We start from the raw sequence: 60,948 nt of genomic DNA on the forward strand, positions 1-60,948 counted from the left end.
CGGTTTGGAAGTGCAACTTTCAGATGCTACTGGATCTACCCTGGAGCTGTTGGAGCAGGGTCGGGGTTTCCAAGGAAGGATGAGGTCTGGAGTCTTCAGGGGCATATGGCATTGAAAGCCCTGGGTTGGGAATGAGCTAGGCTGGGGAATGGGTGGGTGTCTCAGAGCCCAGAGTGGTTGGGAAGAGGAAGGGCAGCCAGCAAAAGAGGTGCTCACCCTGGAGCTCTGTGAGTTCTCCAAGCCTCAGTTTCCATTTCTGTAAAATGGGAATAGGCATTGCCTAAAGGTCTCTTGAGTCCATCCTTTTTGTTCCATCTCTACCGACTGCAACCTAGTCCAGGTCTCCTCCCTCTCTTGTTGTCCACGGAACGTCAACAGCTTCCCCCCAGCCTGTCTTCCCATCCTCTGCCCACACAGCCTGCTCACACTCCCCTCCTGCTTTAAACTCTCTCGAGGAGTCCCACCACTCGTGCCTCCCCTACCACATCCCCCTGCTCACTCCCCTCCAGCACACTGGCCTTGTTCCTCCAAAGCTCTGTGTCTCTTTCACCATGGACATTTATTCATGTTATTCCTAACTTCTCTCCATTCCCTCCCCTAAATCCACACACTACCAGTTAACGGCTGCTTTTCCTGGAGAACTCAGTTTATTTATTTATTATTATTTTTTTGAGATGGAGTTTCTCTCTGTCACCCAGGCTGGGGTGCAGTGGTGCAATCTCAGCTCAGTGCAACCTCCGCCTCCTGGTTTCAAGCGACTCTCCTGCCTCAGCCACCCGAGTAGCTGGGATTACAGGTGCCCACCACAATGCTTGGCTAATTTTTGTATTTTTAGTAGATACGGGGTTTCGCCATGTTAGCCAGGCTGGTCCCAGACTGCTGACCTCAGGTGATCCACCTGCCTCAGCCTCCCAAAGTGCTGAGATTACAGGTGTGTGCCACTGCGCCTGGCTGAGAACTCAGTTTAAAATGTCACTGCCTCTGGGAGGTATTTCCAGGACCGTGGGCCTAAGCCAGGTCTCCTGGTATCCCCTCCTCTTGCTGGTGTCCATGAAGCTGTGTGATTGGCATGAATCTGTGTGACAGAGAGAGCCACGTGTACATCCCCCAAGTGAGCCTTCAGCTCCATGAGGGGAAGACGGGAGGCCACATCTGTCTGTTCAGTGCTGTGTCTCCGGCACCTAGAGTGGAGCTTGGCACACAGTAAGTGCTCAATGAATGCGGCTACTATAATTACCAACTGGTCTAGCACACAAGGTGCTGAATACATGCAGCTACCATAATTATCACCAGGCCTGACACATAGTAGGCAGGCTGCGCTCTGGCTGGATGGGGAGGTGGCGGCCCCAACACTGGCCACTCCACTCCTTGCCCCACCTTGTTCTTCTCGAAGAGCGCGGCCTGGCTGGCCCTCAGGTCGCAGTCCAGTGCACTGGCTGTCTGCCGCCGCCGCCGGGCCAGTGCCTCCTCCAGGTCCCCGACCTGTGCCCGCAGCTTCTTGTTCTCCCGCTCAAGGCCCAGTTTCTCTGTCTCCAGCCGCTCCCGGCGGCCCCACTCCACGGCGTTTTCGGCCTGCAGCCGCTCCATCTGCAGCAGGGCAGGGCAGAGTGAGGACTCCCAGGGGAGAGAGCATGCAGGGCCTGAGCTGGACGCCCCCGCCACCTCCTGGAGCCATTTTTGGCTCCAGGAAGCAGATCCAGCTGCATTGGCTATAATTAAGCTGGGCTCATTTCATGGTGTACAGGATGTGAGGGCGCTTCTGGCCTCTGTGTGGGAGAGAGGCCTGCCTCTTGCAGATCAGGACACCATTGGATGTGGCTGGGACCCCTCAGAGCACAGTCCTGGCCCCTGCCCTGTTCCCAGTGACCTGCTGATGGAGGCAGGGCCCCAGGACCCCTAAACCCAGGTCCTCCTGGGTCCCATCCATGGCCTCACCTCGCCCCTCAGCTCGGCCATTTTCCGGTCCATGCTGGAGCGTGCACCGAGCTCATCTTCCAGGTCCTCAGACATGCGGCCCAGCTCGTCCTGGTGCGCCTCCTTCAGGATGCTGAGCTGCAGGGATAAGGCCCCACCTGGTCATGAGAACCACCAGGATATAGCCTGGAACCAGCTCCCGGGGTGGGCGCCAGTGCAGGAGTGCTCAGTGTGGAGCCCGAGGCAGCGCCCAAATGGGGCAGGCACCAGGTATTCCAAACAGACCTCGAATCTGACCACTTCTGCTCCTCGCAATGTCTCTCCTCCTCATTACTGTCTAGCCTCCCAGTGTCTACTGCTGGCCCTTCTCTGTCAACCCATTTTCCACAACAGCAGCCCAGAGGGAGCTTTTAACAAAGATGAACACAATCATACCACCCTCCTCCCACAAAGCCTCTGATGGCTCCCAGGTGCCTTAGGGTAAAGTTCAACTCCTCTCTACGCTCTCACAAAGCCCTGCACGATTGGACACCTACCCGCCGCTCTCCCCTTAGTTCACTGTACTCCAGGCACCAGAGACTCCTTTCTGTTCCTCAGACACACCAAGTTCCTGCCCACCACAGGGCCTTTGCACATGCGTGGATCTTTCTGAGACACTTTGTAGGACTGATTTTTCTTATTCTCAGGCCTTGACCTAAAGGCCCCCTCCTTAGAAATGCCTCTTCTGTCCACCTGGCCTGGAGGAGGGGCCTCCTCATCCCACTCCCCACTGGAAAGCTAGCCTGGGAGGACGGGGAGCTTGTGTGTCTGTCCACCTTTATGTCGTTGTATGGCCTGGGCACAGGGCCGCCCTCAATGTACAGTGACTGATTCCAACACTGCTCTGCACACAGGTGCATCAGAATTGCCTGGCGTGCATTTAAGACAATAACATTTCTTGCAGTATACAGCAAACCCCAACAAACTGCTGCTCCCCGTAACACACGGATGAGTTTTCAACACATAATGTTGAGGGAGAGACACCAGATACAAAAGAGAACCTTTATAATTTTCTACTAAATTGTACATTTGTGTTTCATTCGCTTTTCTTCAAATGATTATACTTCATAATTTGAAAAGACTAAAAAAACAGGGTCCTGGACCCAGCCCCGAAAGGTGCTGATTCAGGAGGGTGGAGGCGAGGTCTGGGAATCTGTATTTTAGGAGATTTCCTAAGAGATTCTCATGTAAGACCAGTCTTGGTCCCCTCCAGGACAGTTTCAGGCTCTAAAGTTCTGTGATCCTCCCAGCTGTGATGCTCCCAGATTCTCATGTAAGACCAGTCTTGGTCCCCTCCAGGACAGTTTCAGGCTCTAAAGTTCTGGATCCTCCCACCGATCCAGTGTGGCGTTCCCTGGGTGGCTGCGCCCTCTGGTGGCCATTGAGGCCTGCACAGGAGGCCGTAGTGGCAGCTCAGCCTGCTCTGAGCCCCCACACTGCAGTGATGGATTCCCTTCTCTGGAGCCTCAGTTTCCCTATCTGTAAGATGGGGACATGAGGACCCTGCTCCCTGGACTGCCATGAGGCTTCGGTGACACCTAGTACAGATAGGAACCCAATGAATGCCACATCCAGACTCCTCCTCTTCATCCTGGTCTACAAGGCCCCCTCCTGCGGCCTCGCCTCTCACTTCTTGCTCTCCAGCCACTTGGCCCTCCCTGTTTCCCACACACGCTGGGCTTGTTCCTGCCTCAGGACCTTTGCACCGCTGTGCCTTCTGCCAGGAGCACTCTCCCCTGTATCTTCTCAAAGACAGCTTCCTCTAGCTCCTTTAGTCTTGCCTCAAATGCCACCTTCTTAGGCCTTCCCTGACCTACCACCCCATCTCTCTCATTCTGTTTTGACTCCTTCATAACTTATGAATCTGCCTGCTGACTGTCGGTCTCTCATGCCCACAGCCCCCACAAAGTGAGCTCCTGAAGGCAGGGACCTTGCCTGCCCAGCACTCAGAACAACTCAGAAAAAGTAAATAACATAAAATAAAATAAATAAAATAAAATAAAATAAAATAAAAAAATTAAAAAAAATAAAATAATAAAATAAATAAAATAAAATAAAATAAAATAAATAAAAATAAAATAAAATAAATAAAAATAAAATAAAATAAAATAAAATAAATAAAGCCAGGCACGGTGGCTCACACCTGTAATCCCAGCACTTTGGAGGCCGAGGCAGAAGGATTACTTGGGTCCAGGAGTTCGAGACCGGTCTGGCCAACATGGTGAAACCCTGTCTCTACTAAAAATACAAAAATTAGCCGGGCGTGGTGGTGGGTGCCTGTAATCCCAGCTATTCGGGAAGCTGAGGCACGAGAATCACTTGAATCCAGGAGGTGGAGTTTGCAGTGAGGCGAGATCACACCACTGCACTCTAGCCTAGGCGACAGAGCAAGACTCTGTCTCAAAAAAAAAAAAAAGAACGACTGTCGGATGAATTAATGAATGAATTCTCTCTTCCATCTCCACTACTGAAATTCAACAGCACGATCCTGATGCCTCCAGGAAGCCCCTCTGGTCTCCAAGACTCACCTGTTTGAGCATCTCCTGCTTGGTCTTGCTCAGCTCCTCATACTTGATCTTCCACTGGCTGAGCTCCCCCTCTAGCTTCTCAATGTTCCTGCTCAATGCCAGTTTATCCCTGGGGAAGGGACAGATATGGGGGTGAGCTCACCAAGGCCCTCTGCTTGGAGTCCTCACCAAGAGTGGCCCTGCTGTGTGCCCTCTGCACTTGTTGAGCCCAAGTCCAAAATCCTTGCCTTGGTATTCAGGCCCAGGCACCCTATCTGGCTAGAAACACCCTGGCTTTGCAGTTCTTCTGGAACTGCATTCCCTATTCAAGTGCAAGTGCCCAGCTCACATTGTGGGGAGGTGGTCGGGGTTCCAGAGCACTGAGCATCCCCAGGCAAGTACCTCTCTCCTGCTGCACCCCAGGCTCATCTGAACATGGCTCCAGGAGGTGGTGGCCCCAGCACTGGCCACTCTACTCCTTGCCCCACCTTGTTCTTCTCGAAGAGCTGTCAAAGACCACCCTGCTCCTGTCTGTTTTGTAGACTATGTTCCCTGCAAGGCTTGGTCTGAACACATGGTTCTGCAGATAGAAACACTGGAAAACACTGTCCAGTGACCCGAAGAGAGGGTCCTCTCTTGCCATCGTCACTGTGTGAGATCCCTACATCCTCCCATAACCCCCACCCTGCCTTGATCTTGAATAAGGCACTGTAGGTAACAAGCATGATGCCTGGCCCTGGCACAGTAGGTGCTCACCAATGGCTGAGCTCAGCATCACCTTCCAGCACGCTGCCCTTCATGACCCCACACCACACTGGCCTCTCTCTCTGAGAGTGGAACACTCCACGCCTCCAACATGGGGTTCCCAGAGGGGACAACGTCACCCTGTAGGAGGCATGTTGAAAACCCATGGTGACATTTTTGGCTATCACAATGATTAGGGGTCACTTAGTGGATGGGGGCAGGGTGCCTGACTCCCTGCAATGCCCTGGGCATCCTGCCCATCAGGAGGCATCCTGCATCCTACTGAATGCATGCACAGCCCACTGGACATAGCTCAGGGTGGAGATGTTCTGAGCCTAGAGCCTCATTCTGATTTACATCAAAACAGAAAGTAATTTTTATACTAACATACGCTGAATTTTCTAGGAATGGAATCACTGTATAAACTGAAGGAAGACTGCACTTTTCTTTGTTTTTAGAGACAGGATCTGGCTCTGTTGCTCAGGCTGGAGTGCAGATCACAGCTCACTCCCCGGAACTGCACTCCCTACCCAAGTGCAAGTGCCCAGCTCATATTGTGGGGAGGTGGTCAGGGCTCCAGAGCACTGGGCATCTCTGGGCAAGTACCTCCCTCCTGCTGTACCCCAGGCTCATCTGTTAAAGACCACCATGTTCCTGTCTGTTCACAGCTCACTGCAACCTTGAACTCCTGGGCTCAAGCGATCCTGCCACCTCGAGCTCCCAAATTACTGGGATTACAGGCATGAGCCACTGTGCCTGGCTGCACTTTGCTTTGTTCAGAACTTTACCAAAGGCTGTTCATCTCTCAAGAAAGCTCATCACAGTGACACCACTTGTGTCTTTGAATTGCTAACTCTGCACACCTGCATGAGCCGCCTTTGCAGCTGTCCTGCAAGGTGACTTAAATGCGCAGATACATGTAAGCCTTCAACACAGCACCTGACTTGGAGCATGTGCTATGTCTTTGCTGTTATAACTATCGTCACTATCATCCCATTTAAAGACACCCACTCTGACCACTTCACCATTTCTTCTAGAGGAGCTATGCCCAAGCGCTTCCATATCACAACACGTGTATTTTAAGTTACTTTCAGGCTGGGCGCGGTGGCTCACACCTGTAATCCTAGCGCTTTGGGAGGCCAAGGCAGGTGGGCTGCCTGAGCTCAGGAGTTCGAGAGCAGCGTGGGCAACATGGTGAAAACCTGTCTCTACTAAAATACAAAGAATTAGCTGGGCGTGGTGGTGTGTGCCTGTAGTCCTAGCTACTCGGGAGGCTGACACGTGAGAATTGCTTGAACCAGGGAGACAGAGATTGTAGTGAGCTGAGATAGCACCACTGTACTCCAGCCTGGGCAACAGAGCGAGACTCTGTCTCCAAAAAAAAAAAAAGTTACTTTCACTTCTACTTTATATTTCAGTTAGTGCACTAGGTTGATTTTTTTGCTTGTTTGGCTTAAACAGTCTAAATTTATTCTCTCATATTTCTAGAAGCTAGAAGTCCAAGATTAAGTTGTTGGCAGGGCTGGTTCTCTGAGGGCTGCGAGAAAGAATCTGTTCCATGCCTCTCCCCCAGCTTCTGGCAGTTTGCTGGCCATCTTTGGTATTCCTTGGCCAAAGATGCAACAATGTCCACAAAAGCATCACCCTGACCTCTGCCTACATCTTCACAGAGGCATTATACTGATTTTTTTTTTTTTTTTTGAGACAGCGTCTCTCTCTGTCACCTAGGCTGGAGGGCACTGGTGCATTCATACAATCACAGCTCCCTCAGCCTCGACCTCCTGGGCTCAAGCGATCCTCCCGCCTCATCCTTCCAAGTAGCTGGGACTACAGTGGCACAGCCCCATTCCCAGCTAATTTTTATTTTTTTTTTGTAGGCCAGGCACAATGGCTCATGCCTGTAATCCCAGCACTATGGGAAGCTGAGGTCGGTGGATTACCTGAGGTCAGGAGTTTGAGACCAGCCTGGCCAACATGGTAAAACTCCGTCTCTATGAAAAATACAAAAATTAGCCGGGTCTAGTGGCACATGCCTGTAATCCCAGCTACTCAGGAGGCAGAGGCAGGAGAATCACTTGAACATGGGAGGCAGAGGTTACAGTGAGTCGAGACTGTGCTACTGTACTCCAGCCTGGGCGACAGAGTGAGGCTCTGTCTAAAAAAAAAAAAAAATATATATATATATATATATATATAAAATTATTATTATTTTTTTTTGTAGAGACAGGGTCTTGCTGTATGGCCCAGGTTGGCCACAAGCAATCCTCTTGCCTCGGAATCCCAAAGGGCTATGATTACAGACATGAGTCACTGCACCTGGCCATTATATTGATTTTTTAAAAAAGGAGTGTGTAGATAGGTTATGCTATTGACATATTTAATTTCTGGACAGAAAAATTGCTGAATATTCATTATCATCAAGCTCATGCCCTCTAAACTGCCCTGATCAAGGTTACTGGTGACCTCCACATTCTAAATCCAATGGTCAGGGCTCAGCCCTGTTCTTACTGATCACTCTGTCCTCCGGAAAACGGTTTCTTGCGGTTCCCCTTCCCCAGCCCGGCTCCCTTCTCTTGTCTCCTCTGCTGTTTCCCTTTCCTCCAACTGACCTCTACACTTGGCACTTCAGGGCTGGATCCTCTGACCTCTTCCCTATCCACACTCACTCCTTGGCCCTTGGCCACGCTCATCGTTTTATTTACTTATTTATTTATTTATTTATTTACTTATTTATTGAGACACAGTCTTGCTCTGTCACCCAGGATGGAGTGCAGTGGCACAATTCCGGCTCACTGCAACTTCCACCTCCCGGCTTCAAGCAATTTTCCTGCCTCAGCCTCCTGAGTAGCTGGGATTGCAGGTGTCTGCCACCATGCCTAGCTAATTTTTGCATTTTTGGTAGAGATGGGGTTTCACCATGTTGGTCAGGCAGGTCTCCAACTCCTGACCTCAAGTGATCTGCCCACCTCGGCCTCCCAAAGTGCTGGGATTACAGGTGTGAGCCACCGCGCCCAGCCCAGCTCATGGCTTTCAATATCATCTCTTCACTGGTGACTCTTGCATTTTTATCTCCAGCCCAGGCCTGTCTCATGAAAACCAGACTCATTCACATCCCCAGCTGCCTCCCTGCCATCTCAAACTCACACGTCCAAAACCAAGGTCCCAGCTGCAACCTTCCAACTTCCCTGTCTCCATTCCCTGCTTTTACCCTGTCCACAGCCCTCTCCCCCAACTAGAAAGTAAGTTTCAGGAAGGCAGGGGCTTCTGTCTTATTTATGGCTGTATCCTCAGGGCAGAGCACAGTGCCTGGCCCAGAACAGGTGCCTGGTAACGTATTATTTGAATGAATAAATAAAAATTTGCACTGAGTTCTTGGGTGGAACACCACTCACTGCTCTATAGTTCCAAGACACAGTCTAAACACCACCTGTCATCTTCGTGAGTCTAACGTTCTGTGATTCTGAGGGCACTGTAGCACGGCCTGGCCCTGTCCCTGCCCCCTCCCGCCTCCCGTGACTCACTCTCGCTCCTTGAGCAGCACCTTCTGGGACTCATCCAGCCGTAGCCGCAGGGCAGTCAACTTGGAGGCCTCCTCCTCCGTGGCAGCTGTGTCCTCCCAGGGTAGCCGGCTGCGCTCCTGGCGGCCCGAGCTGCCCCGAGGGCCCCCGGCCCCCAGGCTGCGTGCCTCCCAGCAGTCCTCAGACTCCTCTGGCATGCTCTTCAGCAGGCTATCCACTAGCTCCAGTTCCTGCGGGGACCAAGGTGGAGGCTGGACCAGTGGCCGCCAAGCCAGGCCCTGGGTCTGAGATCAGCTTGATGGGTAACCTTGGGCAAGTCACACAGTGTCTCTGGGCCTCAGTTTCCTCTTCTGCTGCCTGCCTCTCCATCTCTGGAGAAGGAAGACACGCCCTGCTCTGGGCCTCCCCCTTCACCTCCTGGAGCTGCAGTGTGTCATCCGCCATGGTTCCCTGTATCCTAGAAGATTCCCCAGGAGAGGTGGTGAGCTCCCTGTCACTGGAAGTATGCAAACCTATGGTGGGGCACCGATGGGAACAAATGTTGAAGCAGGAATTCCTATAATGGCTTAAGCCTAGATTCCTTCCAAAGGAATTCTAGCTCTAAGATCTTGTTTTTTCAGGGGCAAACAGTAAGGCACAGGGAGACTGGTGACACGGGCAAGCAGTGCCTGTGAGGAGAGCCAGCTCCCAGACAGGAAGCAGTGAGAAATTAGGAACCCAGGGCCGAGCCCCCTTCCTCCCTGCCATCCTGCCCTTCTTCTCCGCCACTGCCCATCTCCAAGGCCTGTCTCTAACACAAACCCACAAGGACCACAGCCCCTGTTCCAGCTTCTCCCACAGCCTTTCCAGATGAGTCTGGGCCAGCCTCTTCCTGGCCCGGCCCTCGGTTTCCCTAGCTGGACTGGAGCCGTGGCCCTGAGGACTACCTGAGGAGTGAGAGCTACTCTTCTGTATCTCAGATTATTCAGGTAGAGGTGGCACCTGGTCCAAAGCCCCATTTTACGAATGGGGAACAGGGAGAGAGAGGACTTGTTCTGGGCCACAGCATGAAAAGGCTGAGCTGCAGAACAAACTCAGACTGCAAGCCTAGGGCTCCTGCCACTGCCCACAGCTCTCTGGCCTGTGACCGACAACTGGAATAAGGATAGGACAGGAACAGCATTGTGAGCAGTGAACACCACCTCCAAACACCAGGTCATCCCAGGGAAGAGGGGACTTCAGCCACAGGAGGCAGCAGTGCCCATGCTAGCCTACGGGATGGAGGGGGCTGGGCAGGAGAGAGGATGGGGCAGTCTTATCTGGAGGAGTTGGCCTGTCCAGGGACTGAGCTGGGGACAGAGCTGGGGAGCTGAGCTTGGACCTGCCCCTAGGTGGCTTTCTGGTAACAGGCCTGCTGGCTCAGGAGAGGGTGCCCTCTGCACCCACTGTTAATGCAGCAGCCATCCTGATTATTACCCTGGACTCTGGAGCCAGATTGTCCAGGTTCAAACCCCAGCAAGCTGTCGCCGGCTGGCAGGCATTGCTGCTGCTTTTTTTTTTTTTTTTTTTTTTTGAGATGGAGATTCACTCTCATTGCCCAGGCTGGAGTGCAATGGTGTGATCTCGGCTCACTGCAATCTCCACCTCCCGGGTTAAAGCAATTCTCCTGCCTCAACCTTCTGAGTAGCTGGGATTACAGGCGCCTGCCAGCATGCCCAACTAATTTTTGTGCTTTTAGTAGAGACGGGGTTTCACCATGTTGGCCAGGCTGGTCTTGAACTCTTAACCTCAGGTGATCCACCAGCTTTGGCCTCCCAAAGTGCTGGGATTACAGGCATGAGCCACCACGCCCAGCCCAGACCTTGCTTCTGAATCTCTCTGTGCCTCAGGATCCTCCCCATGGAGCAAATATCTTAGAGGGTTGCTGTGGGGGTTACCTAGATAACGCACATGCTCGGCTAAGTGCTGCGTGGGCGCCCAGTGAATGACGGCCGTTGCTATTACTGCCTTTTTCCAAACTCACCAGGCCCTCTCAGCCTCTAGACTTTTTGCACAGGCAGTTTCCATCAGCCGGAATGCCTTCGGGCACTTTTTTTCTTAATTTTTATTTTTTAGAGATGGAGTTGTTGCCCAGGCTGGAGTGCAGCAGTATAATCATATTTCACTGCAACCTCGACTTCCTGGGCTCAAGGGATCCTCCTGCCGCAGCCACAGCCTCCCAAGTAGCTGGTACTCCAGGTACGAGCCACGTCGTCCTGCCCTCCTGGCACTTTTCACAGCTAATTCCTACTCATTATTCTAGTCTCAGCTTGAATGTGACCTCTTCCAGGAAAGCTTCTGTGAAGCCTGCGTCAGGGACCTCCTCTGTGATCCCAGTGCCCTGATTTCTCCCACCGCTCAGCTCTGATTGAATCAATGGATTCAGCTCTGCTACGAATCAGCTAACTTCCAGGCAAGCTGCTGGATCCCTCTCCTGCTCAAAGGGGATGATTCCTTGGTTCTGTTGACTTCTCAGGTGTGGGAATGCAGGGATCACAGAACTTGGGATTCCCCACCCTGAGGTCTCCGGAAGGAAGATGATGTGAGGCCCCGCAAGGGTAGAACCCGACCTGGAGAAGTGAAACCTCCAGGAGGCCAGGCCTTTACTAGCTCGTTTCTGAGCCCACCAGCTCAGGCCAATCGGCCCCGCCCACTTCGAGACTAGAGCGCGAACGCCCTGCCTGCGCCGCGCACCTGGCTGCCTGGCGGCCTCTCGGACCCGACGTCACGCACTGGCTCGCGCTCCGCCTCCGGCTCCGGCTCCGGCTCCGGCTCCGGGCCGTCGCGCGTCTGGTCGGCGACCCCCCGGGCGCCCCTCAGCCGCGCCAGCTCCCGGCCCCGTGCCTCGCACTCGCCCTGCGCCTCCTGGCGCTCGCGCCGCGCGCCAGCCAGCTCCTTGGTGAGCGCGTCCAGGCGCTGGCGCAGCTGGCGCACCTCTTCGCGCGCGCGGTTGCGCTCAGCGCGCACCTTGCTCCATTTCTCGCGCCAATTGGCAGTGCAGTCCGACCACCAGCGCATGGTCTTCTCCATCTGCGCCGCCCGCGCCCGCGCCTCCTCCAGCTCCCGCAGCCGCAGCTCCTCGCGGCTCTCCCAGTCGCCGTCGGCCAGCAGCGCGGGCGCGGGGGGCAGGGGCAGTGCGGGCGGCGGCCCGGGCGAGGGCGTGCCGCTGGGCGGCAGGGAGTCGGCAGGCCCCATGCGCTCCGGCGACGGGCTGCCCAGGATGGTCAGGAGGCTGCCCTTGGACAGCTGCGGGGACTCGGCCAGCCGGGGGCTGGGCCCGTGGCTCATGGTGCGGCCGGGCGGGCCCTGGGCTCGAACTCGAGGCCGGGCTCAGGGGCGGCTCCGGGGACGCGCGGCGGACGCGATACAACTGTGCATGATGACGCCGTGCCCCGCTTCCCTCTGGGCCACCGGGCGGAGGACGCCTCCCCGGACCTACGGGAGAACACAACCGTTATTGGACTCTGACCACCGTCAGTCTGGAAGATCAGCCGCGCTAAGGCCCTGGCGGAGGGAACAGAACGGCCAAGGTGGGAGGAGCGAGTTCTGTTCCAGGAGCGTCCCAATGAGGCAGGATTGGTGGAGCAAGGGCCCGCAAAGGCCTCCTCAGTGGCCTCCAGACTCCCTGCTCCAATCCCTTCACGCAGCGGCGCTGATCTGAAACCTTGATCTGTTCTTTATTCTCCCGGTCCCGTCTCACACACTGATGGCTTATACTATACTACTATCCAACTTCCGCACGGGACCCAGGCGGGGGCACTGGGCTGGTGCCAGGAGTCCCCTCCCTGCCTTTTCCTGCACTGGGCTAACTCTTCTCATATTTAAGACTCTTCTGAAGACTTCCTCCTGGAAGCCCTCCTGGAGCATCTCAGGCCAGGTCCATCAGCCCCTTATGTGTCTCCATCACTGCACTAACTTACCCTGTCATTTGTGTGTCTGCTCTGTACCTTTAACCAAGGCTGTGAGAGTTTGCTGTGGTCCAGGACTGGGTCCTGGCCACTGTTTTAGTCCCAACACATGATGACAATGATATTTGTGGAGGGCAGACCACAAGCCAGGCACTGTGCCCAGGGCTTTAGGTGAACGATCTCATTTATTCCTTAAAGAGTGGAGGTGAAGAAAATGATTACCTCCATTTATGGTATCTATGAGTCCAAATTCAAACTCTAGTAAGGATTTGCTGAATGAATGCACGTGCTGGGGATGATGATGGAAACCAGTCCTCAGTTGGAAAGGGCTTCTGAGAGTGCAGAAGGATGTTCTCTCGCCTTCTCTGCCGGAACCACCCCTCCCTGTTACCCTGACTCACCGCAAACAGCTCTCTTGTTCTCTGTGTCTCACTTCAGCGTCCCCATCGCGCAGCACTGGGCTCTGCCATTTATGGGCCATGCCCCCCCCCTTAAATGAGAGGCATGTCCCTCTCTGTCCCCAGTCTCCCTCCACTGCGGCCTCTGTTGACTGCCACCCACCAACAGCCCCTTGGGACATCACACCTTTCCTTCCCCATTAGGCAGAGAGCCCTGGTCCACAGATCTTCACACCTGCCCCTAAGACCCACCCTTTCTGAGTGATCAGTGCACTGTCGGTGGGACTCTCGGCACTGGCTGTCCCCAAGGCTGCCTGGCAGCCCTCTATGTCCCCTCTCCACCCTCTTTCCAATCTCTTACCCACCTCATTCTCGGCAGATGATCTATCGTCATGTTTTGCAGTGAAAAAGGAAGCTGTCAAGCCCCACAGCCCCCTCCGCTCTGCCCCTGAGAGGACAGAGGGGTTCTCCTTCCTTGAGCCGAAGGCCTCCCTCCTGTCAGTCCCACCCTAGCCAGTGACGTCCTCTCCAGGGGTCTTACCTGTGCTGAAGTGTCTCCTGACACCTTCTCCCCTCCCCTGGCACCTCCCTTTTAAGGCCCTTCCAAAGTGGTCCACACTCGCTGTCTCCACTCCGTCTATCTCCTTGGTGCTCTGTCACCCGGCCACCTGTGCCAGGCTGGTTTCCAGTCCCCTGTGACAGTGTGCCCTCTGGACCCACCATGGCACCTGCTTCCCTGCCTCACTTGCTTCCAGGTCTTCCTCTCCAGGTTTCCCCTCCTCTCCAGCTGCTCGTCAGCCTCCCAGGTGAACCCCCAGGGCTTATCCCTCGAGTGCGGCTGTCATCGGGCCCTGGGCCCCCTTCTCCTCTCACGCTATCCCTGCCCGAGCCATCTCGCTATGTCCCCAACTCCAAGTCTCTCTCCAGCCCAGGTTGCCCTCAGAGCCTCCCATACCTCCAGCCGGATGCCTGATAGAGGACTTAGGTTCATCTTGGTCAAAATAGAACTTGCTGCCTCCATTCCCCCCGTGACCAGCTCCGCCTGGGTGCTCCTCCGGGAGAAGGCACTTCCTCACTCCTTCCAGAGAAGGCACTTCCTCATTCCTTCCAGCTTTGGGGGCACCCTGAAATCTGCCTTCTCTCCTCCCCCACCCACCGCCAAACCTTGTCAGTCTATCTGCTGTGCATCTACCTTCCATCCACCTTCTTTGTCCACAGTCACTAACCTGTCAGGGTCCACACCACCTTCACTCACCTGGGCAACAGTACCCACACCCACCTCCCTGCCCATCATGCACTTTCACCTCCTTCAAATCCATTCTCAACAGCAACAGCCAGAGTGAGTTCTTATAAGAACCTGACCACTCTGGTGACCCCTCCCTGTGTCATTACCAATACTGATTCCTCCCTAGCCTCAATTCTAAGGTTACTCCCTCTAGGACTCAACTCCAAATACTCTCCAATCCCAGCAGGAGCCGCAAGCCACTGATCCCACCACTGCACTGCCCACTCTCATGTCCCTCTCCTTCCCAGCTCACCTTCTGTGCTCCTAATCTCTCCCTTGCCAGCACCCTCCGTGCCCGAGGCCCCTCCTGTTCTAGCCTCTCTTGGCAAACGCCAACCCTGTTCCCTCCACTGCTTTGCCCACTCTTACCTTCAACTATGGGCATTGGAGGTTTACACCACCACATGGAGCAGTATTTTTTAAAACTCTGACATTTTGTCAAGGTTCCTCCGTGCTGCTCAGCGATCCCACTGCATTTCTTTAGGCCATTTGCTGTTTGTTTATTGTCTGTCTGCCTTCACCATGCATGAGGTCTAGGCCCAGCTCTGACACCAACCTCATGTAAGCCACTGTCCCTTTCTGGGCCTCAGTTTCCCCATGTGTAGAAGGGGGGACGTGTGAGAGAGACCAGTGCTTCTTCATCAGGGTGTCCTTCAGATTCACCCGGACACTTGGCCCTATACCTGAGAGTCATGTTTGGTAGGTGTGGAGCTTGGAATTTGCATGTTAATAGTCTGGGATATTTGAGTATTTGGCGATGCTTTCTTACTACCCACAGTTCCATAAACACAACATGTACATCCCAACCCTGATAACATCTGTGTCACGCACCCAGACACAGCCATACAGATCCAGGCTCTGGTTCCATGTACACCACTGACACCCCGGGAGATCCCTAGCAGGCTGTGCCTCTGTGACCCAGTCTCTCCGCCTGTTCAGTGAGCTGGCTGGCCTTGATGCCCGTGTGCATTCACAAACATCTGTGCACACACAGACATGCAATCCCATGCACAGATGCAAAGACCCAGGGGCAGACATACATATGCTCAGATGGACCGATAGGCACACACGACGACACGGGTGCATGGAGAGACATTCGCCTGTAGACACAGACACGCCTGAAGACACACACATGCCAGCACACTGACACACAGGTACACGGACATGCAAGAAGACATGCTCATCTCCAAGTGAAGCAGATACACACACACACACACACACACACACACAGGCAGACACACGCACTCCTCATTTTCCTGGCCTAGCTCCACATAGAGAAGCTCTTGGAAAAGAAAAACAATGTGAGAGCCTGTGGGGGAGGGGAGGAGGAGGAGGAGGCAGGAAACCCAAATGCCAGCCGGCAGCTGTGCTGGGTATGGGGGCCCGGGCCCTGTCTGCTGGGCCCTTCCCGCAGCCACTGAACTAGGAGCCTGGCAGGGAGGGGGCCACTGCCACATCCTCCCTGCCTCTGGGAGCTGCCAGGCCTGGCACAGGGCTTGGCCCGTAGAGGGCCACTGGCTCCTTCCAGGAATCCAAGCCTGTTGGGCAGGGCCAGGGCAGGCACCACCCAGGTCTCTAATGGCTTCCAGGCACCCATGCTAAAGGCAGAGATGGGGGCTCCAGACTCAGCTCATTCTCCTTCCCAGTGGCCTGGCCAGGCCCCTCCTAGGGGCTGAGGGAGAAGGAAGGGGCACAGCAGGAGCAGGGAGGTTTTGGAACAGCACTCCCACCTTTGCACTTCAGGCCCAGGGTCCCCTGGAGCGGGTGTGTGGGAAGGGGTGGGGGTCGGGGTCCTCAGGGGAATTTTCTGGAGAAGCCCACCCTGCCCCCAGCAACACCAGGAATCCTGCCCTCCCACATAGACCCAAGGGCAGCCAGACCCTGCCTAGCAACGCCTCCCCCCACCCTGCCCCACTCATACAGTACAGCCCTGGGGACACACACTCACATACAGCCCCAGTAATGCACACACACACAGCCCCAGGGACCCGCACTCACACACAGCCCCAGTAACGCTCACACTCACACATGGCCCCAGGGACCTGCACTCACACACAGTCCCAGTAACGCGCACACTCACACACACACAGCTCCAGTAATGCACACACTCACACGCAGCCCCAGTAACCTGCACACTCACACTCACACACAGCCCTGGTAACGCACACACTCACTGAGGGGCAGTAGCAGCGCAACACACAGCCCTGGTAACGCACACACTCACTGAGGGGCAGTAGCAGCGCAACACACAGCCCTGGTAACGCACACACTCACTGAGGGGCAGTAGCAGCGCAACACACAGCCCTGGTAACGCACACACTCACTGAGGGGCAGTAGCAGTGCAGAGCATGGCTCACAGTCGTGGAGATGCCCCAGCTGCTGTGCCCGCCGCTTCCACCAGGCTCAGTGCCCTCTTGCCATGGGGTGTCTATGTGCGTGGGGCGTGGCCTCCTGTTCCCTTGGCATCACTGCCACACCAAGGGGCAGGTCAGGGTGGGACCAGCCACCACAGGCCCTGGGGAGCCTTTGCTACCCCACCCTCCGTTGTCCTGCCTCCCAACAGCCAGACGGGTCTATTACTGCTTTAAGTCTCTGGGTTTGTATTCCAAATGCCCATGTCCCAGCCTCCAAAACCCCCACCCATCTTCAAGTTCAGCTGCCACCAACTCCAGGAAATGCCTTGATCTCCCCATCCCCACCCCCACCTGGGGACCACAGCCCTACAACCTCCCACAGCCAGGCCTGGCAAGCTGCCATCTCTCTTCTGGCAGTACAGGCTTCCCCCATCCAGATGGGACACTTGTGCCACTTAGAGCTTCCATCAGGGCTCCTGAACCCCAGCCCCACAGCTGTGCTCACTGGTAGCTCACTCCAGGACAGAAACAGGAATATTTTGATCTGACACTTGCTGCAGGCTAGGCCCTCATCAGCCCTGCCCACAGAAAGTGACCCAGTGGTTCCTGTTGCTTGTGGACTTGTCTGGAATATCTCTCCTTCCTTCATCAGCAAACTCCTACACATCCTTCAAAACCCACCTCCAGTGTCCCCTCCCCTGGGAAGCATTCTCTAACCTCTCTGCACAGAGTATGCTCCGAAAGCACCAGGCACCTCCCTGTTCTACAGCAAAGGCCTTACTTTGAAGTCCATGAGCGAGGGCATCAGCACAGGGCCCAGCATACAGCAGATGTATGATGGATGGAAGGTACCCCTAAGAAGGTGGTACCACTCTTAGGGGTACCCTTGTGACCATGCAGAGTTTGGAAAGGTTGAGTCATGCTAAGGATCAGGAGTCAGTCCGTGGCCAGGCTCTGAGACAGGTAGGTATCTGAGCCTGTCTGTGGCCAGGGTTGGAGTAAGAGGTCATCTCACGGCCAGGTCGGCTGTCCCACCTTTTACCTGGGGAAGCCTAATTGACCCACCAGGGAACAACGTTGTGTTTTGTCCTCAGCATGTTTGGATGGGTCTCTCCGTATCAGTGAGAGGAATGAGCAATGCCAAGGCCTGGACAGGGGCCAGCTGAAGGGATGGGGAGCCCAGTGCCCCAACCCCTTCCCCCAGCTCTGAAACCCTGTAGATCCTCCCAGAGCCTTTCAGGTAGGGCCCTGGGACAAGCCCATGGCCACAGGCCTGGCTGCGGACAGAAAGCAGAGCCCAGTGGGAAACCACAGAGGACAGCCTGATTGAATAAGTGCAGGGCCCAAGGCTGGTCAGCCCACAGACTGCGGGCACCTGTCCCTGTGACCTGCTGCCCAGGCTCCAGCTGCAGGACCTCTGGGGGGAGCTGGCTGGCGGGAAAGGAAGGGATGGAGGCTAGGCCTCCAGGCTGGACCTGAGCCCAGGGGTAGGCACCCCTGGCCTGTTACCAGGTACCCCCATCTTAGACTGAGGAGCCAGAGACAGCCTGGATCATTGATTTGAACTCCTTTCTTTACATATGGACCAACTGAGGCCCAGAGGGACAGCTACGTGTCTGTGTCCACACCACAGACCAGCAGCAAGACGAGGGTAGGGAGCTGGAGATGGGATGCCTCCTCTTCTGGATCTTAGCCACCTGAGGGGCACAATGCCCCCGGGAGCACCTACACGATGGGGTCTGCAGGCACCAGGCCAAGTGGATACGCACAGCTGGGATGGTGGGGTGAACCTTCATGGGGACCCACCCCAACCCCAGCCCCACCCCTCTCGGCAACACCGTGAACTCTTCACTCTTGTACAGCAGACATCCCGCTAGTCCCAGCTCCATCACTGATATGCTGTGTGATATCTGCAAGTCCCTGCCCTCTCTGGGCCTCAGTTTCCCTACCTACAGGATGGGGAGAGGCACTAAAAAGATTCCTGAACGCTCTAACAGGTGGGCAGATCTCGCGAACCCAAACCAATCCAACCCCTACAGGAGCCCTGGGAAAGCGGGGGTGGGAAGGTGGACACCACCCCCACCTAAGGTACAGAAACTGAAGCCCCAGCCCTGCGTCGCCTTAGTCCTCACTTAGTCGCCCCCAAGCCGCTGGCCCTGCGAACCGCCCCTCTCCCCCTAGCGGCGGGCGGAGGGTGGAGGGGGTTCCCGGCCCGCGCCGCGCGGTCCCGCCCGCCCCACCGCGTGGCCCCCATTGGCAGCCGCCGCGGCTCTGGGCAGGGCGCCGTGCTCTGATTGGCCAGCACCGCCCGTCCATCCCGCATTCGCCATGGCGACCACGTTGGGTCCCCCGGGAGAGTTCCAAATTCCGTCCCCGCCCGCCGCCCCCTCCCGTCCGGCCCGAGCCGCGGCATTCCGGAGGCGCCTCCCCTCCCCCATCTCCCCGCGGCCCCTCCCCACCGGAGACCTGGGGTTCCGGGGGGCGAGGGAGGCCGGGGAGGGATCTGGAAAGTTCTGCTCTGAGTTCGGGGGTTGCCGCGGGCGCCCCGACTGTGTCTGCTCCTCTAGCACGCCCCACAACTTAACCCCTTCCTTCCCGCTGAAGGCGCGCAGCCTGGAGCGAGTTCCCGGGCCGCCGTGGCCTGCCGCCCCCTGGCCTGCCGCCCCCGCTCACCTCGGGCCGGGACCTGCGGGCTCCGGACGTCCGAGCCGCTGCGGCAGGGTGGAGCGGGCACGGTGCAGCTGCGACCGCCGCCAGAGGGGCCGAGGGAGGGCCGCGGAGTCTCCTCCCTCCCGCGGGGAGGGGAAGCAGGGGGAGCGGCGGGGCCCCCGAAGCGGTCGCAGGCTGCGGCCCCGCTGTGACCCCGGCCGGCCGAGCTGCTGGGGTGGGGGCTCCAGCCTAACTTCGGGGCGAGGGGTGCGGGCCGGGGCGGTGGGCTCTGCTGCAGAGCGGGCCGGACCCCGACGGAGGCCCCACCCCCGTGAGGGGCCGAGAGTGGCGGGGGGGTGCTCGGCTTTCTTGGTTCAGGTTTCCTCAGCGCCAGCTACGTACGAGGCGCCCCCCGCAGAAACGGCCACCGCGGGTCCCAGCTCGGCACGTGGGGCGAGCTTACCAAGTCTTCACTGTTGTTACCTGCATTTTTCTCTGGGCCAGCTCTGCCACCGAGTGGAAGTGGGCCAACAAGTCTGTGCCCATCGGGCCTCAGTTTCTCTTTCTGTACAACAAAAGGGTTGACGAAAGCAACCTCGCGCTTGTTAAGAGGTGGGAGGCGCGGGGAGCACTCGGCCCGGCGGGCGGAGACTTTTCTTTGCATTGCGATGGTGGTTGGCAGGCCCTGGGGAATTACGGTAATGCGCCTTCGGGGGCGCCCAGCTGTTTTGGGGCTTTCTCTCTATTGGGGGTAGGGTGTTTGTGGTCTTGACTGGAAAGCCGGGACAGGCGTCTGGAGGACTCCCCGCCACATCCTGTACCCTGGAAGGCCCCCGAGGTGAATCTATTTAAAAGAAGACCAGAAATTCACCAAGATGGTGGGGAAAACCTGGCCTGATTGGGATTTTACCTAGAAAAAGAAGCTAAATATTACGAAGATAAATTAGTTTTACCCCATGATTAATGGAGTTTAGATTATGATTGCAACCACGCACGCCTTAAAATGAACCAAGAATGAATCAGATGTTAACACTGGAAGTCTTACTTTTTCTTGTAATAGTTGAGTATGTAGCATCCTTCCCTTCTGAACTGGTTTTTGCAGTAAGAGATTCATTTTTGCAAAAATATTTGAGAGCTTCCTCAAACTCAAGGATCACTCTGAATCTTTTGATAGTCCAGTGCCTTTTTTCGGGTCTGGGTCACTTCCCTTGCAGACGTTCCCTTTCTCTGTGGGCAGCGGCTGTTCCATTTCTCCTGCTTTGCTTCCACCAACTTCATGAAATCCCATACTTTGCAAGACTGGCAGTTTCACTTGTCGATTCATTTGCTTTGTGTTTGTTATGCGTGGCTGAATGTTGACAGCGTCTGTTCACCAGCCAGAGATAGATAGGGGATGTATGTGGGGTTTGAGTACTCAGAGGACAAGGGCATCCACATTTTACAGCTGAGGAGATGAAGGCTCAGAGAGGCTCTTGGCTCAGACTTGCACAAGGTCCTACAGCCAGTAACAGCCTTGGATCAAGAGCCCAGAGGTCTTGCCCAGAGTTTTTGGAGGTGGAAATGGGGCTGGGGAAGGTGGTGGAGACTGAGTTGATGGTGCACCTGAACTCCAGCTATAATCTCATCACTATCAGGCCTTCTCTCCTTGGGGAGAAGCAATAAATATTGTCCTGAGGATGTCCTTTGCAGGGGCTAGGGTGGGGTGACGTGACCCACCCGATCGTAGAACCAAAGTAGGTGCTGGCCACAGGTTTTAGCAGCTCGTATGATGTTATCTTAGTTACCTAGGGGCTGGGTGTTATTACCACCCTCTCATAATGAGAAAAGTGAAGATCAGAAATGACTGGACTGGGCACGGCGGATCACACTTGTAATCCCAGTGCTTTGGGAAGCCAAAGTGGGAGGATTGCCTGAGGCCAGGAGTTCAAGACCAGCGTGGGAACATAAGGACACTCTGTCTCTACCAAAAGATAAAAAGTTTAGACAGGTGTGGTGGTACGCACCTGTAGCCCCAGCTAACTTGAGTGGCAGAGGCCAGAGGATCGTCTTGAGTAACTGGCCCGGGGTCACCCTATGAGATGTCAGATCCCAGATCTGACTGTTTCAATTTTACTGTAGTTCTCTTTCTAGAACGACACCCCCAGGCGCCTCTCTGAATGCAAGGCTAATCTGGAGGTCAGCCTCCCCAGTGGTCTCGGCAGGGTTTCTCTCTGGCAGCCTGTCCCACTCAGCTCAGGACAGTCAGGTTTTTGAGGCATGTGTCAATATTTCCCACACTTCAACAGTTCTCTTTTCCTGTGTTACTGCCACCACTTTTTGCCACTAACACATGACAATCATGCCCTTATTTACCTAGCATTTTTCTTTAAATCATTTCACTTTGTAGGATCTACATGTATCTTAAAGGCTATTTCATATAGCTAAGTAAATAGAAAATTTGTATAACTTGCCACAAATAGAAAAAAATCATAAAAATAAATAGTATGCAAGTGAAACAATGTTAGTAAAGTCTAGCTAGAAACATTCTCTTTGTTAAGAAGGGGCATCATTTCTACACCCATGTTCATTGTAGCATTATTCAAAATAGCTGAAAGGTGGAAGTAACTCAAGTGTCCATCAACAGATGGATGAACAAAATATAATATGTATTATACACATAGTGGAATGTGATTCAACCTTTAAAAGGAATGAGAGTCTGACACACTAAAACACGGAGGAAACTTGAAGACGTCATGCTAAGTGAAATGAGCCAGTCACGCAAGGACAAAGACTGTGTGATTCTACTAAGATGAGGTACTTAGAGTGGTCAAATTCGAGAGACAGAAAATAGAACGGTGATTGCCAAGGGCTTGGGGGAGTACAGAACGGGAAGTTCTGTTTCATGGGTATGGAGTTTCAGTTTGAGAATATGAAAAATGTTTTGGACATGGGATGTGGTGATGTTTGCATGACAGTGTGAAGGTACATAATGCCATTGCACTGTACCTTTTTTTTTTTTTTTTTGAGACAGGGTCTCACTCTGTCACCCAGGCTGGAGTGCAATGGTTCGAACACAGCTCTCTGCAGCCTCGACCTCCTGGGCTCAAGCGGTCCTCCCACCTCAGCCTCCTGAGTAGGTGGATCTACAGGGGCACATTACCATGACCAACTAATTTTTTTTTTTTTTGTAGAGACAGGGTCCGCTATGTTTCCCAGGCTGGTCTCGAACTCCTGGGCTCAAGTAGTCCTACCACTAGGGCTTTGTCCAAAGTGTTGGGATTATAGGCGTGAGTCACCCCATCTGGCCTGAATCTACACTTAAAAATGCTTAAAATGGTAGCTTTTGTTACATATATGTGTGTGTGTGTGTGTGTGTGTGTGTATATCTTACCACAATAAAACATTTAAAAGTCAGACGTCCTGTTTTGAAGTCTAATAAAAGATTGAAAAATGGGGAAAAATAAGGGACATAGTCTGTGTTAGACAGGGGTTAAAACAGTTTAGCCCTCGGCGGGGCACGGTGGCTCATGCCTGTAATCCCAGCACTTTGGGAGGCAAAGGCGAGTGGATCACTTGACTTGTCAAGAGATCGAGACCATCCTGGCCAACATGGTGAAACCCCATCTCTACTAAAAATACAAAAATTAGCTGGGCGTGGTGGCGTGCACCTGTAGTCCCAGCTACTTGGGAGGCTGAGGCAGGAGAATAGCCCGAACCCGGGAGGCAGAGGTAGCAGTGAGCCGAGATTGCATCACTGCACTCCAGCCTGGTGACAGAGTGAGGCTCTGTCTCAAACAAACAAACAAAAAACAAAAGAAACAGTTTAGCTCTAAGCTGAGGCTTTTGCTGTACACAACCAAGATTGAAAAAGATGTGTAAATGACTTTTTTTGCATTGTGACTCAGTTTATCTAAAGTCCTGTCGGGGTCCCACCTACAGTTTCTTGCAGGCTACTCACCACAGTAAGTAGCCCCCATATGGGGAGACACTTTACTGGGATGGTATGTGGCCTCCTCCCTGCCTGGGGGCCTGAGAGGAGACTGGCAGGCTTCCCACTGCTCAAGCATCCAGAGTGTTTTGTAGAGGAGCAGGAGGCAGAGAAGCCTTCCTGGAGGAGGCAGGATCCAGTGAAGCCGTGATGGGTGGAGAGGAGCTGGAGGGCTTCCCAGGTACATGTGTGGGACCACAGCTGGGACCGAGCAGGGAGGTGGGTATTAATATGGCAAGCACAATCAGACTGGGTGGCAGTGGAAGTTGGACAGGGTTAGACTGTGAAGGCAATGGGGAGCCACCACTGGTTTTTTGTTTGTTTGTTTGTTTTGTTTTTGAGGTGGAGTCTCACTCTGTTGCCCAAGCTGGAATGCAGTGGTGCGATCTCGGCTCACTGCAACCTCCACCTCCCAGGTTTAAGCAATTCTTGTGCCTCAGTCTCTGGAGTACCTAGAATTACAAGCGTATGCCACCACACCTGGCTGATTTTTGTATTTTTAGTAGAGACGGGGTTTTGCCATGTTGCCTAGGCTGGTCTCAAACTCCTAGCCTTAAGTAATCCGCCTGCCTCCACCTCCCAAAGTGCTGGGATTACAGGCCTGAGTCACCGCACCCAGCCTCACCACTGGCGTTTGAGCAGGAGAGTATCTTGGTAGTGAGTTTCAGGATCAGGAGTGCAGGGCTAAGTAACAGGCACTAACTTAGCCCCCAACTGAAGCAAGGCACAGTGAGGCTGGTACAGACCCAGGCTGGAAAATAGAGGGGCTGTGGGGTAGGCAGGGACTCCTCCTGAGCCCTAAGAATAGCCACTTGGGCTCACATTCAGCATGAGGAAGGAGGAGGTTGGCATGGCAATCCTAGAGGTAGCTGGGTGACCTCGGAAAGGAAGAGCCTGGAGGTCAAGGTCTGGATCCTGATCAAAGAAAACCGAAGTGCAAAGAAGGGCCAAGGCTTGCCCAAGTCACCCAGAGGGAGTGTAGCCCAGGAGTCAGGACACAGGTGCACTGGTGTCCCTGCAAAGCCTTCACCGTGCAGCTGGGGTGGGGATCTGGCTGCCCTCCAAGGAGCAGCTCCCTCCTGCTTCAGCAGAGGCCATTTGTACTTCCTGAGAGCTGTGCTTGGGCTGATGCAGGAAGGGCCCCAGTGAGGCAGAGAGGAGGGAGACTGTGTTAGGACCTGTCTGGTTTCTCCCTTTTGCTGCCTCCCCATCTTTCCCCCAGGGCTGGAAGAGCACATTCCTGAGTCAGTTTTCCCAGGAGTCTGGATGAGGCCCAGGCAAGAGAGAGCACCGTCTCCCCATTACCAACACTCTCTCTCTATCCCCCACACACACCTCTTTGCTTTCTCTTAGAGCTCTTCAGAGGCTATGGCTGATGCAGGACAGGCCTATCCAGATGCCTGGCTCAAGGAGAAGCTGGCCAGCTTTCCAGCTCCACGTTTTCTGGGCTCTGTGGCCAGGAAGGCCCCTCTCCACCATGCTCTGCCACTTGGCAACTCTGGGCCAGGCCCTGGTCCTCTCTGGGCTTCAGGTCCCTCATCTGTGAAATATGATGGCTTCATAGAGCACTTCCAGTGACTTTGCCAGCCTTACCTTTTGTAAGCCCCACACTGCCCTGCAAGGTGGTACTGTCGTTATCTCCATTTTACAGAGGGCAAACAGGCTCAGAGAGCACGGGTGGCCTGCCCCAAGTCACCCACCCAGTAAGTGGTGGGCTTGGTACTTGAACCCAGGCAGTCTGACCCAGCTCCTGCCTGAGGTCTTTGCCATCACCAATATGCCATCAATTGTCAGGTCAGGCAGGGATCATTTTCCCTTTTCTATAGATGGGAAAACTGAGACCCAGAGGGGCAACATATCTTGCCCAAGGATGCAGAGCTCAGGTGGGTCTTGAGCACTGCATAAGGCCATGTTACCATGTCCTTGAGCACCTCCACAGAGGAGCAGCCACCCCAGGAAGTGGCTGCAGACTCTACGGGGTGATACCCTCAAAGGGTGAGCAGGGCATGACCACCAGCTCGAAGGAAGCAAAGAGGCTGCTGCTGGTGAAAGAAGAAGTGAAGTGAGAGTGTGGTGCCTGGGCTTGGGGCGAAGGGAGCAGAGAGAAATGCAGTGGGGGTGCAGGTGTGGCGTGAAGGGAGAGGCCACCCACAGATGCCTCCCGACTTCCCCTTCTTCCTGCAGAAGCAACAAGACAGCAGCTGAGACGGCAGCTTCTCAGGTCAGCCTCCTCCGGGCCTCTCCCCACTCTCCCCTGCCCAGTTCTCTGTCCTTATCCACAGGCCCCTCAGTGGGCACTGGGCATACCCATGTCCAGGTGGGCACAGGCCTGGTGACATCCTGGTGAGCAAGCTGGGGACCCACCCTCCTTCCCTTTCTGGTTGGCAGCTCCACATCTGGGGGAATGTAGAGATCTATGCTTTTGGAAGGAGGGGCAATTTAAATTAAGAAGTGGTTACGCATGAGTCTCGAATCTTAGCTTCCCCACAAGGTCTGGGACAAGTGAAGAGAGGTTTCTTTTCTGGACCTCAGTTTCTCATCTGTAAAATGGGGTGAGTCTGGGAACCTGCACCTTGGATGGCTGTCAGGGGCTCAGTAGAGGACCTGGCACACAGTTTGTGCTTGGCAGTCTGGAACAGGTGCAGCTCCTTTCAGAGTGACCTGGATTGGATCCTGGGGACAGCATGTCTCGGGGAAATGGCCCTGCTGCTGGCTTGGTCACAGACTTCCTGTTGGGCTCCAGGGTGGCCTCTCTTTCCCAACCTGTGAAATAGGGTTACTATAGCGTTTCTTAGGGCTTTTTCTTTTTCTTTTTTTTTTTTGAGATGGAATCTTGCTTTGTTGCCCAGGCTGGAGTGCAGTGGTGCGATCTCAGCTCACTGCAACCTCCACCTCCCAGTTTCAAGCGATTCTCCTGCCTTAGCCTCCTGAGTAGCTGGGATTACAGGCACCAGCCAGCATGCCTGGCTAATTTTCGTAATTTTAGTAGAGGCGGGGTTTCACCACGTTGGTCAGGCTGGTCTCGAACTCCTGATCTCAGGTGATCCACCTGCCTTGGCCTCCCAAAGTGCTGGGATTACAGGCGTGAGCCACCGTGCCTGGCCTCTTAGGGCTTTTTTGCAGAGACCACAGGTTGATTGATTCCTCACCCAGGCCAGGAGCAGGGGCTCTAGACTGGTTGGCAGGGGCAGGTGGGGCTGTGTGCGGAGAATGGCTGGCTCACTAGGCCCTCGTGCTGCTGGGGAGAGGTGGGCTTCAGGGGTGCATGGTCAGCTGCAGGGAGGAAGGCAGGGATTCCCAAGCCTTGTGCTCAGATGTATTCCTGGCCAAGGACTTTGATCAGAGCCCTGGGCCTGGCTCGGGGCCTGATTCCCAGGAGAGGATCAGGGAGATTGTTGTTTGAATTTCTCTTTCTGGGAAATAGATTTCCTTGGCCTCATTTTACAGATGAGAAAACCTGAGACACAGAGAGGTCAGGTGCCTTGCCCAGTGTCACACAGCCTAGGCACTGAATATTGGAACTGGTTATCAAATTCTCATCTTCCAAAGGCTCTGTCCTGTGCTCCACAGCTCCTCATTTCTCTATTGGCCTAAATAGAGTCTTACTTGTCTACACAGCAACTCAGCTGCCCAAGCATCTTTGGGAGGCTGCAGTGTGCAGGGGGTAGCGCCCTGGACCCTGGAGGCCTGGGTTTGAGTCCCAGCTTGCCCACTGGCCTGCTGTAGAACCTCAAGCAGACTCCTCTTACGCAGTATTCGGTTTCCCCACCATCAACTGGAACCATCCTGGAAGTCAGGTAAGGGATTGCTGTTTCCTAGAAGGCCACAAATAATGGATTGCAGGGTGGAAAATGAAATGGCTCAGCGCATGGGGGGATGGTGCATGGTGACCTCTCTGAAGGGATGTGGAGGGGAATTTGGGGGTTGCAAGCAGAAGTGAAGACCGTGGTTTGCTCCTGGGAAAGGGGGTGGAAACCACAGCTTCTATCTGGAGTGCCTGGGGGAGGTATCACTTCTGCTTTGGCCTCAATTTCTTCAGTTGTGTGATAGGGTCAGGCTCTTCTTCCCTCAGTGCCTGCCTGGAACCAGTGTGGGTAAGAGCCTGGTCTTACACCCTGCAGGTCAAATCCATCTATCTATCTGGGCCTCAGTTTCACCAACAGTATAGTGAAGGGGTGGACAAGTTGGCCCAAGATCCTTTCTGTGCTGTCAGGTCCTCCACTACTGGGCCTGAGTTATCTCTCCTGAATGATTTCCTTCAGTAGCTTCTTTTGCCTCCCCATACCTTTTTGGTTTTTTTTGTTTGTTTGTTTGTTTTGTTTTTGAGACAGTCTCACTCTGTCACCCAGGCTGGAGTGCAGTGTCACAATCACGGCTCCCAGGCTCAAGTAATCCTCCCATCTCAGCCTCCCGAGTAGCTGGGACCACAGGCTCATGCCACCATGCTGGGTTAGGTTTTTTAATGTTTAATTTTGTAGAGATGGGGTCTCCCTATGTTACTCTGGCTGGTCTCAAACTCCTGGGCTCAAGTGATCCTCCTGCTTTAGCCTCCCAAAGTGCTGGGATTAAGGCATGAGCCACTGGACCTTGCTCCCCCAAATCTTGTCCCTTGTCTTTTCTCTGAGGTTCTGAGAGGGTAAGTAAATAACACAGCCAAACAAATAACCACATAACCAAATAAATAAGAACCCAGTTGTCTGTGACTCAAGAGTCTCTATTTCATATTAAAAATAAATATATATATTAAAAAAATTCATGTTAAGAAAAATGGGTGACCACTTGGAGAAAAAATGAAATTGGATTTATATTTCCCAGTACATCCCAGTGACAATGCAAATGGACTGGAGATTTCAATTTGAAAAATGAATCTATAAAAATACTGGAAGAAACAGGCAAATTCCTTCATGACACTGGAGTGGAGACTGGGCTTGATGGCTTCCTCCTGTGATCCCAGCTCTTTGAGAGGCTGAGGCGGGAGGATCGCTTGAGCCCAGGTGTTGGAGACCAGCCTGGGCAACATGCTGAAACCACGTCTCTACAATAGCTGGGCTTGGATGTGCCAGTTGATACAAAAGTGCCCCAGTTGATACAATAAGTTGCATACTCTACATACTATTCTGCATTTTGCATTTTCACTTGAAAATACGTCTTGGAGAGCTTTCCATGTCAATAAGAGGAGAGCTTCCACTTTTTCGTCTGCATATTCTAATGTTGTAGGAATAAGTTACAGTTTATTTAATTAGTCCCCTGTTCATAGATATTTGTGCTGGTTCTAGTTATTTGCTCTAACAAACAATGTAGCTGTGCTTATATTATTTCTCACATGTGCGAGTTCACCATTTATTTATTTTTATTTTTTGAGATGGAGTCTTGCTCTGTCACCCAGGCTGGAGTGCAGTGATGTGATCTCTGCTCACTGCAACCTCTGCCTCCTGGGTTCAAACGATTCTCCTGGCTCAGCCTCCCGGGTAGCTGGGATTACAGGCACGCTCCACTGCGCCCGGCTAATTTTTGTATTTTTAGTAGAGACAGAGTTTCACCATGTTGGCCAGGCTGGTCTTGAACTCCTGACCTCAGGTGAGCCTCCTGCCTTGGCCTCCCAAAGTGCTGGGATTACAGGTGTGAGCCACCATGCCTGGCTCTATTTATTTATTTTTGATACAGGGTCTCATTCTGTCACACAAGCTGGAGTGCAGTGGCACCATCATAGCTCACTGCAGCCTCAAACTCCTGGGCTCACGTGATCCTCTCACCTCAGCCTCCCAAGCAGCTGAAACTACTGGGTGCATGGCACCATGCTCAGCTAATGTTTCTGATTTTTAGTAGACACAAGATCTTGCTATGTTGCTCAGGCTGGTCTCAAATTCCTGAGCTCAAATGATCCTCCTGCCTGGGCCTACCAAAGCGCTGAGATTACAGGTGTGAGCTACCACGCCCCGCCATTTGCCCATTTTTATATTGGGTTAGACTTTTCCTTATCAATTTCTAGAAACTTTTACATAATAGGAAAATCAGCTCTTGTCTATTATACATATATAAAACTATTATATGCAAATATTTTTCCTAATTTGTCATTTGTCTGTTAACATTACATATGGCCTTCTTTTGGCCAGGTAGAAGTGTCTTTTTAAATAATTTTTATGTAATAAAATGTATCTGTATTTTCTCTTTTAGCTTCTGGATTTTGAGTCATAGCTAGAAAAACCTTCCCCACTCCAATGTTTTCTTATTTGGTTTCTGTTTTTTGTTTTTGAGACAGGGTTTTGATCTGTCACCCAGGCTGGAGTACAGTGGCACAATCATAGCTCACTGCAGCCTCAACCTCTCGGGCTCAAGCGATCCTCCCACCTCAGCCTCCCGAGTAGCTGGGGCTACAGGTGTGTGCCACCATGCTCAGCTAATATTTTGTAGAGATGGGGGTCTTGCTGTGTTGCCCAGGGTGGTCTCCATCTCCTGGGCTCAAGTGATCCTCCTGCCTTGGCCTCCCAAACTGCTGGGATTACAGGTGTGAGCCACTGCACCTGGCCTGTCCAGATTTTGCATGTAATAAAATATATGATTTTTTTTTTTGCAAGAATGGGATTAGGTTGTCTTGCAATGTGCTTTCTGTCTTTCATGAGCAATATGCCACTATTATTTCTTCCATATTGATAGTCATTTGGAGCATTTAAAAATCCTATTAAAATATTTGGTTTTTTTGTTGTTGTCATGAAGGTAATATGTTTGTTGTAGAAAATTTAAACAATACAGAAAATATAAAAAGAAGTTTTGAAAAAACCTCTGCCCTCAAAAAAGCATTATTAACATTTTGGTGGCCATCCTTCTAGAGCTCCCAATATACTTCAGCATGCATACAAACATAATTTTTCATAAATGAGATTATGTGTGTTATTTTCAACCTGTCCTTTCCACTCAGTGATATGCTGTGCTCTTCTTTTACATGGCTTTGTTTTTTGTTTGTTTTTGTTTTTGTTTTTTTTGAGACAGAGTCTGGCTGTGTCGCCAGGCTGGAGTGCAGTGGTGCAATCTTGGCTCACTGCAACCTCCGCCTACTGGGTTCAAGCGATTCTCTTGCCTCAGCCTCCTGAGTAGCTGGGATTACAGGCGCCCGCCACCAAACCCAGCTAATTTTTTTGTATTTTTAGTAGAGACGGGGTTTCGTCATGTTGACCAGGATGGTCTCAATCTCCTGACCTTGTGATCCGTGCTGGCCTTGGCCTCCCAGAGTGCTGGGATGACAGGCGTAAGCCACTGCGCCCAGCCTGTTTTTTGTTTTTTTTTTTTTTTGGAGAAGAGTCTCACTCTGTCATCCTGGCTGGAGTGCAGAGGTGCCATCATAGCTCACTGAAGCATTGAACTCCTGGACTCAAGCAATCCTCTTGCCTCAGCCTCCTGAGTAGCTAAGATTAGACGTGTGCCAACACGCCTGGCTAATTTTTATATTTTTAGTAGAGATGGGGTTTTTCCATGTTGCCTAGGCTGGTCTTGAACTCCTGATCTCAAGTGATTTGCCCACCTAGGCCTCCCAGTGTGCTGGGATTACAGGTACAAGCCACCACGCCTGGCCTAAAAATATTTTTTAGAGAAAGGGTCTAGCTATGTTGCCTAGGCTGGTCTTGAACTCCTGGCCTCAAGCGATTCTCCTGCCTTAGTTTGGGATTACAGGTGCAAACCATGGTGCCCGGCTATACACATCTTTTTTTTTTTTTTTTTTTTAAAGGATACACATAATTCTTAATAGTGAAATGACAATCTGTTGCATATTTTAACTTTTAATTTTGAGAAAATTATAAATGCACACAAGGTTGCAAAAAATAGTACAGAACGTTTTGTATACCCTTCACTTATTCTCCAGTAGTAACATGTTGCATGCCTATAGTATAATATCAAAGCCAGGAAATTGTCTTTGGTATAGTTCACAGACTTCATTCCATATTATACTCACTCATTTATGTATGCCGGTTCTTTGGTAAGTATATTTTAACTTTCTAAGAAACTGCCAAATGATTTTCCTTGCAATTTTATGACATGATAAAATAAAAGATTCCTGTAAACAACACCACGATCAAGACACAGAACTGTTCCATCGCCACAAGGATCCCTTGTGCAAGACCTTTAAAGAAACACACTCCCCCTCCCTAACCCTTTGCAACCACTAATCTGTTCTCCATCTTTATCATTTCGTCATTTCAAGACTGTTACATAAATTGAATCACACAGCATGCAACATTTTGAGATTGGCTTTTTTTTTTTTTTTGGCTCATGATAATTCCTTTAAGATCCATCCAAGTTGTGTGTGTCAGTAGCTTTTTTTTAGAAATTCATTTTTTTAACTGCTGAGAATTGTATTTCAGAGTGTAAAGGTATCACCATTTAACCATTTTCACCCACTTTGAGGCTATCGTGAATAAAGCTGCTATGACTGTTCATATACAGGTTTTTGTGTGAACACGAGGTTTCATTTCCCTGGGATAAAAGCCCAAGAGTGCAATTATTGGGTCATATGATAGGTACATGTTTAGTTTTATAAGAAACTGTCGAACTGTTTTCCAGAATGGCATTGGAGTGTAATTTATTTATTCATCTATTGATAGTCATTCACATAGCTTTCAACTTTTCTTTATTAACAATACTATTCTAAATATTCTTGTATGTGTATAATCCTGGCTTGCCCTATTCTTTCCGTAGGATAAATTCATAAGAATGAGTTTCCTGGCTCAAAGGATATTCAGAATGTAAAGTTCGAATGTGTTGCTAAGCCGTCCCCTTGCAGATGAGGCTCAGATCTTAGACAGAGAGTGCAGGAATGTGCCTGTCCCTACAGACCCACTGGGTGCTATTATATTTCAGATCTTTGCAGATCCAGTGGTGGAAAAATGAGAACTCATGTTCTTGACTACTTTCCTCTGTTACCACCATCAAACACGTATTTTGAGTTTTGCGGCTCTCGCTCTTTGAAGCCTTGCGAGTTTTTGTTGACTGTCTTTCTTCTAAGAGGAGGATCGTCAGTTCTCTTGCCTTCCCTCCCGGACTGTTTCCTCTTCTTCATCCTCTTACTGTGTTTTTTGATTGGATTTCTAAAGTCTTGTATATAGAGGTATACATACAATAACATTCGCCCTTTTGGAGAGGAATTTGGTGCATTTTGACAGATGTGTACAGTCATGTATACATGTATATCCCAATCAAAATATAGAACATTGCTGTCCCCTGAAAAGTTGTCTCAGGCCCTTTTGTAGTTAATATCTTTTCCCTGCTCCCTGGCAACTACTGATTTGTTCTCTGATCCAATAGTTTTGACTTTTCCAGATTCCACTTCCATGTTACGTTCCCTCCAGAAATGAATGAGGCTTCCAGCTGTTCTATATCCTCATAATACTTTGTATTACCATTTTAATCCTAGTCATTCTAGAAGGTGTGTAGTGATATCTCATTGTGGTTTTTATATGCATTTCTCTAATGACTAATGATATTGAGTGTTTTTCATGTGCTTATTTGCATCTATACTTTTTTTTTTAACATGTAGTTCCAGCTGTGTCACCCAGGCTGAAATGCAGTGGCATGATCTCAGCTCACTGCAGCCTCCTCCTCTTGGGTTGAAGCAATTCTCCTGCCTTAGACTCCTGAGTAGCTAGGATTACAGGCACATGCTACCACACCTGGCTAATTGTTGTATTTTCAGTAGAGACAGGGGTTTCACCATGTTGGCCAGGCTGGTTTCGAACTCCTGACCTTAGGTGACCCACCCGCCTCGGCCTCCCAAAGTGCTGGGATTACAGGCATGAGCCACCGGGCCCGGCCCATCTATACATCTTCATTGGTATAGTGATTGTTCAAAGCTTTTCCTATATTTATTGGGTTGTTTGTCCTCTTATTAGTTGTGTAAGAGTTCTTTATATAGTCCAGATACAATTTTTTAAAAACATCAGATATGTGTTTGTAAATATTTTCTCCCAGTCTGTGGCTTATCTTCTCGTTTTCCTAACCGTGACTTTCAAAAAGCAGAAGTTTTAATTTTGGTGAAATTCAACTTATCAGTTTTTTGTTGTTGTTGTTGTTGCCATGGATCATGTTTTTGGTGCTGTTTCTAAGAAATCTTTGCATAACCTAAGTCAGAAGGATTTTCTTTTTTGTTTTTTCCAAGGAGTTTTACAGGCATATCTTGGAGATATTGTGGGTTTGGTTTTAGACCACCACAGTAAAGCAAATGTGGTAATAAAGTGAGTCACACAAATTGTTTGGTTTTCCAGTGCATATAAAAGTTATGCTTACGGCCAGGCACGGTGGCTCATGTCTGTAATCCCAGCACTTTGGGAGGCCGAGGCGGGCGGATCATGAGGTCAGGAGATCGAGACCATCCTGGCCAACATGGTGAAACCCCATCTCTAATAAAAATACAAAAATCAGCCAAGCATGGTGGTGTGTACCTGTAATCCCATCTACTCAGGAGGCTGAGGCAGGAGAATCGCTTGAACCCGTGAGGTGGAGGTGGAGGTTGCAGTGAGCTGAGATCGCGTCACTGCATTCCAGCCTGGGTGACACAGCAAGACTGCCTCACACATGAAAAAAGTTATGTTTACATTATACTGTAGTCTATTTAGTGTGCAAAAGCATTGTGTCTAAAAATGTACATACCTTAATTAAAGGACACTTTATTGCTAAAAAGTACTAGCAATCTATCTGAGCCTTCTAAGAATCCCACGCTTTTTTGCTGGTGGAAGGTCTTGCCTTGATTCTGATCAAGGTGGTGGTGGTTGAAGGTTGGGGTGGCTGGCTGTTTCTTAAGACAGCAGTGAAGTTTGCCACATCAATTGACTCTTCCTTTCATAAGATGTTTTTCTGTAGCATGTGATGCTGTTTGATAGTATTTTACTCACGGTAGAGCTTCATTCAAAATTGGAGTCATCTCAAACCCTGCAGGGGCTTTATCCACTACATTTCTTTAATATTCTAAATCGTTTGTTGTCATTTCCACAGTGTTCACCATATCTTCACCAGGAGTAGAGTCCATTTCAAAAAACCACTCTTTGTTCATCTATGAGAAGCGACTCCTCATCCATTCAAGTTTGATCATGAGACTGCAGCAATTCAGTCACATCTTCAGGATCCACTTCTAATTCTAGTTCTCTTGCTATTCTCATCACATCTGTAATTACTTTCCCCACTGAAGTTTTGAACCCCTCAAAGTCATCCATGAAGCATGGAATCAACCTCTTCCAAACTCCTGTTAATGTTGATATTTTGACTTCTTCCCATGAATCACAAATGTTCTTGCAGCATCTAGAAGGGTGAATCTTTTCCAGATTTTCAATTTATTTTGCCCTGATCCATCAGAGAAATCACTATCTATGACAGCTATAGCCTTATGAAATTTGTTTCCTAAATAATAAGACTTGAAGGTCGAAATGACTCCTTGATCCATGGGCTGCAGAATAAAAGTTGTGTTAGCAGCATGAGAACAACATTAATCTCCTTGTGCATCTCCGTCAGAGCTCTTGGGTGACTAGGTACATTGTCAATGAGCAGAAATATTTTGAAATAAATCCTTTTTTTTTTTTTGAGTGGTAGGTCTTAACAGTGGGTTTAAAATATTCAGGAAACTATGCTATAAATAGATTGCTATCATCCAGGCTTTGTTATTCCATTTGTAGAGCACAGGCAGAATAGATTTAGCACAACTGTTAAGAGACCTAGGATTTTCAGGATGTTAAATGAGTATTGGCTTCCATTGAAAGTCACCAGCTGCATTACCTGCTAACCAGTGAGTTAGCCTGTCCTTTGAAGCTTTGAAACCAGGCATTGATTTCTTCTCTCTGGCTATGAAACTCTTAGATGGCATCTGCTTCCAATATGAGGCTCTTTCATCTACACTGAAATTCTGTTGTTTAATGTAGCCACCCTCATGCATGATGTCAGCTAGTTCTTGTGGATAACTTGCTTCTCCATCAGCACTTGCTGTTTCACTTTGTACTGCTATGTCATGGAGATGACTTTTTTCCTTAAACCTCATGAACCAACCTCTGCTAGCTTCCACGTTTTTTCAGCTTCCTCACCCACCTTGGCCTTCATAGAATTGAAGAGTTAGGGCCTTGCTCTAAACTAGGCTTTGGCTTAAGGGAATGTTGGCCGGGGGGCTGGTTTGATCTTCTATCCAGATCACTGAAGCTTTCTCCATATCAGCAATAAGGTTGTTTTGCTTCATGTGTTCACTGGAGTAGCACTTTAAATTTTCTTTAAGAGCTTTTCCTTTGCATTCATAACTTTGTGAACTGTTCGGTGCAAGATGCCTCGCTTTTGGCTTATCTGGGTTTTGACGTGTCTTCCTCACTGAGCTTAAAATTTCTAGCTTTTGATTTAAAATGAGAGATGTGTGACTCTTTCTTCTACTTGAACATTTAAGAGACAATTGTAGAGTTATTCATTGTCCTAATTTCGATATTGTTGTGTCCTAGAGAATAGGGAGGCCCAAGAAGAGGGAGGGAGACAGGGGAACAGCTAATTGGTGGAGCAGTCAAAACACATCATTTATTGGTTAAGTTTGCCGTCTTATATGGGCGCAGTTTGTGGTACTCCAAAACAATTACAATAGTAACATCAAAGATCTCTGTTCACAGATCACCACAGCAGGTATAATAATAATGAAAAAGTTTGAAATATTATGAGAATTACCAAAACAGGACCCAGCCATTAAGTGAACATGTACTATTGGAAAAATGGTGCAGATAGACTTCCTTGATGCAGGATTGCTGCAATCTTCAATTTGTAAAAAACCCCACAAGATTTGCAAAATGCAATAAAGCCAGGTATACCTGTACAGTTTTAGTCTTGTTATTTGCACCTGTGATCCATTCTGAGTTAAATTTTGTTTGTGCTTCAAGATATGGATTCAAGATGGCTTTTTTTTTTTTGGCATGAGATATCCAATTGTTCCATCACTAATTGTTGAATCAATTATCCTTTCTCTACTGAATTATCTTTGCATCTTTGTCAAAAATTAATCGACAAAAATCAATATATGAACAAATTTTTGGACTCTCTATTCTGTTCTATTCGTCTCTGTATCTGTCCTTATGCCAGTAACACACTGTCTTGATTATTGTAGCTTCATAGTAAGCCTTGAAATCAGGTAGTGTGACTCCTCCAACTTCATTCTTCTTTATCAAAATTGTTTTGTCAATTCAAGATCCTTTGTTTTTACATATAAATTTTACAGTCAGCTTGTCATTTTCTAAAAAATATCCCGCAGTGATTTTAATTGGGATTGGATCTATATTCATGAGGGGTGTTGGTCTGTAGTTACCTTGTAATGTCTGTGGCTAGTTTTGGTACTACAGTAATATTAGCCTCCTAAAATGAATTTGAAGCATTTTCCCTTTTATTTTCTAAAGGAATACATTTAGGATTGTTATCATTACTTATTTTGTCTTCATTTTTTTGTAAGAGTTTCTGTAGAATTGATATTATAACTTTTTTAAATGTTTGGAAGAATTAACCAGTGAGGCCATCTGGGCCTAGTGTTTCTTTGTGGGAAGATTTTTAAATTATAAATTCAATTTCTTTAATCAATGAAGGACTATTCCTATTTTCTGTTTTTTCTTGAGTAAGCTTTTGTAGTTTGTGTATTTCAAGGAATTTTTTTCATTTCACCTAAGTTATGTAATTTATTGCCATAAATTGTTAATATTATTCTCCTATTTTTTAATATCTGCAGGTTCTGTAGTGATAGCCCCTCTTTTATTGCTGATAACTGGTCATTGTACCTTGTCCTTTTTTCCCCTTTATCATTCTGGCTAGAGACTTATCAATATTATTGAGCTTTTCAAGTAACCAGCTTTTGGTTTCATTAATTTTTCTCTACTCCATTTTCTATTTTATTGATTTATAATTTTATCTTTTTTTTTTTTTTTTTTTTTTGAGACGGAGTCTTGCTCTGTTGCCCAGGTTGGAGTGCAGTGGTGTGATCTCGGCTCACTGCAAGCTCTGCCTCCCAGGTTCACGCCATTCTCCTGCCTCCCGAGTAGCTGGGACTACAGGCACTCGCCACCATGCCTGGCTAATTTTTTGTATTTTTAGTAGAGACAGGGTTTCACTGTGTTAGCCAGGATGGTCTCAATCTCCTGACTTTGTGATCTGCCCACCTTGGCCTCCCAAAGTACTGGGATTACAGGCGTGAGCCACCACGCCCGGCCATAATTTTATCTTTATTATTTTTCCTTCTGCTTATTTTATGCTTAGTTTGCTCTTCTTTTTATATTTATTAAGGTGGAAGCATACATCACTGACTTGAAATCCTTCATCTTTCCTAATATAAGCATTTAATGCTATAAATTTTTCTCTAAGCACTGCTTTAGTTGCATCCCACAAATATTATGTTGTGTTTTCATTTTTATTCAGTTGAATATATTTTATAATTTCTCTTGTGATTTTGTCTCTGACTCATGGGTTACTTAATAGTGTATTATTTAATTTCTAAATATTTAGAGGGTTTTTTGAGGCATCTTTATGTTTTTTAATTCTGGTTTAAGTTCCTGGTGGTTACAGAACTTACTTTGTGTGCTTTTAATCCTTTTACATTTATTGAGATTTATTTTATGGCCCAGAATATGGTCTATCTTTGTGAATGTTTCCTGTTGTAATTGAAAAGAATATGTATTTTGTTGTAATTAGGAGAGTGTTCTATAAATATAAAGAAGATAGTTAATAGTGTTGTTCATGTCTTCTGATATGGTTTGGCTGCATCCCCACCAAAATCTCATCTTGAATTGTAGTTCCCATAATCTCCATGTGTCATGGGAGGCACTGATGGGAAGTGATTGGGTCATGGGGGCAGTTTCCCCCGTGCTGCTCTCTTGATAGTGAGTGAGTTCTCATGAGATCTGATGGTTTTATAAGCACCTGGTTTTTCACCTGCTAGCCATTCTCTCTCCTGCCACCCTTTGAAGAGGTGCCTTCCTCCATGATTATATACCCAGTCTTGGGTATTTCTTCATAGCAGCGTGAGAATGGACTGATATATCTTCTATATCAATTTTTGTCTACTTCTAGCAATTACTCAGAGAGAAATATTGCATTTTGCAACTATAAGTGTTGGTTTGTCAATTTCTCCTTTTAGTGTTATCAATTTTTGCTTTATTTTTCAAAGCTCTGTTATTAGGTGCACACACATTAAAGATTGTTACATTTTCTTGACGAATTAGTCTTTAGCATTATATAATCTTTATCCCTGGTAAAATTCCTTATCCTGAAGTTTACTTTTTCAGATATTAATATAGCTATTCCCTCTTACTTATTGATATAGTTTGGCTCTGGGTCCCCATGCAAATCTCATGTTGAACTGTAATTTTTCAATGTTGGGGAGGGACCTGGTGGGAGGTGATTGGGTCATGGGGACAGATTTCCCCCTTGCTGTTCTCCTGATAGTGACTGAGTTCTCACAAGATCTGATGGTTTAAAAGTGTGTAGCACTTCCCCCTTCTCTCTCTGTCTCCCCTGCTGCCATGTGAAGACATGCTTGCTTCCCCTTCGCCTCCCGCCATGATTGTAAGTTTCCTAAGGTCTCCCCAGCCATGCCTGTGGAACTGTGACTCAAACCTCTTTTCTTTATAAATTACTCGGTCTCTGATGGCTCTTTATAGCAGTGTGAAACTATACTAATACACTTATGATTGGTATATCTTTTTTCCATCATTTTACATGTAATTTATTGGTGTCTTTATATTTGATACGTGTTTCTTGAAGACAGTATGTAGTTAGGTTTTGCTTTTATAATCCAGTCAGACAATTTTTGCCTTTTAATTGGAGCATTTGGACTATGCTTAATGTAATTATTTATATGATTGGGTTTATATCTACCATCTTGCTATTTGTTTTCTCTATATTCCATCTGTTCTTTGTTTCTTTTTCTTCTTGTCCTGTCTTATTTTGGATTGAGCGGTTTTCATAATATTATTTTATCTCTACTATTGCCTTACTAGCTGTATCTTATAATTTTCTCTTTTTTTGTGATGGCATTGTAGGATTTAAATACACATATTTAACTTTCCACAATTTACCTTCAAATAACATTACAATACTTAAAATATAGTTTAAGAACCTCACAACCAAATACTTCCATTTCCTCTCTCCTGCCTGTTGTGCTATTTTTGTGGTACACTTCTACTTCTACATACACTATGATCCCGACAATGCATTGTTACTGTTTTTACATTAAACAGATATTAAAACCAAGGTAATTTATTTTATATTTGACACATTTTTGCCAGTTTCAATACTCTTCATTTCTTTGTTTAAGTCCAAATTTCCAACTGGCATAATTTTTCTTCTGCCGTAAGAATTTTCTTCAATATTTATTTTAGTGACAATCTGCTGGCAATGAATTCTCAAACTCCTTGCTCATCTGAAGAAGTTCTTATTTTGCCTTCTTCTTCTTCTTCTTTTTTTTTTTTTTTTTTGAGACAGGATCTTGCTCTGTCACCCAGGCTGGAGTGCAATGGCATGATCATGGCTCACTGCAGTCTTGACCTCCTGGACTCAAGTGATCCTCCAGCCTTAGCCTCCTGAATAGCTGGGACTACAGGTGCATGCCACCATGCCTGACTAAGTTTTGTATATTTTCTAGAGACGGGTTTTCGCCATGTTGGCCAGGCTGGTTTCGAACCCCTGGGCTCAAGCGATCCACCCACCTCAGCCTCCCAAAGTGCTGGGATTAAAGGTGTGAGCCACTGCACCCGACCTTGTCTTCATTTTTGAAAGATATTTTCACTGGGCATGGAGTTTTAGGATGACAGATTTTTATTGAAAGATATGGCTGCATTATCTTCTGGTTTTGATAGTTTCTGATAAGAAGTCTCTTGTAGTTTGTATCTTTTATCTTCTGTGTATAATGGCTCTTTTCTTCTGGCTGACTTCAAGATTTTATCTTCGGTTTTGCAGCAGTTTGACTAGGATGTATCTAGATGTGTTTTTCTTTGCATTTATTCCATCGGGTTTTGCAGAGCTTCTTGGATCTGTGGTTTGTTGTCTTTTATTAATTTTGGAAAAAAATTGCCCATTTTTAAATTTTCAATTTTCTTTTCTTTCTGTTTCTATTTATTCTTCTCTGTTCTCTCTCCTTTAGCTAGGATTCCAGTTACATATATACAGACCATTTGCACAGTTCTTGGGTAATCTGTTAATTTTTATTTTCACTCTTCTTACTCTTTATATTTCAATTTGGATAATTTATATTACACTATCATCAAGTTCAAGGATTCTTTACTTTGCTGTGTCCAGTTTGCTAATAAACACATTGAAGGAATTCTTCATCACTGATATCGAGTTTTTTATTTCTAACATTTCTACTTGACTAGCCTTAATAGTTTCCATTGTTCTGCTGAAATTTCCTGTCTGTTCTTAGAAGTTTACCTTTTCCACTACACCCTTTAACATATTTACCAGAGCTATCTTGTCTCTATATGATAGTTCCAACATTTTGGCCATCTCTAAGATCTGGTTCTGTATGTCTTAAAATCTTTGACTAACTACCAGGCATTGTGTGTAATGGAACAGTAGTAAAGTAAATGATATTTATGCCTAGAAATTGGAATATTTCTTATGTCATGGCTGTAGTATAGGCCTCAAGTCAATATAATCTGTAGTTGATTTAGGTTTAAGTTTTATTTATTTATCTGTTTATTTAGAGATGGAGTCTCACTATGTTGCCCAGGCTGATCTTGAACTCTTGGGCTCAAATGATCCTCCTGCCTTGGCCTCCCAAAGTGCTGGGATTATAGGCATGAGCCACAGTGCCCAGCTGGATTTAGGTTTTGTTGTTGCTATAGTTACCTTCTGCATACTACAGGCTCCAAATTTCTCCAGTGGTGGACTGTCCCTACATTGTGTTCAGCATGAGGACTTGAGTCCCACAGGAATTTTCCCAGTGTCCCCACTCCGTGCTCAGCATTGCATGCATGCAACACAGAGGAAATCTCTCTTCGTGTTCTGGTCCCTTCTCCAGCGGTAGACTGCTGTTACTTTTGCTTGGTGCAAAGCTTGTGGTGGAGGCAGTGAATTCTTGATTCTCCTGCTCTAGCTTCAGCCTTAGACAGTCTTGAGCCCCAGGAGTGGGGCTTTCTTAGTGTTCATGTTTCTCCTCCAGTTTTTGACAACCTCTGCTTCTTATTCAGTGCAGGTACTAGAGTGCAGGCAGACTTCTTCCCCTTCACCCCCATGGGAACCAAACTCTGCCTTATTGGTTGGAGGATCTTGAGTAGGAGTGAGATTCCTGTTCTTTTCCCAGTAGTAGCAGCAGTCCTCTGTTTTATATCAGTGCAAAATCCTGGACACTAATGGGTTGCCTCTTCCTTGCCAGTGTCCAGTGGCTTTTTTTTTTTTTTTTTTGGTTTTCTTTTGAGACAGGGTCTCACTCTGTTGCCCAGGATGGAGTACAGCGGTGCTATCACGGCTCACTGCAGCCTCCAACTTCCCAGGCTCAGGTGATCCTCACACTTCAGCCTCCTGAGTAGCTGGGACTACAGGTGTGCACCACCACATCTGGCTAATTTTTTTTGTTGTTGTTGTTGTTTTTTTTGTTTTTTGTTTTAGAGACAGAGTTTTGCCATGTTGCCCAGGCTGGTCTCGAACCCCTAGGCTCAAGCAATTCGCCTATCTCGGCCACCCAAAGTGTTGGGATTACAGGCATGAGCCAAGGCGCCCAGCACTGATGGCTTTTGCTTAGTGTCACTGCAGCTTTGTGGTGGGAGGGTCTTCTACTCCTCCAGCAGCAGCAGTCAACATTTGCTTTATAGCAGGTCAGGGACCTGTGGGATGGGCATCTTAAATCAAAGCAAAGCCAGGGTGCAGGTGTTTATCTCTCAGCAGCAGCCAATTACCACCTTGCACTCATGCAGGGCCCAGAGCACAGATGGGCTTCTCCAGGTACTCCTGCTCCACCCTCAACCCTTGGCACATCCTGCATGGCTATGTTACCATGGGGCCTCTCTCAGGCCCTGTCCCACTCCACATCATTCTCATGAGCATCCAGTGGAGGACTGTAGGAAGAAATTGGGGGTACAGGTTACCCTTGTGTCTGGGGCTCCCAGTAAACTGCCACTCTAGCTAATGCTCAGCCATTAAGATTTCATTAAGATATTAGTCATTTTCTCCTTATCTACTTTTGCGGCAACTACCTGTTCCTCCATGCTCTGTCAAACATGAAACAGATCATGTGTTTCATCTATCAAAGATAATGTGTTCTGGTTACCTCCAGAAACCAGTTCGCTTGGTGGCCTGTGACCCCAGCTCTCCAGTAAGCTAAAAAAAAAAAAAAGATTTTGTATATTATTTGGCTTTCCCATTGTTATCATGGGAACAATACTCCCATCTGACTCTCTACTTTCTAGGTGGAAATCAAAATCATCTTAATATGGTTTTTACACAATTAAAAAAATCTCCTGTTCAATGTTTCTATTATGACTATATGCATTACATTCCATATTAAGTCGTGTAGCAGCATTTCATTTTCTTGTACAACTTGGTTTTCTTGAAATTAAATGCTTCTTTTTATTTTTGCATTTATAAACTTCCATAAGACATCTCAAAAAACAATTTTTCTAGATGTTCTAACCTATTCGATAGTCTATCTACTCTCCTTTTCCTCTTCCTTATTTTTTTCTTGAAGAGCTCCCTCCCAGGGCATTCTTTTCTCCTGCTCCCTCCGGATGGGAAATGCCCTAGTCCTGCTGTTCAGCATCAACCCGGGCCTTCCCTTCACACATTTTCTGGGGAGTAGCTTTACCTCTTCCATGGTAGGATACAGGGTTTCCTGTACGCTGTGTCTTCTTTCATGATATACTCTCTCATTTTGTTGGAGCACATCCTCCAGCAGCTTCTCAAGAAAGGGTGTGTGTTTTGAAATTCTCAGTAATCCTTGGTTGACCATTCAAGAGAGGAGCACTAAAAACCTAACTGCTTGGCAGAGCTTGGTGACTGGTGAAATTTCACTGTAAGTTAGGTCTTGGCCATGACATTGAGGAACACAAAAATAGAAGTAACTATAGGATACTATTATTGGAATGGTTAGCTCCTCAGAGACTTTTCTCTTGCCTTGGGGCATAACCCTGGTTGCTGCAGTCTTCTGGAATCTGAGTGGGGGAGGATGTGGGGAGGGGATATTGCTTAATTCCCCCTTCTGTTCTGATTATGGTGCATCCTCTCTCCAACTTTGTGTGGAGACTTTGTGTGTAAACTTTGTGTGGAGCAGGATTGGGGATGGTAGGATAGTGAGGAAACTCCTGAATACTCGAGGTGGCAGGGGAGATCTGGGGACTGAGTTGGGCATTTTAAAGACTCACAACCAACGAACTCTGTTTTTATTTTTATTTTTTATTTTTTTGAGACAAGGTCTTATTCTGTTGCCCAGGCTGGAGTGCAGTGGTATGATTTTTGACTCACTGCAGCCTCCATCTCCTGGGCAGGATCCACCTCACCCACCTGAGTAGCTGGGGACACAAGCGCAGGCCACCATACCCAGCTAATTTTTGTATTGTACTTTTTTTTTTAGAATCAGGGTTTTGCCATGTGTCCCAGGCTGGTCTGGAACTCCTGGTCTCAAGCAATCCTCCTGCCTTGGCCTCCCAAAGAGTTGGGATCACAGGCATGAGCCCCCGTGCCTGGCCAACAATCTCTGTTTTTAGCCTCTTCCTTCATCCCCACTTCAGAGGTTCCTGATGCCTCCAGTTCTCAAGTGCTTCCAAGGTTGTGAAGCTTCTCCTTGTCTCCCGCCAACACCACACCTCTCCCCACTGCAGTCACTTGGGTTCAACTTTTTTTGGTCTGCTAAATGTCTCACCAGGTGCCACCTACTTGTAGTCTCCAAAATTTAGCTGACATCTCCCATCTCTGCAGTTGTTTTCTTTCCCATTGTTCTGTCTTTGTGCCTGTTTTCTAGGGAGTAGCTTTACCTCTCCCATGGTAGGGTACAGGATTTCCTGTACCCTGTGTCTTCTTTCATGATTTACTCTCTCGTTTTGTTGGAGCACATCCTCCAGCAGCTTCCTGAGAGGCTTTGTGCCTCTTTTCTTCCCCATTGTACTGTTTTTCATGCCTCTTTTCTTCCCCATTGTTCTGTGGCTTTGTGCCTATTTTATTCATTCCCTCTCATTTTAGTGGGGCTTTAAGGGGCAGACATAAATTTGCTCTATTGAAGCAGAAGTTTATTAGTTCATTTTAAAATGGAGGAAAATGAGGGCAGAGAGAGAGACAGATCCTACCCAAAGCCGCATGATGAGTTAATGGCAGGGCTGGATGGGGTTTACATGTTGCTTTCTCCCAAACACCTTCCCCCTGGGTAGAGGCTGGGATCCTGGGAAAGCCCCCAGAAAGACTGCTTTCTGGGAGAGGGAGCGTATCAGGCAGAGCTGCTAATGGCAGCCATTACTTGGTGGTCAAGGATTCTGGAGTCTTAGAGACCTGGCTTTAGGCAGGTTTAAGTAAAGCAAGACCCTTTGCCCTTCATCCTCAGCTTCCTCATCTGTGAAATGCAGGAGTGGTGAGTCAAATAAGATGCTGCATGTCCTACTCTTGGGACATGCCAGACACCTAGAAGTTAGAGGTTGCTCTTTTATCATCATGGTGATGGCATGCACCTTTTCCAGGGCCAGAGCCAGTTCTTGGAGGAGACTCTGCACAGGGCATGGATCACTGTGGTGCCCTTTTCCTGTGCCTGTGCCTTCTCACTTTGCAGAATGCAACAGCAGGTAAGGGAGCTCTGCTGAACTGGGGGCAGCCCTAGCCCAGTCCTGGGACTGTGATGCAAAAGGGGGAGGCGTCAAACCATGGGAGATTGAAAAGGGCCACTTAGGCTTCCTGGGGGCAGCAGGAGCTGCTTGTGAACTAGACTCTCAGGGTGAGATGGAAAGCCCAGAGGTTGTGGGGCCAGAGGGCAGTTGAGACACAAGCTGAGGGGGAGTTGTGTCCCCACAGAGACATGGAAAGAACTCCTGAGCTACATGGAGAATATGCAGGTGTCCAGGGGTCGGAGCTCGTTTTTTTCCTCTCGGTGAGTTGGACGTGTCCCTCTCCTGTTTAGAGTTAGCTATGCCTCCCACCCCAAGCCTGCACCTTGAATCAGTGGGTCAGGGTTAGTCTAATGTAGACTCTTAACTGTGCATTTTTTCAGCACTTTTATTGAGCACCTACTGCATGCCTGACACTAGGCTCTGGGGATGCAGGGTGGGCATGTCACTGCCCTCATGAAGTTTATCATCGAGGAATGGGGGCCCTTAATCATAGATGTCATGACACTAAGTGCAGAACTGTGGGTCTCCATGCATTTTCCTGGGAAGGGGCTCTAAGATTCTGGCTGGGCTCTCCAGGGTCTGTGACCCAAAGTCTGAGCAGCTCTAGGTGAGCGGCCAATGCTGAAGACTGGTCAGGGCTAAGAGTGGCTACTGGGAAGCTGTGAGGGAGCAGTCAGGGAAGGCTTCCTGGAGGAGGTGACAAAAAACTGGGACCTGAACAGGAGTTAATCAAGAGGAGGGGATAGATGGGGTAGGGAGGTAACAGTGTGCCAAGGATGCTGTGTGTGCAGTGGTCTGGAGGTGGGAGTGACAGAAGTGTGGGTGGGGAGGCCCTGCCCTCCCAGGCTGTTTACAGCCCCCTCTCACCCTTACCCCACTCCGGGCTCTGGCCTTCCTGGCCATCTCTCTGGGCTGCAGTCAACTCTACCATCTGGAGCAGATGCTACTGAACACCAGCTTCCCAGGCTACAACTTGACCTTGCAGACACCCACCATCCAGTCTCTGGCCTTCAAGCTGAGCTGCGACTTCTCTGGCCTCTCGCTGACCAGTGCCACTCTGAAGCGGGTGCCCCAGGTCAGAGGCTGCGGGTTTTGGGGTGTGGCCAGCTGCCCTGCCCTAGAAGTCCTCCAGGCGTTTAAGGTCTGGACTTTCTCTAGGCTCCACTGTCCTCCCCACACCCCACAGTCCAGGTTCTGCCCTAACTGGCAGTGAGTTGCCTCCTTTGTAAAATGGGGCTGATACTCGCTGTGTGAACTGTGGAAAGGGAGGTGCTTTATGGCCCCTCCAGGGCAGAGTCTTCTTCTTGCTTTGGCTGGAGGCTGCCCCCTGGGGGAGGCACTGTGGGAGAGGCCAGGAACCCTGGCTCCTTTTAGGACCCTGGGGTGATCAGCTGGATCCCTGGCAGGGGCTGGGGCTGGGGCTGGGGCCGGGTGCTGAGGTAGCTCCATCTTCAGGGGTCCAGTGGGTCAGGTAAACATCCAAAACTCAGGAACAGCATGGACGGAAGGCTTGGGATCTTGGGAAGTCTGGGAGGAGATGCAGCCTGGGGGAGAAGGTTCTGTGGGTAGAAACCCCAAGGAAGGTTTCACGGGGAGTGGGAGGCAGTGAAGGTGTTGGGGTCAGGTCTACAGGTCCTGGTTGCCAGACAGCCTGTTTGTGACTCTCCGCAGGCTGGAGGTCAGCATGCCCGGGGTCAGCATGCCATGCAGTTCCCTGCCGAGCTGACCTGGGACGCCTGCAAGACCCGCCCCAGGGAGCTGCGGCTCATCTGTATTTACTTCTCCAACACCCACTTTTTCAAGGTCAGTGTGATGGCGGGCCAAGGAGGGTGGGTGCCGGCCCCTTCTTGGGATCCACTGCAGGCGCCCATGTCACTGCCTGGCCTCTGGGTGACCAGCACTGAGTGAGACCAACCAGCCATCTGTGCAATCCAAGCCAGCAATTGTCCCTCTCTGGGCCTCAGTTTCCCTGCCAGCTTTAGCAGAATGGTAGGAAGGTATAATTACAATCTGCAAATGAGACCTAAGAAACCTACGATGTGCTTGTCACTAGGCGGGAGACAGACAAGAAGGCACTTATTCCCAGCCCTCAGAGAACTCTCTGTCTTGATGCCTAGACTAAGACCTTAGAGATTTTTTTTTTTTTTTTTTTTTTTTTTTTTTTTGGCAGAGTCTCGCTCTGTTGCCCAGGCTGGAGTGCAGTGGCATGATCTCGGCTCACTGCAACCTCCGCCTACTGGGTTCAAGCGATTCCCCTGCCTCAGCCTCCCTGGGATTACAGGCGTGCACCACCATGCCCAGCTAATTTTTGTATTTTTAGTAGAGACCGGGTTTAACCATGATGGCCAGGCTGATCTTGAACTCCTGGCCTCAAGTGATCCGCCTGCCTCGGCCTCCCAAAATGCTAGGATTATAGGCGTGAGCCACTGTGCCCGGCCTGACCTTAGGGATTTAATGTCAGCACAAGGTTGATTATAGCCATAGAGATCCAGAGGGATGGATGAGTCAGGGTGGGGTTGGGGCTCTTCCCAGTGGGCAGTCCAGGGGAGCTTCTGGGGAAGGTGCCTTTCAACCTTGGCTTTGAAAGTGAGTGAGGATAGTGGTGAGGTGGAGGGCGTGAGGCTGGAATGCATTAAACGAGTGAGAGGTGGAGCAGGGGGTGGTGAGAGGACAGCTTTCCACAGGGCAGGAACAGCACACGCAAAGGCTGGGAGGCTGGGAGGCTGGGAAGGCTGGGAGGCTGGGAGGCTGGGAAAGCTTTCACGCTGCACACGTGAAACTCTTGCTGCTTATTCTCATCCAGGGAAGCGGAGCTCAGACCTTACCCAGAGCCTCCCCATTTCCCCTCCACTCAGCCCTTCTCCTGCTGCCCTTCCAGGATGAAAACAACTCATCTCTGCTCAACAACTACGTCCTGGGGGCCCAGCTGAGTCATGGGCACGTGAACAACCTCAGGGATCCGGTGAACATCAGCTTCTGGCACAACCAAAGCCTGGTACTTCTGGGGGCGCCTCCGTTTCCACTACACCCCTGCCCCTCTGTGACTCTCCTGTTGAACACTGGTTTGACTAGACCCAAATCTGTGGAACCATCTTGGAAATCCATCACACTGAAAATTCCTGCTCAAGAAATAAGAGAGAGAGAAGTTTTTACTCATGCATTTGTCAGAATTCTTTCAGTTGCAAGTGAGAAAAGACCACCTCAAGCCAGCTTGAGCACAGAGGGAACTGATTGGCACACATCAATGAAATGTCTAGGGGTGGTCCACCAGCTTCAGGCACGGCTGGATCCAGGGATGGATCTGATGCCCTCATGGCTCAGTCTCTCTCCATCTCAGCAGTGGTCTCCTGCCTTGGCTGTCCGTTCTGTGGCATGATGGATGCTGGAGAGCCAGACTTCCTTTCCCTCTTCCCATCAGGCTCTTCCCCCTACTCCCTACCCCCAACCTGCCCCAGCGTGGATCAGGGTCTCAGGATCTTAAAGGTTCAGCTGGGTCACATGTCCATCCCTGCACCTGTCACTGTGCCCAGGGGGATAGAATGTGTGGATTGGCCAGGCCTGGGTCACACGGCCCAGGGACTGGGGTGAAGGAGTGAGCTCCTAGGGGAAGTGCAGATGCTGATCCTGGAACAAAGACAGGGCTGCTCGTTGGGGGTGGGGGCGGAGTGGGGTGGCTCACAAGCCTCAGTGCCTCCATTTCTGGTTCCTGGCATTCCTGAAAAGCCCGGAGCCTCTACTTTCTGGCTCCATCTTCCCTTCAGCTTCACCAGGACTGCCCTGCACTCTGAATTTCACCATCATCCTTTCCTTTCAGCTCTGGGCTTTTGCCACTACGGTTCCCTCCACCTGGAATGCCCTTGCCCTACTCGTGCTGAAATCCAACACGTCCTCTAAGGGCTCAGGGCCCCCACCTCCCCTTCTCCCTTTGGGTCAGCTCTGCCTGCCCTCCATGGTTTTCTGTGATTGCCTGTGTCATTTCCTCCACTTCTCCACCCACGTGGCTTGGCGTTAGGATTGTCTGTGGATGAGTCTCCCCCGACCAGGCATGGGTCTGAGCACATTGCTGTTCCCCACGGGGAGGAGGGGAAGGGATCAGCTGGTTATGGAGTGCCTACTATATAAAAGGCCAGAGCTGGACACTCAAGATTCCATGTTGCCTTTTGTTTTTCCATCATTGTTGTAACATGGGTATGAATGATCCTATTCTGTAGATGACTAAACTGAGGCTCAGAGCAACTTGGCATCTTGCCAGGGTCACTCTGCGAGCCCACAGTGGAGGTAGGACTGGAATCTGAGACTGTCTGAGGCCAAAGGCCAGCCAGTGCCTGGTAAGATGTTGGCAAATGTGCAGTTCAGTCACCGTTGGCCCCCAGGACTCCCAGACACTGATCCGCAGCCTTTCCTCTGCACCCTATGACTGACCCCAGCATCTCTACCCAGGAAGGCTATAATCTGACCTGTGTCTTCTGGAAGGAGGGAGCCAGGAAACAGCCCTGGGGGGGCTGGAGCCCTGAGGGCTGTCGTACAGAGCAGCCCTCCCGCTTTCAGGTGCTCTGCCGCTGCAACCACCTCACCTACTTTGCTGTTCTCATGGTATGTATGCATCCTGAGTGGGGCTCAGAGCTGCAGAGGGACCTGTGTCTGTGGCAGAGAAGCAAGGCAAAAGCTGGCGCAAGGGACAGAAAATCCAACTTAAATGGGCTTAAGCAAAAAAAAAAAAAAAAAAAGATAAAAAACTTTATGGACTCATGTTTCTGGAAAGGCTGGGTTAGGCTTCAGGCATGGCTTGATCCAGGGGCTGATCACTAAGATCACTAAGATAGCACTCTATCTCTGTCCTTCAACTGTGCTTGCTCTGTGCTGGCTTAGCCTTCAAATAGGATCTCCTTGTGAGATAATAATATAGCTGGCAGCAGTTCCAGGCTCATGCCCTGCTAGCTTTCAGGCCAGTGGAATAAAATCTTCTTTTACCCAGTTCTGCCAGCCATGTGCTCATCCCTGACCCAATCACTATAGGCAGGAGGAGGGAGGGCCCTGCTTGACCAGGCCTGGCGCCCCTTTCTGCATGAAGAGGGCAAAGTGGTGGAACCCCCCAGGTGCATAGGGTGTGGGAGAAGGGAGGTACTCATAGAAGAAGAGGGAGATGGGAGCTGTGGAGGGGGCAAAACTGACTGTATCTGCCATGGCCTTGTTCAAGCCAGGTCCATGGCTAGGTTTGTGGGGAAGGGGACTTGGAGAGGAGGCCTCAGGAGGTCCCTCTGACTGAAGATGGGAGGGAGGGCGATACTATGCTTCTGGCCTCCAGCCCCTCTTCCCTCCTGCAGCAACTCTCCCCGGCCCTGGTCCCTGCAGAGTTGCTGGCACCTCTTACGTACATCTCCCTCGTGGGCTGCAGCATCTCCATTGTGGCTTCGCTGATCACAGTCCTGCTGCACTTCCGTTTCAGGTATTCCGCTGCCACAGTGCGGGGCCTGCCCCGCACTGTGGCACATCACCCTTCCTTGTGTCCCGTTTAGTCCACTAGAACTGGGTGTGCTTCTCCAGAGGGTGGGGGCCAGGAGGCGGGAGACCAGCCTTGTGATGCGACTGCTGTGGGATCCCTGCCCCTTCTTTGCCTCAGTTTCCCCGTCGGCATGCACCTGTGCGCCCAGTGGGTAGTGCTGCCTGGGTGATGTCCCTGGGCCATGGAGGGCCATTCTCTCACCTGCAGGAAGCAGAGTGACTCCTTAACACGCATCCACATGAACCTGCATGCCTCTGTGCTGCTCCTGAACATTGCCTTCCTGCTGAGCCCCGCATTCGCAATGTCTCCTGTGCCCGGGTCAGCATGCACGGCTCTGGCCGCTGCCCTGCACTATGCACTGCTCAGCTGCCTCACCTGGATGGCCATCGAGGGCTTCAACCTCTGCCTCCTCCTTGGGCGCGTCTACAACATCTACATCCGCAGATATGTGCTCAAGCTTGGTGTGCTAGGCTGGGGTAAGCACATCATCTCTCCTCTCCTCCTCCTCAGACCTCCAGGTGGGCAGGGTATTGACCCCCTTTAGTCCTTTCTTTCCTCTCCTCCTCATCATCCTAGTGGCCATTACATGACCACCAGCTGTGAACTCTGTCTACACCCACCTCTACTTTCCATGTTACTAATTTTATCACCTCTTCCACCTCCGTCATCACCATCGTCACCTCCTCCACCTCCTTCACCACCATTATCACCTCCTTCACCTTCGTTATCACCATCACCTCCTCCACCTCCATCACTACCGTCATCATCTCCTCCACCTACGTTATCGCCATCACCTCCTCCACCTCATCACCACCGTCATCACCTCCTCCACCTACATCACCACCATCATCACCTCCTCCACCTACATCACCACCTTCTTCACCACCATGATCACCTCCTCCACCTCCATCACCACCTCCTCCACCTTCATCACCATCATCATCACCTCCTCCACCTCCATCACCTCCTCCACCTCCTTCATCACCACCATCATCTCCTCCACCTCCATCACCACCTCCTCCACCTCCATCACCTCCATCATCACCTCCTCCACCTCCATCATCACCATCATCACCTGCTCCATCTCCTCCACCTCTATCACCACCATCATCACCTCCTCCACCTCCATCATCACCATCACCTCCTCCATCTCCTCCACCTCTATCATCACCGTTATCAGCTCCTCTACCTCCATCATCACCATCACCTCCTCCATCTCCTCCACCTCTATCATCACCATCATCACCTCCTCCACCTTCATCATCACCATCATCACCTCCTCCATCTCCTCCACCTCTGTCACCACCATCATCAATCACCTCCTCCACCTCTATCACCATCATCATCACCTCCTCCATCTCCTCCACCTCTGTCATCTCTGTCATCACCATCATCACTTCCTCCACCTCTACTACCTCCTCCACCTCTACTACCACCATCATCACCTCCTCCACCTCCATCACCATCATCATCACCTCCTCCATCTCCTCCACCTCTGTCATCAGCATCATCACCTCCTCCACCTCCATCATCACCATCATCACCTCCTCCACCTCCATCATCACCATCATTACCTCCTCCACCTCCATCATCAGCATCATCACCTCCTCCACCTCCATCATCACCATCACCTCCTCCATCTCCTCCACCTCTATCATCATCATCATTACCTCCTCCATGTCTATCATCACTATCACCTCCTCCATCTTCTCCACCTCTATCGTCACCATCATCACCTCCTCCACCTCCACTAACACCATCATCACCTCCATCTCCTCCACCTCCATCAGCACCATCATCACATCCTCTACCTCCATTACTACCATCATTTTCTGTACCTCCTTCACCACCGTCACCACCTCCTCCCCCACCTACTCCACCTCCATCACCACCATCATCCCTTCCTCCACCTTCTCTATCTCCAGCAGCACCATCACTGGTACCTTCATCACCATCCTTGCCCCTTTCTTGCTTATCTCTATTTCCTCAGCAGTTCCCCAGTCCTCCCTCCCATTTGCTCCCCACCAGCACCTTCCCAGTGTGACCACTCCTCCCTCCACCACTGTTCCGTCATACAGCCATCACTAACATCATCTTGGAGGAGAGCTTCCTCCAAACCACCAGGCTCATTGCTCTGAAGCCGGGGGCTCAGAACAGTCTCCTCCCAGTTGTCCCTTGACCAGTGAAATTCTGTGTCAGCAGCCCCAGGGACCGAGGGCCAGCCCTCTCCCACATCTCCTGAGCCTTCGTCCCACCTCTCAGGGGCCCCAGCCCTCCTGGTGCTGCTTTCCCTCTCTGTCAAGAGCTCGGTATACGGACCCTGCACGATCCCCGTCTTCGACAGCTGGGAGAATGGCACAGCCTTCCAGAACATGTCCATGTGAGTGCCCTCAGGGCTGCAGTGGGCTCCCTGGCCTGGCAGAAGGGCCACATGGGCCTGGGGCTCCAAATGGAATATCCTGGAGGCAAGGCACTGGCTGTGGGGCAGAGAGGGAGCTGGGGCTTAGACAGGGGGGTTTGCAGGGGGCTCCACCACATCCCTTTCATGGATCCAGGTCTCCTGAAGAGGCAGCCTTGTGTTCTATGCTGGCGAAGTCTACGAAGCCAGCATCTGCTCGCCAACCTGCCAGGGCAGCGGGCCTCCCACCTCCTCTCTCCTGCCCTGCCCTCCAGTGCCCAGGCCCTGAGGGTCTGACTCAGCCTGCACTTGACTCTGTTCCCCTGCAGACCACCTTGCTGCACCTACCCAGGCTCCAACTCCTCCCGACCTGCCAGGCCTCTCAAGCCCTCCTAGTTGGACAAGAGTGCTGTGGGGGCTGGGCTTGGGGGAGGCAAAGAGAGGCAGCAAGGTGGGCCTTTAGGGGCCGGGGGACATACTGCTGCTTTTTTTTTTTTTTTTATAGCCCCTCCCTGCAGGCGAGGACATTAAGCTTTTTATTATTATGCAGCATTTCTAACAGCCAGACATAGACTAGCCTAAGGAACCCCCGTGGGCCCATCACTCACTTGCAGCCGGCTGTGGAATCTTTTTCCTTCTTGGCTGATGCAGGCTCAGGATGGGGGCTGATTCTGTGGCAGGCCCTGGGTATCAGCCGGCTTCGTTTTCACAAGGGCAAGGGCCGGGTCCTGTTGCCAGCCCTATTTTACAGTTAGGGCACCTGAGAAACAGGCAGCTTAAGAACTGTACTTGAGGAGCCCCAGCCAGTCAGTGGCAGAGCTGGGGCTTGGTCTCTGGCAGGCTGGTCCAAAGCCGGGCCCCCAGCCCCTGAGGCAAGGCCGGGGCACTGCGTGCTACCTAGGTGGGGCTGATCCCTCTCACAGTGAGGCTTGGGTGTATCAGAGGACACGTGACTTCAATTTACATGAATTGTTCTCTGCAATCTCCACGACAACCCATAAGGCAAGTACATAATCATCCCCATCCTACAGATGAGGAAACAGAGGCTCTGGCCTTAGTTTACATACTCTCTGAAGATGTATTTTCTTTTCTTTCTTTTTTTTTTTTTTTGAGATGGAGTTTTGCTCTTGTTGCCCAGGCTGGAGTGCAATGGTGTGATCTCGGCTCACTGCAACCTCTCCCTCCTGGGTTCAAGCGATTCTCCTGCCTCAGCCTCCCGAGTAGCTGGGATTACAGGTGCCTGCCACCACGCTCAGTTAATTTTTGTATTTTTAGTAGAGACAGAGTTTCAGCATGTTGGCCAGACTGGTCTCAACTTCTGACCTCAGGTGATCCGTTTGCCCTGGCCTCCCCAAGTGCTGGGATTACAGGCGTGAGCCACTACACCCAGCCTATTTTCTTATATAATAATGTGATGAGGACAAAGGAGCTTTAGTGACACGTCCACAGGACCCACTAATGCACAGATGTTAGAGAACACCCACCTACAAGCCAGCTTCTCCCTGGGTCTTCCTCACTCTGCCGTCTCCTCTCAGGAAACAATTACCTTGGGGTTTGTGATTTTTTTTAATCTTAAATTTAAAACATCTCTTACTATGTATATACACATTCCTAAACCCAAACATCAGTTAAAAACCAAAAACAGGCTGGGCGCGGTGGCTCACGCCTGTAATCCCAGCACTTTGGGGGCCGAGGCGGGCAGATTATGAGGTCAGGAGATCAAGACCATCCTGGCCAACATGGTGAAACCCTGTCTGTACTAAAAATACAAAAATTAGCCAGGCATGGTGGCGGGTGCCTGTAGTCCCAGCTACTCGGGAGGCTGAGGCAGGAGAATCACTTGAACCCGAGAGGCAGAGGTTGCAGTGAGCCAAGATCACGCCACTGCACTCCAGCCTGGGCGACAGCGAGACGCCGACTCAAACAAACAAACAAATAAAAAACACATCCTGGCCAACATGGAGAAATCCCATCTCTACTAAAAATACAAAAATTAGCCGGACGTGGTGGCGGGCGCCGGTAATCCCAGCTACTCGGGAGGCTGAGTCAGGAGAATCGCTTGAAGCTGGGAGGTGGAGATTGCAGTGAGCCAAGGTTGCGGCACTGCACTCCAGCCTGGAGACAGAGTGAGACTCCATCTCAAAAAACAAAACAAAACAAATACAACCCTTGAAAATCATTCAGATGTCTGCTGACGGGATGCTGGATGAATGGACTGTGGTAGAGCTGCCCCCGTGGTGATATTCCCTAGTGGTGAAAGTGAGTGGTCGCCTACCACACTCATCAACTTGGAGGAATCCCAAAATAATGTCCTGGGACCCTTGTGACTGAAGGGGCAGGAGCCACAAAGTGAACCTGAGCAGGGGATTGTGACAGTTAGGGGCTCAGGCTCTGAGCCTGGGGCTTTAGGTTCCAGCTTTGCCTCTAACTGGAATGTGTTCCTGAGCAGAGCCTGAGTTTCCTCATCTGCAGGATGAGGATGATTATGTACTTGCCTTATGGGTTGTTGTGGGGATTGCAGGGGACAAGTCACATAAAGCACATCGTTACTGGTGGAGGGTGTCCAGGTTCTTGGCGTCTTGAACCAAGAATGGGACAAGCCTGGGCATGGTAGCTCATGCCTGTAATCCCAGCACTTTGGAAGGCCGAGGCAGGTGGATCAACTGAGGTCAGGAGTTCGAGATCAGCCTGGACAACATGGTGAAACCCTGTCTTTACTAAAAATACACAAAAATTAGCTGGGCGTGGTGTCGGGTGTCTGTAGTCCCAGCTACTCAGGAGGCTGAGAGAGAGTTGCTTGAACCCGGGAGGCGGAGGTTGCAGTGAGCCAAGATCACGCCACTGCACTCCATCCAGCATGGCAACAGAGACTCCCTCTCAAAAAAAAACCTTTTTTTTTTTTTTTTTTTTGTGAGGAATGAATTAAGCAACAAAAGCAAAGATTGATTGAAAATGAAAGTACGCGCTACAGTGTGGGAGTGGGCCAGAGCACAGGGCCTCAAGAACCCTGTTACAGAATTTGTGGAGGTTTAAATACACTCTAGAGGTTTCCATTGGTTACTTGGTGTACGCCCTCTGTAAATGAAGAGGATGAAGTAAAATTACAAAGTCATTTGGCATACGCCCTATGTAAATGGAGAGGATATTTTCTGTCACAGCTGAAGTGTTTCCATTTGATTTATTTTTATTTATTTTGAGATGGAATCTCGCTCTGTCACCCAGGCTAGAGTGCAGTGGTGCGATCTTGGCTCACTGCAACCTCTGCCTCTCGGGTTCAAGTGATTCTCCTGCCTCAGCCTCCCGAGTAGCTGGGACTACAGGCACCCGCCACCATGCCTGGCTAATTTTTGTATTTTTAGTACAGACGGGGTTTCACCATGTTGGCCAGGATGGTCTCCAACTCCTGACCTCAAGTGATTCGCCCACCTTGGCCTCCCAAAGTGCTGGGATTACAGGCATGAGCCACCGCGCCTGGCCTCCATTTGATTTAGTTCTAGGAAGTCCTTACGTTCCCTCTCTCTAAACCCTATTCTCCTGCCTCAGCATGACATTGTGTTCGACTAAAAGGTGGCATCTGTCTTGAAGGTGACTTGGGGAGGCAAAGCGCAGAGGCCTCCAGGAGGGCCCGGGACCGGGGCTGGCTTTGGTTAGTTCTCCATGGCTCTGTGCTCAGCCCTCAGTGGGCTCTCCTGCTGCTCTGCGTGCTCTCAGGTTGACACTTGGAGGGTCCCTGTCCACCAAGCCACGGGTTGGCAGCCCGCCCACTCTCCAGCGCAGGCCATGGTGGCCCCGTCTAGGTGGGGAGTGGCTCCTGGGGAGGGGCGTCCCACTGCAGAGATGATGATGAGGCAGTGACAACCATGTAGTGGGGTGGAAGGGGAGGTTTCCAGGAAACAGGGCTCCGGGCCAAGGATCCAATAGAGGATGGGGCATGCCGGCCTTGGGCTGGCCATGGAAGCAGAGAGGAGTGAGATGTGGAAAGGAGAGAGGAAGAATTTTCAGGGGGTGAAGACGCGGGGACGTGAGAGAAACCACTGTGACTGGAAAGGTGCGCATGAGGGAGCTTCAGATTGTTGACCAAGGAGGCAGATGTGTCCTCTGATGGTGGCCTGGCTAGAAAGCCAGGTGAGGGGTTTCACCGTGTGTTCAGTCTGGCAAGAAACAATAGGGCCTGAGCCAGGAGACCGAGTGGGGCTTCAGGGAGTGATGCTGGCCTCCCCGCAGGCCTGGGAGCCACCGTGAGCCTGACACGTCACCCTCCCCTGCAGATGCTGGGTGCGGAGCCCCGTGGTGCACAGTGTCCTGGTCATGGGCTACGGCGGCCTCACGTCCCTCTTCAACCTGGTGGTGCTGGCCTGGGCACTGTGGACCCTGCGCAGGCTGCGGGCGCGGGTGGATGCACCGAGTTCCAGGGCCTGCCATGACACTGTCACTGTGCTGGGCCTCACCGTGCTGCTGGGAACCACCTGGGCTTTGGCCTTCTTTTCTTTTGGCGTCTTCCTGCTGCCCCAGCTGTTCCTCTTCACCATCTTAAACTCGCTCTACGGTAGGGCCAGAGGGCAGCCTGGAGGAAGCCGCCTGGCAGGGGGTGTATGGCTGGTGGGATGTTCACTGCCAAAGGGGTTCAGGTGAAGGGGGCGAGTGGGGGACTGATGTCCAGCCCACAGCTCCACTAGCTAAGCTGGTGGGGGCTACATCTGCATGAAGGTACCCGATGGACTGGCCACAGCAGCTCTTCCAGCTCTGAGGCTCTGCCCCCTGGCCTCCTACAGTAAGAGATTCTGGGAGTTGCTCATGGGCCCCAGGGAGGCCAGCTCGCTGCAGCCAAGGAGACCCTGGCCTTTGAGGAAGCCCACGCTGCCTCGTGGAACTCCCACCTACCAGCCTTTCTCTTGCAGGTTTCTTCCTTTTCCTGTGGTTCTGCTCCCAGCGGTGCCGCTCAGAAGCAGAGGCCAAGGCACAGATAGAGGCCTTCAGCTCCTCCCAGACAACGCCGTAGTCTGGGCCTCCTGGCCTGGAACCCTCAGCCTCCCTGGCTGCCAGTAGCCTGAGGCTACAGCTCCCGCTAGAGAGGGTGGCAGGCCTGCTACTGGACCCCAGAGGCCACTGTGACTGCCAAGGGGTCTTTTGCACTTCCACGGCCTCTCCAGGCACTGAGGGGAAGGCATTGCTCTACCTCTCCCTGACATTTTGCTCCGGGGCAGATCCAACCTTACCTGGGGCAGCAAACTTTGTCCTGGTACCTGGGCCCAGCTCACCAGGGATGTGGGCAGAGCACCAGCCTGGGCATCAGGAGGCCGAGTTTCAAGGACTGTCTCTGAGTCTGTCTGTATGACCTTGGGCCTGCCACTTCTCACAGACCCTAGGTATCCATAGCTGTGACATGGGGGCAAGCGGCCTTGTTCCAGCCTAACCCAGGAGCTTAGTAAAAATTGCATGAGACCAGGGGGAAGAGTGTCAGCGTGGGGTGGGAATTCCCGCGGCCTCCACCTGCTTGCTAGGGGCAGGATCTCATCCAGGCTGCCCTGGAAGCACCTGCTTGGCCCTGCCACCTTCCTCCGGGGGAGGGCCAGATGGCATCCTGGCTTGGGGTGGGTGGGACCTACCCAGGCTCTGAGACTTTACTGGCCTATGCCTGAGGCCTCTTTTCTTTTAACTCCCTAAATTATGATGACTCCAAGTCCAAGCCCACCCTTCCCAAAGTTTGGGAGGTTCCGCCGTTCCCAGAGGCTCCTCCTGCGGTGCTCCCAAGACTTCCATAGACCATTTGGACCAGTAGCCCATCCCACAGTTTTCTTGGGGGCAGAGGAAAACACTTCTTTCTCCTCCAGCTGAATCAGCTGGATCCCAGTGACCTGGCTGTTTGGTGATTGGGCAGGATTGAATTTGCGCAGGTAGGCGTGAGAGTGTGGGTTTTAAATTCGAAGCTCAGGCCATAGTTGCAGAGAATCACCCTTTACACCAGACCTTCATGAGACAGTGCTCATGAAGCCAGTGCGTTTCCCAGGACGAACACTAGGGAGCACCGCTGGTCCACACTCAGAGGCCCTTGGCGCCAAGACTGCATCTAGAATCACTCAAACACCTGTTTGCAGACCCCATGCACCAGCTGGAGAGGCCGTAACTGCAGGACTGCGCCTACTGAGTGACCCATTTCCTCCAGGAGGAAAGGCAAGACACGTTTACACAGCCATTTGTCTCTTTTCCCAATGCGGCGGTGCGCTGTCGCTCTTGGGGGCTGCACCCCAGACATAGCTGGCACCAGAGCAGGGCTGGGATGGGTGCTCAGGGCCCTGCCCCAAGCCATTGGGCAGTTTTGATGACGTCGAAGGTCACAGGCAGAAAATCGGAGCAGGATTTCCCCTGGGGAAAAGTTCTCCCGGGACATCTTCTGCTCTTCTGTACATTTCTAGATGCAAATAACTCCTTCACCAGGCAGGGAGTGGCGTAGGCTCTGGAGCCAGGCTGCCTGGGCTCCAATGCCAGCTCTGTCACTTGCTAGCTGTGAGACTGTGGACAAACCACTCAGCCTCTGTGTGCCTCAGTTTTCCTATTTGTAAAATAGAGGCCATAGTGGTACCTATTTTGAAGACTAAGTAAAAGAATTCAAATAAAGAGACTTGGCACAGAGTAAGTGCTCAGTAAATGGTTACTGGTATTCTCATTAGTATTTTTGCTATTATTATTAACAGTGTTAACTGAGTTTCAGAGGCCAGCCTGTCTAAGCCCCAGGCCCAGCTCTGCTCAACCTTGTAGGCACAACCCCTTCTTAGGCACATCTCACCATGCCTCAGTTTCTTTCCCCAGAGGGGTCTCTATTCCCACCTCGCTGACTTTCTGCTGTTCTAGGAATAGTCCCCACACAGTGCAGCCTCCAGGCCATGCCACATGTCCCCTGACCTCCCAGTTCCCCAATCTTCCGGTCTATAGAAATTCCTGGTGGTCATTTATCACATCTTCTACAAAATTGCCCCAGCGGTGCATAGAGAAGGCCTCTTTCCCACACTAACTCCAGGCATACTCTCCCCACCCCCGCCACCATCTGGGTGATGTGAGCACCCATCCAAGCTCCCATGGTTAAGCCCAGGCTCTCCAGGCCTTGGGGCAGGGGGTCCCCTTGCTAATGAGGGTCCCGAGGAATTATGGGAACCTTTAGCCCTTCTCTTGGGCAGCTCCAGGGAGTGGGGACACAGGCTCCTGCTATGGCTGGGTCTGCATAGAGCCCCCCAGGCCAGGACCTGGCCTCTCAGACCCCACCAAGCCCAGGGCTTGCCTGAGGGAGGATGTGGCCACAGTGATACAGGATGAGACTGGCAGTTCCAGGAAGCAGCCCCAAGCTTGTGGCCCTGAGCGCCGCTGGGGTCCAGGCCCTGGGCAGGGACCACTTCCTGGAAATGTCTCACTGGGTGTGGGTCAGGGACTGAGGGAGATAGTGTGGAGCCAGGCAGGGCCCTGCTTCCCCTTCCTCTCCCTCCCAGCAGAGCCCAGAGGGGGCCCTGGGGCCAGCTCTTGGGAGCTTCCAGACTCGGCAGGAGGATGGAATCGGGTGGAGTCTGGGGGCTGCTGTTCAGGGCCAGGGACTCAGAGCAGGCACTTGGTGAACGGATGACATGTAAATGTCAATGGGACCACAGATTAGGAGATTTCTGTGTGTGGTTTTGTTAGTGTTACTTCAGAAAGGAGTGTGTGCATGTGTGTGTATGGGGGGGGGCAGCTATTGAAAATAGGGTTGCCAGATAAAATATCAGATGCTCAATTTGGGAGACATACTAAAACATTATTCATTGTCTACCTGGATTCACATGTAGCAGGGTATCCTATGTGTTGATGTATTTTGATTTTGCTAAACCTGGAAGCTCTAATGAGAAGAGCATTGGCTCAGGAGTCCGGGATGTGGACTCTTCACTCTCTAAATCCACCCAGGCTGTGCTGAGGGGGAAGACCCTCTGCCCACTGGATGAGTCCCCCTC

General features: G+C 50.6%; 2 protein-coding genes across 3 annotated transcripts in view; one reads left to right on the top strand and one right to left on the bottom strand.

The window, feature by feature from the left end:
- CCDC102A (coiled-coil domain containing 102A) overlaps window positions 1-19,950 on the bottom strand; it is a 24,470-nt gene extending 4,520 nt beyond the window's left edge. Inside the window, exons 1-6 of one of the 2 annotated variants that reach the window (XM_024234076.3) lie at window positions 19,359-19,750; window positions 11,435-12,175; window positions 8,726-8,952; window positions 4,482-4,590; window positions 1,936-2,052; window positions 1,378-1,587 (exon numbers count right to left, since the gene is read on the bottom strand). In XM_024234076.3, the coding sequence (XP_024089844.2) occupies window positions 1,378-1,587; window positions 1,936-2,052; window positions 4,482-4,590; window positions 8,726-8,952; window positions 11,435-12,028 (1,257 nt within the window). In that variant the 5' untranslated portion in view covers window positions 12,029-12,175; window positions 19,359-19,750. Of the gene's footprint in view, window positions 1-1,377; window positions 1,588-1,935; window positions 2,053-4,481; window positions 4,591-8,725; window positions 8,953-11,434; window positions 12,176-19,358; window positions 19,751-19,817 lie in introns of those variants that run through there. The other variant, XM_054533967.2, reaches the window with a different exon arrangement.
- Window positions 19,951-25,483: 5,533 nt separating this feature from the next.
- Window positions 25,484-59,618, top strand: ADGRG5 (adhesion G protein-coupled receptor G5). Its single transcript, XM_063717306.1, has 13 exons — window positions 25,484-25,522; window positions 26,920-27,098; window positions 44,934-45,035; window positions 45,262-45,337; window positions 45,996-46,152; window positions 46,749-46,880; window positions 47,956-48,072; window positions 49,518-49,670; window positions 50,402-50,523; window positions 50,788-51,056; window positions 52,843-52,960; window positions 57,247-57,524; window positions 57,877-59,618. The coding sequence occupies exons 3-13, from the start codon at window positions 44,972-44,974 to the stop codon at window positions 57,975-57,977; spliced, it is 1,587 nt and encodes a 528-aa protein (XP_063573376.1). The 5' UTR covers window positions 25,484-25,522; window positions 26,920-27,098; window positions 44,934-44,971; the 3' UTR covers window positions 57,978-59,618.
- The last annotated feature ends 1,330 nt before the right edge of the window (window positions 59,619-60,948 follow it).

Source organism: Pongo abelii, chromosome 18 (assembly GCF_028885655.2).
Source record: "Pongo abelii isolate AG06213 chromosome 18, NHGRI_mPonAbe1-v2.0_pri, whole genome shotgun sequence".
Classification (NCBI taxonomy): Eukaryota; Metazoa; Chordata; class Mammalia; order Primates; family Hominidae; genus Pongo; species Pongo abelii.

Excerpts from the sequence above, each read along its gene's own strand:
- ADGRG5 (XM_063717306.1), top strand. The coding sequence starts at position 44,972 with ATGGATCACTGTGGTGCCCTTTTCCTGTGCCTGTGCCTTCTCACTTTG. Across the intron at positions 45,338-45,995 it reads AGCTCGTTTTTTTCCTCTCG|TCAACTCTACCATCTGGAGC; the intron begins GTGAGTTGGACG and ends TCTGGGCTGCAG. Across the intron at positions 49,671-50,401 it reads CCTACTTTGCTGTTCTCATG|CAACTCTCCCCGGCCCTGGT; the intron begins GTATGTATGCAT and ends TCCCTCCTGCAG.